This window comes from Zea mays, chromosome 9 (genome assembly GCF_902167145.1).
Source record: "Zea mays cultivar B73 chromosome 9, Zm-B73-REFERENCE-NAM-5.0, whole genome shotgun sequence".
Taxonomy (NCBI): domain Eukaryota; kingdom Viridiplantae; phylum Streptophyta; class Magnoliopsida; order Poales; family Poaceae; genus Zea; species Zea mays.
This window is the reverse complement of record NC_050104.1, coordinates 131,819,915-131,892,003: the sequence shown is the minus strand read 5'-3', so window position 1 is coordinate 131,892,003 and position 72,089 is coordinate 131,819,915. Positions and strand designations below refer to the sequence as shown.

General features: G+C 46.6%; 1 long non-coding RNA gene, 1 other non-coding gene and 2 pseudogenes across 2 annotated transcripts; 1 reads left to right on the top strand and 3 right to left on the bottom strand.

Moving 5' to 3' along the window:
- Positions 1-10,889: 10,889 nt before the first annotated feature.
- Positions 10,890-12,113, bottom strand: LOC115032961 (MIR171dHG). The gene is made up of 2 exons (NR_163730.1): positions 11,373-12,113; positions 10,890-11,223 (listed from the first exon to the last, which is right to left on the bottom strand). It is a non-coding gene; the product is annotated as an MIR171dHG (long non-coding RNA).
- On the bottom strand, positions 11,792-11,912 carry MIR171d (microRNA MIR171d). The gene has a single exon (NR_121052.1). It is a non-coding gene; the product is annotated as a microRNA MIR171d (primary transcript).
- Positions 12,114-19,702: 7,589 nt separating the features above from the next.
- LOC103639101 (glutathione S-transferase F8, chloroplastic-like) lies at positions 19,703-20,943 on the top strand (annotated as a pseudogene).
- A 5,610-nt stretch (positions 20,944-26,553) lies between these two features.
- On the bottom strand, positions 26,554-45,251 carry LOC118473469 (uncharacterized; annotated as a pseudogene).
- Positions 45,252-72,089: the final 26,838 nt, after the last annotated feature.

The window sequence follows — 72,089 nt, the reverse complement described above, 5'->3', positions numbered from 1 at the left end:
AGAAGCAACCTTGACTAAATCACCACACCAACTGACCAAATTGCAGGGGCATTTAACGCAAAGGTGGCCTGACACCTCTATCCTGACACGCGCCCCCGGCAGAGCCGAGGTGACCGCCATCACTCCACCGCTCCACTGGCCAGTCTGACAGAAGGACAGCGCCGCCTGCGCCACTCCGACTGCAGTGCCACTCGACAGAGTGAGTCTGACAGGCAATCAGGCCTTGCCAAAGGCGCCACGGCGAACTCCGCTCCGCCCGACCCCAGGGCTCGGACTCGGGCTAAGACCCGGAAGACGGCGAACTCCGCTCCGCCCGACCCCAGGGCTCGGACTCGGGCTAAGACCCGGAAGACGGCGAACTCCGCTCCGCCCGACCCCAGGGCTCGGACTCGGGCTAAGACCCGGAAGACGGCGAACTCCGCTCCGCCCGACCCCAGGGCTCGGACTCGGGCTAAGACCCGGAAGACGGCGAACTCCGCTCCGCCCGACCCCAGGGCTCGGACTCGGGCTAAGACCCGGAAGACGGCGAACTCCGCTCCGCCCGACCCCAGGGCTCGGACTCGGGCTAAGACCCGGAAGACGACGAAACTCCGCCTCGCCCGACCCCAGGGCTCGGACTCCGCCCTGGCCTCGGCCGAACGACTTCCGCCTCGCCCGACCCCTTGGCTCGGGCTCGGCCACGACAACAGAAGGCAGACTCAACCTCGGCTTCGGAGGAAACCCCATGTCGCCCCGCCTAGGGCACAGACCGCCACGTCAACAGGAGGCGCCATCATCATCCTACCCCGAATCGACTCGGGTCACGGAGAACAAGACCGGCGTCTCATCCGGCCAGCTCCGCCAGAGGGGCAATGATGGTGCTCCACAAGCTCCATGACGACGGCGGCCCCCAGCTCTCTTACGGAAGCCGGACGACGTCAGCAGGGACTCGACCGCTCCAACAGCTGTCCCTCCATCAGGCTCCGCCGCACCTCCGACAGCCACGACATCACGCCAGCAGGGTGCCCAGATCTCTCCGGCTGCCACATTGGCATGTACCTAGGGCGCTAGCTCTCCCTCCGCTAGACATGTAGCACTCTGCTACACCACCCCATTGTACACCTGGATCCTCTCCTTACGACTATAAAAGGAAGGACCAGGGCCTTCTCAGAGAAGGTTGGCCGCGCGGGACCGAGGACGGGACAGGCGCTCTCTTGGGGTCGCTCGCTTCCCTCACCCGCGTGGACGCTTGTAACCCCCCTACTGCAAGCGCACCTGACCTGGGCGCGGGACGAACACGAAGGCCGCGGGACTTCCACCTCTCTCACGCTCGGCTCCGGCCACCTCGCCTCTCCCCCCTTCGCGCTCGCCCACGCGCTCGACCCATCTGGGCTGGGGCACGCAGCACACTCACTCGTCGGCTTAGGGACCCCCCTGTCTCGAAACGCCGACAGGTTATTACTCGATCACATAGACATGCTAATTTTATTGAACATCACTCTTTTGTTTCTTGTGTTGAGCCTACTTGTATAGATGAGGCGCTACAGGATCCGGACTGGGTGAATGCCATGCATGAAGAACTTAACAACTTCACCCGTAACGAAGTTTGGACCCTGGAGAAGCCCCCACAAGATGCAAGAATCATTGGAACAAAGTGGGTGTTCAGAAACAAACAAGATGATCAAGGTGTGATTGTAAGAAACAAGGCAAGACTTGTCTCAAAGGGATTCTCTCAAGTTGAAGGCTTAGATTTTGGAGAGACCTTTGCACCGGTTGCTCGACTGGAAGCCATCCGTATCCTACTTGCATATGCATCATGTTATGATATAAAACTTTATCAAATGGATGTAAAAAGTGCATTTTTAAATGGCTTCATAAATGAACTTGTATATGTTAAGCAACCGCCTGGATTTGAAGACCCTAGATATCCTAACCATGCTTACAGGTTGTCCAAGGCGCTTTATGGGCTAAAGCAAGCACCAAGGGCTTGGTATGAGCGTCTTCGCGACTTCCTCATCGAAAAGGGCTTCAAGATCGGGACCGTCGACACAACTCTCTTCACAAAGAAACATAACGGTGATATTTTCATTTGTCAAGTATATGTTGATGATATAATCTTTGGCTCGACAAATGACTATCATTGCAAGGAATTTGGTGAGTTGATGTCGAAGGAGTTCGAGATGTCAATGATTGGTGAGCTAACATACTTCCTCGGCTTTCAAGTCAAGCAAATGAAAGATGGTAACTTTCTCTCTCAAGAGAAGTATACCAAAGACTTGTTGAAAAGATTCAACATGGAGAAGTGCAAACCAATCAAGACCCCCATGCCTACAAATGGACATCTCGACTTAGATGAGGGAGGTAACCCGGTTAATCAAACTCTCTACCGTTCTATGATTGGTAGTTTATTGTACCTTACCGCATCTAGGCCCGATATTATGTTCAGTGTCTGCATGTGTGCTAGATTCCAATCTAATCCTAAGAAAGCTCACCTTCGCGCTGTTAAGAGAATTCTTAGGTATCTCAGGCACACCACAAGCGTTGGTCTGTGGTATCCCAAAGGAGCTACTTTTGATTTAATTGGCTATCCCGATTCGGATTATGCCGGTTGCAAAATTGATAGGAAAAGTACTTCTGGGGGATGCCATCTGCTTGGTAGATCACTAGTTTCTTGGACATCCAAAAAGCAAAATAGTGTTGCCTTGTCAACTGCCGAAGCGGAATACATTGCCGCAGGTGCTTGTTGCACACAGATTTTGTATATGAAACAAACTCTTCTAGACTATGGCGTAGTTCTAGAAAAGGTACCTTTGTTGTGTGATAATGAGAGTGCTGTTAAAATTGCTAATAATCCTGTACAACACTCTCGCACCAAGCACATTGATATCCGTCATCACTTCCTTAGAGATCATGTTGCTAAAGGAGATATCATTTTAGAAGGAGTGAGGTCGGAAGATCAATTAGCGGATATTTTCACTAAGCCACTTGATAAGACCCGATTTTGCATGTTGAGAAATGAACTAAATATTCTTGATCTCAGAAATTTTATGTAAAATGTCAAATGGTGTTGTCAAGCTTGCATTGCATATTTAAATTCCTTGTATTGCATCTAAGACTTGTCTAACCTAGTTGAGATAACCGCCAACAAAGCGAGTGAAAAAGCTTAACTCGGGTCAAACCTGACAAGTCTTAGTTTTAAAGTTTTTAGCACTTAAATTCTTACTTTTTATGCGATTATTGGTTCTTGAAATATGCATGAGGTACTGCACTTAGGGGGAGTATTCAAAACTCAAATCACTCATGAAAACCCCTTAGTGCAAACCAAAATGCAAATTTCACCATTTGCCTATTTTCTCTAAAAATTATCTAGCCTATGGCGAAATATTTTGAAAAATATATGAGGGTGCCAATACCTGTCCCAACAAGTGTTATTTTGTGTGATTATAAGTTGGGATTTGGTTTGATTGGGAGTTAGATAGAAAAATTCAAAATTTTCCAAACTCTCCTCCGTCTGGGCTCACCGGACAGTCCGGTGTGCACCGGACACTGCACTGTGCAATGTCCGGTGCACCGGCAGCCGCGCGCTAAAATTCAATTTTCCTGTGCGCTGTCCGGTGGTTCACCGGACAGCTACTGTGCGCTGTCCGGTGTGCACCGGACAGGCACTGTAGACTGTCCGGTGCGCCCATATCGCGTTTTTAAAAAAGGCCTCCAGCCCGCAGAGCCGAGCCAGAGGCTCATCTTCTCTGCCAGCTCCCTCTGTTCTCTGTTTCCCCTGGCGACTCCCGCTCCCCCCCCCCCCCCCCGCCGGCGATCTCCACCGGCGGCCACCATCTCCGGCGGTGCTCCGGTGACTTTGGGCACCTCTCCTGCCCTCCCTCGGTGAGCAGCTCTCAGCTCTCCTCTCCCTCTGTCTCTTCCATCTCTTTCTCTAGACATTGAGGCAGTGCACCACCCTTTGTGCAAAATTCAAAATCCTGTGAATCTCAGTGAATCCTTGTTGTGAAATGTGTTCCTTTGTGGCCATTGAGTGTCCTTGCAGGTTCCTAGCTCCTTCGGGAGGGTTTTCCCACCCCAAATACGCTTTTCACCGAAACCCTAGAACCCCGCACGCCACGTGCTCGGTGAAATGCCCAAACCAGCCAAAAATGCTCCAATTGAACCCAAATTTTTCAGGCACCTTCACAACACTTCCAGTAACCTACCTGCCAAATTTCACGCCAATCCAAGATCCCAGACTTAAATTTCACCAAAATTCCCGTTTTGAGCGATCGTTTCCGAGCCGTGTGCCCAAATTCCTTTTTCTTCGCCTAAATTCAAACCAAGCACACACTTCACTCATATTCACCTATATAAACCTATTCGTGAAGTATCGGCTCAATTTCATATCGTTTCGTGCCTCAATTCGAATTCCAAACATCATATGGCACTAATTATCCTTCAAACGTCGTTTTCACGTCGTTTGACTTCTCGATCGTCTCGTCTCGTGTTTTCTGTGCCATATCTCTCTGTGTATGTATTTATTCACATTTCATATGCTTATGACTATGTGACTAATACGTGCTCACCTCTTCTGTCATTTCAGTGATCTTGTTTGACCGTGTGCCGTCTCCCGTCCTGCCTGGATCGTCACCTCTCGTGTGAGCTTTCCAGGTAGTCATCTCATTCTTTGCTAAATCTATCGGTGATTTTTGCTCTGTGCTTAGTCTCTCTATCTCATTTGCAGACATTAGTTCAGGATGCCGCGCACGAAGAATGCGTCCGCGCCAGGGGGTGGCGATGATGAGGATTCTCGTCGCCCCTTCAGGCAGGTGAAGGGCAAAACTGTCTATTTGGAGCAGCAGGAAGGCCGCAAGAAGCGGCGTACGGACAGAGAGGCTCGTGCAGCGGCAGCAGCTGCAGCAGCCGCTGCGCAGGCCGCACTTGGAGATCAGCCGCAGATTCCATCCGATCAGATTGCATTCCGTGCTCGTCATCTCACCTCCCGGTCTTGCTCCTCCTCTCACACCTCCGCTTCCACTCCGCCACCCACTCTGCCTGCTCCCGTCACTCCTATTGCTCCATCCACCTCCACAGCCATACCCACTACCTCCTCTACGCCAGCTTCCACTGCTTCCCCTGCTCCCGCTCCCGCTTCAGCTCCTCCTGTCCCTCCACCTCGCTTCCGGGAGCGTGATGAGACTGAGGTCCGTCCTCTGGTTTCGGATCCTCGTCTGTTTGATCTTCAGCGTGCTACTGCGGCACGGGTACGTCGGTTCAGGTACGTACCCGTGGAGTCTTGGCTACCAGCTCAGAGAGACCCAGCAGCAGGTGTTCTTTTCAGCACACGGATTCAGGAGTCATTCTTCAGAGCTCAGATGTCTGCTCAGATAGCGCTGCGAGTGCACCGCCTTTTGGATCTTCCAGCTTTTCTGCTTGCAGCCGGTGCTGAGTCTGAGGCGCATCTCACCTATCTGCCTGGCCTCCTGACCCTTCTGACTATCAGCGGCAGATATGTTGAGGAGTGGGTCCGCGTCTTCTACGCCTCTGTTTGGATTGACCCGGATCATCACTGGATGAGGTTCCGCTTTGAGCGAGAGGATGTCACGATCACTGCCAGTCAGATCCGTCAGCTCTTTGGATTCCCAGAGTCGATGACTCGCCTTCACAGTCTCTGCTACGGCTCTTCTGACCCTCCTCATCGCCCTCACGGCGGTGTGGCTCTAGGGACAGCTCACGTCGCGGCTCTGTTCCGCCCGCCTTTCACAGATGGGTCGCGACGTTCACCAGCAGACTTTACTACAGCAGCGAAGTACTTATATGAGCTCATCAGACGGACACTCCTGCCGAGGATGGGATACAGGGAGGCTACCACTCATATTCAGCTTTGGCTCCTTGGTGCCCTGGTCTCCCACTCTGAGTTTGATGTTGTGGACTTTCTGATTTGTGAGATCGAGGACACCGTTCTGGATGGGATTCGTGCTCGTCGGCAGTTACCTTATGCTCACTACTTGTGCCACATCTTTGCGCAGCTGATTCAGCCACCTCGATTTCAGAGCACCCTTGAGGCCTCACGCCTTGTTTTTGGATCTTACCGCCCTACTCCTGAGATTCCTGTGCCAGCTACTGCTTCTGTGTTTGACTCTCAAGCCGAGGATGCAGCCCTTCGACAGTTTGACACTCAGGGTACAACAGCTGATGATGATGATGATGATGATTTTGGGGTTCCTCCTCCGCCTCCGCCTCCTATGCCTCCACGCTCACATGATCATGAGGCTGGGAGTTCTCGTGCTGCCCCTGCTCCTCCTCCGGCTATGGACCCTGCTCTTGCGACTATTCTGGCCAACCTGGCAGCCGAGCAGGCACGGTTATCCGAGACGATGCTCTCGATGTTTCAGAGCATGCAGGACAGGCAGGATGCTCTTCAGCAGCAGTTACTTCAGGATCGGGCTGAGAGTAGGGCATTCATGGCCCTTATGCTTCAGCATTCTGGTATCTCAGCACCTCCGGTTCAGTCTGCTCCACCTCCTCCGCTTCACGCTCCAGTGGTGCCATCGATTTTGTCAGGACCCCCTGTTGGTACCTCTCCGCTCCGGCCGGTCACTTTGGCGTTCACCTCTCCGGTTCTCAGCTCTGTCTGTCTGCATCCGCCAGTGCCACCAGCATCTGCTGTTACCACTACCGATGTGGCAGTATCTGTGACCGTTCTGTTCCGGTAGCTCCTGCAGCGCGACCTCAGTCCGAGTCAGTACCAGCTCCAGCTTCTACCGCAGATCCTGGATCCGAGACTGACTCTGACCCTCCGTCGGCGTTCGCTCTGCTACCTCGACCTCGACCGGATGCGCCCCCGCCGCCTCCTCCTGCTTCTGATGTTTAGTTTCAGGTCCCTTTTGGTGTTTGACGCCAAAGGGGGAGAGATATGAGTTGTGAGAGCTAGGGGGAGTTAGAGAGTTAGTAGAGAGTCAGAGTCATTTTGATGTAATATATGTGCTTGCTACTCTCTGTACCAGCTTGATGTTTTTGGCTCACAAACTCGTCATATACTCTCGTTGCGTATGATTGACTGTGTGTATTACGTTTTCACCTTATATTTTATCACCAGTCTTCTAGCTCTTGTTTCATAAATTTAACTTCACTTTTATATGAACAAGAATCTTATGATGTGTATGCGCTCACTCTTATTATTATGGTACACATTCTTTCTGTCAAAGATTACTGAGTATAACTAACCATTCTTTCTATTGACAGAATCTTCAAAACAAACTACTCTCACAAAACTTGTAGGGTTGTCATCAATCACCAAAAAGGGAGAGATTGAAAGCATCTAGGCCCCTGGTTGGTTTTAGTGATCAATGACAACGTAATATTATATGTGACTAACGTGTGTTTTGCAGAGACAAATGGTAAGTTAGGTCGCATGACAGGTAGAAGTACTACAACGGTGAAAACAATCCCGGAGATAAGAACTCGAAGCAACGGCTAAAACGACGGAACAAAAGGTGAAGGTCTACGGAGTCCGAGTGTCAAGGAGATGTGGACACTCGCGATTTAGTTAGGTCTTTTATTCTCTTTTAGCCGTACTATAAAGAGGGGTTGTCGATGAGTAGTTTGACCAAGAGAGTTCTAGTGTAGTGTTCGTGCACAATCACACTCATACAGTGCTAGGTGTCACTCTAGAACTCACACACAAGTTAGAGCGAAAACCGATTTGAAAATCAGCTGAAAAACAAGACTTAGTGTTTCTGACTTAGGGGCACCGGACTGTCCGGTGTGCACCGGACTGTCCGGTGCACTCTCTGCCAGGTGGGGCCAAGCTGGTCCACGGCAGAGTATTTCCCTTCGCAGAAACCCGAGAGCGCAGCCTTCGGAGTTGAATTTTAGTGGCACACCGGACACCGCACCGGACTGTCCGGTGTGCACCGGACAGTGGACTGTTCATTGTCCGGTGCGCCATGAGTCCAACGGCTCTCTGTCAGAACTAGCCGTTGGAAACGACCGTTGGCGCACCGGTGGCGCACCGTTGGCGCACCGGTGGCGCACCGGACTGTCCGGTGCGCCATCGCGCAGTAAATTGCCTGTAACGGCTAGTTGGTGGGTGAGGGCTATTTATACCCCCTCCACCCACCATATTCAATGTCTTGCACTCCACATTTATTCCAGCACATTGATAGAGCATTGCAAGCACCAAAAGCCTAGTGAGGAGATTAGAGAATCATAATCCGCGCTTGTTCCTCATTAACGCTAGTGAGAGCCACCTAGAGCACACACCACTTGCATTAGGCTTCTCTTGGTCAAGCGAAAGTCTATGGCTTGTTACTCTTGGTGATCGGCATCACCTAGACGGCTTGGTGGCGTTGGGAGCTCGGTGATCACCGTGAAGATCTTGTTGGTGACCCGACTCAAGTTTGTAAGCGGTCTCGAGGGATCCACCGCGCCGGAGTGGCAAAGGATCATCTCGTAGTGAGCACTTGGTTCTTGCGAGGACCAAGGGGGAGCGATACCCTTGCGCGGGTGCTCCAACGAGGACTAGTGGAGAGTGCCGACTCTTCGATACCTCGGGAAAAATTGGAGGAGTCTTCTAAACTTTGCTTTACATTCCACACTTAATTCAAGCACTTTACATTGTGTATTTGTTTAACAAGTATTTGAAGTATTATCTTAGCTTTGTTACATTTCTAGTATTATATTCTTAGCACTAGTTGTTTGGGTGAAGTTGGGCTCTTGTTTAGCTCTTGCTTAGGTTTTAATTAGTGTTGATTTTTAGAAAAGCTCAATTCACCCCCTCTCTTGGGCATCGTGATCCTTTCAGTAAGCCTGGCCCGAAAATATTCATTGTGCCTGCTCGAGCCCGCCAGCGTATAAAACAAGCTCGGACGGACACAAATAGGGGGCTTGATGGCTATATGTAGTAACGACACTGTCGACATCTAAAGAACGGCAACTGTGATGTCAGCCCACTCTGCCGGTCGGCCTGACCAAACATAATAAATCTGATATCACTTTCAAAAGCTGGCTCAAATAATGAGCCAAACCCACCCTCGATCGGCCATCCTCCTGCTGACCGCGATCCTGTCAACCATAACTTTCTCTGCCTTCGCCATCAAGTGCATCGTCGCCGGAGCTAGGCTGCAGATTTGGCCCGGCCAAGCGAAGAAGAAGACGACGAAGAAGGAGAGAAGAAAAAAAAAAAGACCGTTTGGATCTTCTTTGTGTATAGTTTGAGTTTGACACACTGGACCATCCTCCTCTGGTCCCTGGATGCACCGTCCTGCAACTTCCCACACTTGCATCGATTTTGAATTCCTTTTGCTCACACCACCCTCGCAAGCGCAAACCAGCAAGCGGCCAAGGAACCATAACACCAACTACCTACCCCCGGGCTACCAGGTACCAGTTACCACCACCGGCCGTTTCCAGAAAACCTCACGTAAGGCTGGTCGACAGCCCTAGGCCTAGAGAGAGAGAGAGAGAGAGAGAGAGAGAGAGAGAGAGAGAGAGAGAGAGAGAGAGAGAGAGAGAGAGAGAGAGAGAGAGAGCTGAGGTGAGGTGAGGATGAATCATGGATGGAGATGCAGGCATGGAGCGAGGGTGTGACCACTGCATGGATGAAGAGATGGTGGACCATGAAAGCTACAGCTACCAAACGGCACGGGGATGGGGTGGTGGCTGGCCCTGGCCTGGCTGCGCGCAGCCTGTAGGGCAAGCAGAGCGCGCTGCCGCTGCAGTTCTGGATGGAGCCTGGGGAGTCAATGCGGGGAATCTTTGTCCCGAAACGATGCCATTCGTCCTCATCCGCTCGGTCCTCCGTCGACCGTCCCAACCCAAAATAGGTCTCCAGAAGTTTTAAAAGATTTTTAAAATCAAATTATTTTAAAAAAACTACTAACATTTATATCTTTATAAATATTTACTATGAAGTAGTATTTGTTAGAGACTACAAATGTTAATAGTTTTTGTGTGTGTGCATATTCTTAATTAAATTTAGAATTTATTGGTTGGTTCCAATACGAGACGAATGAGAGCTAGGGAGTACAGATCTACTACTAGTACGTACACAGCGCTGTGCGTGTTGTGTTCAATGCGAGGCTGCGGCTGCCCCCACATATTCTCTCCCTGTCCCTTGTCCTTCCACTCCAGCACCGATGGATGCATGCATGGATGCCTTTCGCCTGCTCCCCCCATTTATGCGTCCTCGTGCCACAGTTACTTCTCCCTTGCAAACGCCATCTACCCTCCTGCTCCTGCACAAGCCTAGCCCTAGCTCTTGGATCGTCGGTTCGGTCGTCTCTGCTGCTTTTCTTCAGAAACTAGCTCTCTGTTCCGTCTCCGTCGTCGTGTAGTTCTCAAGAAAACTGGTTTTTTTGTGCGTGATGATCAAAGAAGACGACGCGCGGGGGGTAACAAACCGTCGATCTCGTCGCAAGTTTCTGAAACAGAAACCGCTCGCTGCTGGTCATGTTTATCATATTGGAAAACCTGCTCTCTCTCTCTCTCTGATCACTCTGATCAGTTTGAGATCGAATAATGCAGTGGATCGAGCACGGAGGCAGTCATTGTGTTGGGTGCATAAATAACCCGAAGCTGCTGCAGTGCAGTGATCAGAACGTAGTGCAATGCGTGGAATCAATGTGCTCTGTCGATGCCACGGCCGGTTAACATTGATAGCTAACATAGTAATATGAAGACAAAAGCTGATTCACATGCATGGGAGTCGAAGAACTCTATCGATCTTGATTCTAATAGCTGGCAAGACCGCATGCATGATGTGGTTACAGAAACTAACGTAGAAGTAGTAGAAGCCGGTTGTTTGGACTACTACAACTTCAATCCATAAAGACAAAAACACTGTAAAATCTAGAAGCAGTAGAAGACGGTACGGATTAAAGCCAAGCGAACAGACATGTCTTGTATATGTATGTATGGATGCACACTGAAAACAAATTCATATTGTACTGAATTTTGTATGTATGGAGTACAAGTGTACGACTACTGCAGGCAATACATAAGAGAATCAACAGATGCTCACAACTGATGGTACATGATGAACGTACAGAGATCATCCATAATTTATGCATTTCTCCTTTTCTCCCTCAAGAAGTTAAGAAACGGGCACATGCATGATGTGGTTACAGAAACTAATCGAAGTATATACTACTACACATGCTAGTAGCTTGATCATATCGTCCGGCCATGTCCTTCCTGAAAAGAAACTGCTCGGAAGTGGCTTCAGTTGGTTCATATTCCATGCAATAGATTGGCTGGGCGCTGCAGATAATATAAGTATGTGGAAATAACTCGTTTGAGATGAAAAATCAAGTGTGTATATATATGCATTATACACTACAAATAACATACTGTAATAATATATAGAACGTCCTCAAATCATGAAAGGGGCTGTAGCAGTAGTAGCATACCAATGCAATGAAATTAGGGCGTTGGTTTCAACTATGACGTTCATGATGCTTCTGAGCTCTCTGAAGCGCGGCTAGCTTGAACCGAATGCTAATTTGCATATGTGCTTGGCTGCCTGCTGTCTCTCTTTCTATTTCTCCTGCTCGATCTGTCGAGCGATTTCTGCATCGCCAAACGACTGGTGTCTGTTGCAACAACACGCAAGCAAGACTGTCAATGGTTAGCTAGCCTAGTCACAGACTGATACAAACCGTGCCATGAAACTTTATAAACGAATCGAAAAAAACAATGTACGTGTGCAGTCCACATACTGGCAGGCAGCAGAAGCAAAAGAGACAGTATAAGAACACATGACCAAGATGCATGAGAGTACGAGAGAGACTACAGCACTTCAGGAAGAGATCGACGTGTGACGCGAGATCAGCATGAAAGAGTACTGAGATATTGGCACGGCTCAATCAGAAACGCCGGCAGCTACCATTTGGATTCGGCTTCAACTTCTGAGTGAGCCGAGCCAACACCATAGTTACACTTCCATTTCTTTCTCCTCCTCCTCCTCCGGCCGGCGACCTAGCCAGATACTCCTAGATGACAAACGAACAAGGAGATCCATGCCGCGGCATGAGGAGGTATAGAAGAGGGAAAAGATTGGTGATGGATCTTTTGGCTCCAAGGCACATATCCATGGTAGATAGGAGGTCGGCGGCTGGTTGCCAGGCTAGGTGGGTGTGTAGTGTTGGAATGCGTTTGGGGGCGGCGAGGAGGCGCATCTTTATGGGCTTCGCTGATTCCCTCACACTCTCTCTGTGTGTTGGTGCAGGCATTTAAGTCGGCCGGCTACCAAATGAGTAGTAAAAGAAAGGCTGCAGCATTTTTCTTAATAGAAACACAACGATGAGTACTTATTAGATACCGAGCTCACCCTCTATAATGAGATTCCCCACCTCTCTCGTGACCGATGATGCACTCCATTTATTTCTTCGCGACTTGGAAATGCTAGGAGCATGAATTATACGTACGGAGCTGGAGCTAACCACACACACAAGCCGATCGTGATCGTCCATGGCTACTCCATGTCTTCATGACCAATGGCGCTATTGGTGCCCCCCTCTTCAAGTCAAGGATGGAGAAATAAAACTTCGAGGTACCGAGTGCATCAGAGAACTCAAGAAGACCGATGTACCTAAAGTCAGGAGCGAATAAGAAGACTTGCAAAGTTAAGGTTAATCGAGTTGAAAAGACCTATGGTGCATTGAGGACACGGTTTACAAAACTGTTTAGCCTACAAAAACCGTTGCCCATCGGTAACGGTTTACCGTCGGTAAACCGGTAGAAACCGGTAAAAAACCGACCGGTTTGACCAATTCAAATCAATTTGAATTCGAACCGGTTTACCAGCGGAAAACCGGTGAAAACCCGCTCTAAACCATCGATTAACCGCGAAACAAACGGGGTTTTGCTGTTTTTACAGAAAAAATGAAAAATTTTGATGAGATTTATTTTTAGTTTGCTCATTTCACAATGCACAACAAATATTAATTGATCCACACGACATGTGTTCACCAAAATAACATACAACATTCATATGCAACCACAAACTCCAGTTCTCATGCAACAAACAATCAGTGAACTTCGCAATACTCAAACACAAATTCTTTTACAACTCTGCAACGAGGCAACGACACATGGATCGACTTATTTCACAATACTCACATGTTCAGCTCGAGTCAGTGATAATACTTAGGCATGTTGGAAGTATCGTGATATTGTTCCAATCTGTTATAGTGATAGTGATAGGTCTATACAAAAGATATGAGATACATTATCGAGAAAACAAGAACGCAGACAAATACTTATCCACAAAGCAAAAAACATACCGGTATCTGTGTTTGGTGTTTGTGTATTGCATCTGCACCTCACCAAGTGTTGAACTTTTCTCCTGATCATCAAATCTTAGGAATACATACAGAACAACTGGAGCTAAGGGTTCTAGATTGAGTCTTGTCCAGACGGATACTTATTAGAAGAACTGAAGCTACTTGATCCACGTAATCCATCTTGGACAGGAAATAAAAGTGAAATCGACCACTAAATGCCTAAACTTGACTTGAGCTACGGGTTTCATTTTCATATATAGCATATAACCGAAAGGGAAATAGGGGTTAACCTTTTCCCATAAATAATTTTGATGGTTGAATGCCCAACACAAATAATTGGACTAACTAGTTTGCTCTAGATCATATATTGTACAGGTGCATAAAGGTTCAACAAAACCAATAAAAAGATTAAGTTGGGGTTCAAAAAGAAAGGAGCAAAAGAAACCGAAGAGTGCCCTGGTTTGGCGCACCTGACTGTCCGGTGCACCAGGACCGTACAACTCCGAACTCTTCAGCTTCGGGTTTCTCCAGCGCTCCTCCGCTATAATTCACCGGACTGTCCGGTGCACCAGCGAAGCAACGGCTAGTCGGCGCAACGGTCGACTGCACAGTGCCCCTGACAGCGCTACAGTTCGCGGCAGAAGTCAGAGCAGAGGTCAGAGGCGCAGCGGACAAGGAACAGTGTCCGGTGCCACCAGAAGTCAGCGCTCCAACGGTCGACTACGTCAGAACCCTAACAGTTGGGTGACGTGGCTGGCGCACCAGACAGTGTCCGGTGCGCCCATCGACAGCAGCCCCTCCCCAACGGTTGTTTGGTGGTTGAGAGCTATAAATACCCCCAACCGCCTCCACTCCAACCATCCAAGCATTCACGACTTCGCATTCAATACAAGAGCAATAGACACCACTCCAAAGACACAATTCAAGTGATCGATCCGCTCAAAGTCTCCAATTCAGCTCTAGCACATTTAGACTTGTGAGAGGATCATTTGTGTTTCCTTGTTGCTCTTGTTTGCTTGGCTTGGCTTTCTTTTCTTTCTCACTTCTTACTTTCAAGATTTGTAAGCGAGACAAGAGACACCAATTGTGTGGTGGTCCTTGCGGGGTCTAAGTGACCCGTGAGATTAAAGAAGAAGCCTCACTCGGTCTAAGTGACCGTTTGAGAGAGGGAAAGGGTTGAAAGAGACCCGGTGTTTGTGACCACCTCAACGGGGACTAGGTTCTTTAGAACCAAACCTCGGTAAAACAAATCACCGTGTCATCCGCTTTATTTTTCTTGGTTGATTTGTTTTCCCCTCTCTCCCGGACTCAGATTTTATTCTAACGCTAACCCCAGCTTGTAGTGTGTTTAAAGTTGTAAATTTCAGTTTCCGCCTATCCACCCCCCTCTAGGCGACTTTCAATTGGTATCAGAACCGATACTTTATTAGAGTCTAACCACTCGAAGTGATGTCGGGAGAATCTGCCAAGAGGGACATGGAAACGGCCATAAGCCACGGGAAGGATCCATCAAGGGAGTCCGGCGTCAAAGGAAGGGAGGAATCACCTCCCCACGTCAAGTCACACCGGAGTGGCGACAAGAAGAAAAAGATGAAGAAAGTGGTCTACTACGAGACCGACTCTTCGTCGCCCTCCACCTCCGGCTCCGACGCCGCGTCCGTCACTTCTAAGCGCCATGAGCACAAGAAGTTTAGTAAGATCCCCTACGCTATCTTAGACCACCTAGAGGGGGGTGAATAGGTGATCCTGTAAAAACTTAAGACTTAAAGCCACAAAACTTGATTAAGTGTTAGCACAATGAAATCAAGTGGCGGAGGATCGAGCTTTTGTGAAACACAATGGTCACAGTGAGAACAAGCACAAGAGACACGATGGTTTATCCCGTGGTTCAGCCAAGTACAACACTTGCCTACTTCATGTTGTGGCGTCCCAATGGACGAGGGTTGCACTCAACCCCTTTCAAGTGATCCAAAGATCCACTTGAATACCATGGTGTTTTTCTTTCTTTCACTATATCCCGTTTGCGAGGAATCTCCACAACTTGGAGCCTCTCGCCCTTACAAATGATGATCACAAAGAAGCACGAATGTAAGGAAGGGAAAAGCAACACACACAAGTCTCAAAAGCAACAGCACAAAACACGCACACTAGTCACAACTTGAGTTCTAAGTTCACACACGGAGTTCTCAACTCAAGAGGAGCTCAAATTGCTATCACAAAGAATCAAATGTGCTAGAATGAAGTCTTGGTGCTTAGAGATGATCAAAGAATGCTTGTGTATCTCCTCCATGCGCCTAGGGGTCCCTTTTATAGCCCCAAGGCAGCTAGGAGCCGTTGGAAGCATTCCAGGAAGGCAATTCTTGCCTTCTGTCGGGTGGCGCACCGGACAGTCCGGTGCACCACCGGACATCCCCTGTTCACTGTCCGGTGCAGATCGCCTTCCTAAATTGGCGCAGCCGACCGTTGAAGATTTGGAGCCGTTGGCGCACCGGACGCTGTTTGGTGCACACCGGACGGTCCGGTGCCCCCATCAGACCGTTGGCTCAGGCACGCGCCACGCGCGGATTGCGCGACCGACCGTTGGCGCGGCCGACCGTTGGCTCACCGGTTGTGTTGGGCACTTAATCACCGAAGCCGAGTACATTGCCGCAGGCCATTGCTGTGCGCAATTACTTTGGATGAGGCAAACCCTCAGGGACTATGGCTACAAATTGAGCAAAGTCTCTCTCCTATGTGACAATGAGAGTGCAATCCGCATGGCGGATAATCCCGTTGAACACAGCTGCACTAAGCACATAGACATTCGGTATCACTTTTTTGAGGGATCACCAACAAAGGGGGATATCGAGATAGCTTATGTTTGCACCAAAGAACAATTAGCCAATATCTTTACCAAACCATTAGATGAGAAAACCTTTACCAAACTTAGGAACGAGCTAAATATACTTGATTCTCGGAACTTTGATTGAAACTTTGCACACGTAGCTCATTTATATACCTTTGATCATATCTCTTTTATGTCTACGACTAATGTGTTTTCAAGTGTATTTCTATGCTAAGTCGTAGATTGAAAGGAAAATGGAGTCTTCGGCGAAGACAAGGCTTCCACTCCACTCTCGGTATCTTTTACCCTTCGCCATCACTCCACATTACTCTCAAATTGGTATAATCTTTCACTCATATTTACTTGTACCAATGGGGGAGAAAGTAACAAGGGCTCGCAAAGTCTCCGTTTTTGGCGATTAATGCCAAAGGGGGAGAGAGTATTAAGCCCAAAGCAAAAGGACCGCACCACCACCTTTCGAAATTTTTCAATTAATATATTTCAAATTGGTATGATGATTTGCAATTGGTATATTTTCAAAATTATCATCTCAATATATCTCCAATTGATATCTATTAAAACCCTCTTGAAAGCTAAGAGGAGAATTTCATTCAGGGAGAGTTTTGTTTAAGTCAAAGGAAAAGCATTTGAAACAGGGGGAGAAAATTTCAAATCTTGAAAATGCTTCTCGAAATATTATTCATATACCTTTGACTATTTGCAAAAAGATTTTAAAAAGACTTTCCAAAAGAATTTGCAAAAACAAAACAAGTGGTACAAGCGTGGTCCAAAATGTTAAATAAAAGAAAGCAAACCATGCATATCTAGTAAAACTATGAATTGGTTTAATTCCAAGCAACCTATGCACTTATATTATGCAAACTGGTTCAATTCTGCACTTATATATTTGCTTTGGTTTGTGTTGGCATCAATCACCAAAAAGGGGGAGATTGAAAGGGAAATAGGGGTTAACCTTTTCCCATAAATAATTTTGATGGTTGAATGCCCAACACAAATAATTAGACTAACTAGTTTGCTCTAGATCATATATTCTACAGGTGCATAAAGGTTCAACAAAACCAATAAAAAGATTAAGTTGGGGTTAAAAAAGAAAGGAGCAAAAGAAACCGAAGAGTGCCCTGGTCTGGCGCACCGGACTGTCCGGTGTGCCACCAGACAGTGTCCGGTGCACCAAGACCGTACAACTCCGAACTCTTCAGCTTCGGGTTTCTCCAGCGCTGCTCCGCTATAATTCACCGGACTGTCCGATGTGCCACCGGACTGTCTGGTGCACCAGCGGAGCAACGACTAGCCGGCGCAACGGTCGACTGCACAGTGCCCCTGACAGCGCTACAGTTTGTGGCAGAAGTCAGAGCAGAGGTTAGAGGCGCACTGGACAAGGAACATTGCATGTCCGGTGCAGCACCGGATTGTCCGGTGCCACCAGAAGTCAGCGCTCCAACGATCGACTTCGTTAGAACCCTAACGGTTGGGTGACGTGGCTGACGCACCGGACTGTCCGGTGCGCCCATCGACAGTAGCCCCTCCCTAACGGTTGTTTGGTGGTTGAGGGCTATAAATACCCCCAACCACCTCCACTCCAACCATCCAAGCATTAACTACTTCGCATTCAATACAAGAGCAATCAACACCACTCCAAAGACACAATTCAAGTGATCGATCCGCTCAAAGTCTCCAATTCAACTCTATCGCATTTAGACTTGTGAGAGGATCATTTGTGTTTCCTTGTTGCTCTTGTTTGCTTGGCTTGGCTTTCTTTTCTTTCTCACTTCTTACTTTCAAGCTTTGTAAGCGAGGCAAGAGACACCAATTGTGTGGTGGTCCTTGCGGGGTCTAAGTGACCCGTGAGATTAAAGAAGAAGCCTCACTCGGTCTAAGTGACCGTTTGAGAGAGGGAAAAGGTTCAAAGAGACCCGGTCTTTGTGACCACCTCAACGGGGACTAGGTTCTTTAGAACCGAACCTCGGTAAAACAAATCACCGTGTCATCCGCTCTATTTTTCTTGGTTGATTTGTTTTCCCCTCTCTCCTGGACACTGATTTTATTCTAACGCTATCTCCGGCTTGTAGTGTGTTTAGAGTTGTAAATTTCAGTTTCCGCCTATCCACCCCCTCTAGGCGAATTTCAATAACATCTTCATATATAGCATTAAGCAAGACTAATATACCTAAATTGATCACTAAATACTCAATTGTTGCATTAAATCCTGTTTCCTGGTAAAAATTGGCGGTTTACCGGTCCAAAAAACGGTTTACCGGTGGTTTTCAGTTTTATGAAATTTTTCAATTTTTTTTTGAATTTGGAACCAATTTGAAAAAAACCGGTGGTTAACCCAAACCGCACCCCCGCGGTTTCGGTAAACCGACCGGTTTACCGCTGGTTTTTACCGGTTTTGTAAACCTTGATTGAGGATCACTACTTAAGGAAGTGACTTACAACCAATGAGGTAATACCTATGGTTATGTGCTGTAAATCATAAGACTCAAGATCAAGCTTAAGAAGTGAACAATGTCACTAGAAGGAGTAGTGTCAAAGCAAGAACATGAAATGAACCTAAAAGAGCTAAGTTCACTTTTACTTTTAGTTTGGGTTATTCATGTGTTTGTATATGTTCTATGTGGCATTGCAGGGTGTTGTAGCTCATAGATGACAATCCAGATCAAGTCAAGTCGACTTGATGGTTTGTAGTTCAACATCGACCTCAAACAGGTCAAAACGGGTAAAACTATGAAAAAATGTTAAGTATGCAAGATTTGAGTGTTTAAATATGCCGTATACATCTTTTACTACATGTTTGCTCTCTAATCCCGTCCCGTCACGAAGACGACAAATGATCACTAATAAGCTATAGCTTCATCTGTGCACCTGTCGTCCTGTGTCGTGTACTGTAACTGACAAGGGCATGCAACAAGCAGCTTTCCTGCACGCATATCGGTCGAGCTTTACATCAATCCTCCTGGTTGAGCGGATCTTTCCACGTAGCAAAACGCAACGGTTGGCTAATCCTCATGTGGATCAAAGAGTGATGCCCAGGGAACAGTATCATCATCGTCGCCATGTCCAGATCGTATCGATCGAGTTCGCGCCAAGCAAGGAATATGTATAAATACTATAATCAAAGTGTTCCAACATAACGTACGTAGTACCTACCTACTCCTGTATAGCCCAGTGCGTGGCCTGCGCACTTTCACTTTCTTTTTCGTCGTGATGGGCTGATGGCTAGCAAGCTGATGCATCATCGACGGCATGCCTGGACGAGCAGCAGCTACACTCTATAAATACCGTGCAATTGACGCCAAGCCACCATCATGCAGGGCAGGAGCAGGATACACCGATCGTTTTATTTGTTTTTGATCAGCCAAGGTCGGTATCGGTACGGTCTCCTCCTCCTCCTCCATGGCCTCCTCGGCGATGCTGCAGGTGTTCGGCCAGCCGGCGTCGACGGACGTGGCGCGGGTCATGGCGTGCCTCCTGGAGCGGCAGCTGGAGTTCGAGCTAGTCCGCACCGACACCTTCAAGCGCGGGCGCAATAATAAGCTCCCCGAGCTCGTCAAGATGAGGGCACGTTCACAATCCCCCCCCCCCCCCCCCCCCCCCCCAAGTTTCGATTCTGTCCCGGCCCTCGCTCCTTGATTTAATTTACTTTCATGCATGCTGGGTTGGATACATGCATGTATGATCGATGATGCAGGATCCCACCAGCGGCCATCAGGTGACGCTCAAGCACGGCGACATCACCCTCGGCGGTGAGTAATTAAGGGTGTTTTTGGTTGAATGTACAAAGAGAGATGGAATGAGGCGGCCACGTTTTCTATAGTGTTTGGTTGAGAGTCAAGTAGGGGCAAGGTGAACACCGGAGTGATTTTTAGAGGCGGCGTGATCCCATAAAATCGAGGAGACGGTGGCGCCCCGACTCATCCTACTTTGACCTCAAACCTAACATAGCCTAACTAACCCTACCGTACCGACCACAAGATTCTGGACGCGCGCCAATGCAAGCTGCCAACTCAATCAGTCAATCCTGTGGCTGCAGATTCCAGGGACATATGCCGGTACGTGTGCACGGAGTTCCCGCGGTGGTGCACCAGGGACCTGTACGGCGCGGGCGCGCATCGAGCAGTGGCTGCAGGCGGAGGCGCACAGCTTCGACGCGCCGAGCTCGGCGCTGGTGCTCCACCTCGCCTTGTCGCCGGCCACCGCCGCCGAGAGCGAGCGGCAGCTGCTGCGCGTGCTGGACGTGTACGACGGCGCGCTGGGCCGGAGCGCGTACCTCGCGGGAGACGGCTTCACCCTGGCGGACCTGTCCCACCTCCCCAACGCGCACTGCCTCGCGTGCTCATCCCCCAGGGGCCGAGCCATTGGCAATTTTGCCATTATCATTTGTGGGCTTCGCCAGTATGCCATCGGACCCACAAATCATAGACACAGACGGTCCCACCAGTCATAGACACGGGATGACATAATAACAAGCAGCCAAATTTGAGAGTGGCAAAACAGCAAATTTCTCCCAGGGGCCGCGCGCTGCTGGCGTCCAGGCCCAACGTGGCGCGCTGGTACGCGGCCATCTCGTCGCGCCCGTCGTGGAGGCAGGTCGTCGCGGCGCAGGCCCGGACCGCGCACTACTACCCCGCCGCGTTCGACCCGCCAGCGTCAGGCCACGCCGCCGTTTGACCGTCCTGCCTGCGCTTGTGTAAAACGTACTGTACTGTGCGCGTTTGCTAACGCTGTCGTGTTGGTATTTGGCTAGAATTAATAAGCGTGCACGAGCACGAATATAGTGTGTGGAGTCCTCGTTAACATGTATCCATCCATCATCTTAAATTTAAGAGAGTAAAATGTACGCAGTGCTCAGCCTCAGATCTCCAATCTATCGTGCTTGTCGAGTCGGAGTCGCATCCATAGCTAGCCTAGCCATCACAAAGTCCGTCCGCTGATAACGCTCATCACGTGCCAAATGCCATCGGCCATCGGCTTCGGACGGGATCGATGCATCCGGAGCATTGTGGATCGCGGTGGCCGGTGGGCTCTTTGCATCAAAAAGGCCCCGAAAAGTTGGAGAGTGACTCCCGTTCGAGGCACGTTGGGCCGGTGGACCCAACCACCACGAAGCAATAGAGAAGGGATATCATCGGCATCGAGGCCTCTTTATGCGCCCACCACCACCTGAGAGAGTGGCAGACTAGTATATACTAAATAATTTTAGACGATATTCTTGTACAACTAACTAGTATATACTAAATAAACTGTTGCTTTTGCACTTTATAACTTGTCTCTATGTAATAACAGATTATTTTTTTGTATCTTTGTTTAAAATAATTATTAATTACCTTTATGTCAAAACAGACCGAATTTTTTGTTTTTTAGCCCCTTCCGAGTCAAAAATTTACGTTTGGACCCCCAGAAATTTTATTTGCACGTTTGGACCCGAAGCTCGGCGCCACAGGCTATGGCGCCGAGGTAACACAGCTCGGCGCCATAGCCTATGGCACCGAGCTTCATGACGTGGCAGTCCCGCGTGGCACCTAGCTCGGCGCCACAGATCTTGGCGTCGAGCTAGGAAAAACCCGCAAACTGCCTTCTCTTTGCGCGTTTCTTCTCTTCTCGGCTCATTCCAAACCACGCCGCCGCCGTCTACGAAATCGCCGCCGCCGCCCGCCCCAGCTCCGGCTCCGGATCGCCGCCCGCCCGCCTCCGCCCGAGCTCCGGCCCGCCCGCCCCTGCCCAGCTCGGGCTCGCCGCCGCGAGCTCCGCCCGAGCTCCGCCCGAGCTCCGCCGCCCGCCCACCCCGAGCTCGCCCGGAGCTCCGCCCGTAGCCGCCCGCCCCACGCAGGCCATTGTCGCCCCGAGCTCGCCCGCAGTGCACTGCCGACCAGTATTTTTTTTATTTCTTAGTTTGTAAACTAGTAGTAATTAGTTAGGTATCCACTTATTTATTGTTTAGTAAATAGTTAGATATTTTGTTGTTAGTGTTTATTAAAATAGTTAGCTAGTTTGTTGCGTAGTATATTGTTAGTGTTTAGTAAATTCTTAGTGATTATATAGTTACCATTTTGTTTAGCGTATTGATATTACTTGTTTTCTGTGTTGGCAACCGTCGTGTTGTCGTTTATTCGCAGGTTCTATAAACATCACTTTACAGGGGAGGTGCTGCCAAATTTTTTACTGACAATTGGTTTTTTTGTACGTAGGTGTTCGTCCGACTTAACCTTCTCCACCGTTAGCTGGACTCGTACGCGTTCTCAGGTATACATAGTTTTCGTACATTATTTATAGATTATGTAATTTCGTTTGATGTGTTCATTTAATATTTACTGTATAGTTATTAGTTAATATATATTTATTACTTAGTAAGTTAGTAGGCTTAAGTTATATAGCCATTATTGAGTTAGTAATCCATTTTTGCAATAGATGGACAGCCTAGTAACACTATACCATGGAGGAAGGGTGGAGATAGATGCTTATGGGAGTGTTACTTTTGATGGTATGAAGATCGTGACCATGTTGTTTGTTGAAAGACCATCTTTTGACCAGCTTTTGGCTCGAGCTTGTGAGGAGATTAGATGCGACATAAACGACCCTAGAATATCAATTCAGGGTTTGTTGTCCCATATTACATATGGAACAGTTGTCCGACGGTTGATCTCCATTACCTCAGAAGATGATTGGGTGATATATTTAAGAATTGTGAAGACGATGGTTCCACCATGTTTGGATGTGGTTGTTCAAAAGTTACCTGTTAGTCATTGCGAAGGTCCAGTCGGGTTATCTCCACAAATGCCAAATGCATCTCGTATTGAAGCTCCTTTGGTAGAGCTTCATGAAGAAGTCGTTGTTGTGCCCGATGCTCAATCGGGTCCGCACGAGTATGGGATTTCTCGTCCTATTCCTGGCGTTTGTGGGGCTTCTAATGCGGTGGTACCCCCCCAAGAGATCCCATTGACCCAGGATCCAGTTCACGATCATCCTAGTAAGTGTCTTCGACACATTGTTCGTATCCATCGTTATTTCGTTTGATTAGACTTTTTAATGTGGTTTTTCTTGCTCCGACCCGATGCAGGATCTCCACATATCGATAATGCTGCTTATTTTGATGTGCCTGTGTCATATAATATGGACAACATATGCAGGGCATCCAATAGTGTTGATGTTCAGATTGAGGATGAGGAGGAGCCATATGAGGCTGCATGGGCCTTAGATTCTGATGATGACCGTCCGGTTCAACAAATGACCGAGCAAGAAATTGAACTCATAAGACGTTTGTGTCCGGAGCGAGACCCTGCAGTACATGAATTTAGCAGTTTAAGTCATTCCACCCGTGCTTATGCTGAAGGACGTGACGATGAACTGCTAGAGGCTCCGGATAACGCCGACAGCATTGAGATTAAGGTTGGCTTACTTTTCAAGGATCTGCCTACACTGAGACGATGGCTACAGGAATATTCTGTGAACCGGAAGAGGCCGTTCAAGGTGAGACATTCGTATGCACAGCGTCGTTACACTGTTGTGTGCGAGGTGCCAGAATGTAATTGGAGGGTATGTGCCCGAAGGCAGAAGGACACCGGAAAGTTTAAGATCACCAAAATTGTAGGTCCACACACTTGTGCCCAGACAGAGCTGAGCTCTAAGCATCGTTAGTTGACATCTACCCTGATTGCGAAAAGGATATTGGGGATATTGAAGGGTCAGCCAAACTTGAAGGTGAAGTCAATTATGACCATGACTTCGGAGCTGTTTGGTTACAGGATCAAATATGGGAAAGCATGGAGGGCAAAGCAGCGAGCATGGAAGATGATATACTGTAACACCCCACTGATCCCACACAATGGATGATACCAAAAAAAACCTTTCTACAAGACTCATGCAACACATAGAGAAAGAAAGTACTGCAAAATCCGGCAGCACCTCCCTTGAAAGTAGCATAACAAGGGAAGCATATAGTTTATACAGGATATAAAAGAAAGATAATTGCCATAGTATAATCAAAATGCAACGGTAGAAAAAAACATTCATGACCAGACAAAAGATAGACATCTCAGCCCACCAAACTAAACAGTTCAACTACCATGAAAGATTAGAATGTAATAATTCCCTAGACTTGACCCTTCCTGTTTAACATCATTAATAAACAGTTATTCCTTTATTTAAAAGTGTGGTGGCCGTGCTGCTACATCCCTTCTTTCCCAAAGCAAAGATCAGGTGCCTGCATCAGACAATGCAAGAGTGAGATGACACATCTCAGCAAGTAAAAAAAACAAACAACAGTTGGACAATGCAAGCCAACCGTGCATAAGCAACCACATGGTTCCCCACTTCTTCCTTAAATATTAATTTGCAGCAAGTAAGCAAGTAATCAATTACTCAATGCCAAGATGAATTACAAAGTAAAGATCCACCTTATCCACATCACCAAAATAGGTTCCACACTTCACCCATGAATGCACATGGCTACAGATGCAACATGACTTCTGCCTTCATACCTCTAAGGATATGAAGCTGCATCATACCCCTTCTCGGGAAACATATGATGCTCATTTGTACCGGTACGGTCGGACCATAAGATCGCGACGAAAACTTCAATGCAATGGATGATGAATGCATTATGCATGTCAACAACATGAGTTCTTCCCAAATAAAATGTGCTAGACATATACTTCCACCCATTTCACATCAATAACCACATGGGTAACATGATCAAACCACACCCTCCACATGTATAATCAATAAAGCATAAATAATTTCAAACGATGGTACCCAATTAGGAAAATGGATACGAACACAAATAGCACAAACATAATCAAGTATGAGCCTCTTCAATCAAAAGACGAAATAACCATCACTGTTTTACTTGCCTTTACCGAAGTTAGGGCAAAATCCCTAAGAACGATCCGGAAGTCCACCACCTGTTTTTGACACCCAACTTAGTGCACCAAATTCTCATGAAAAAAAAACTCAAAGACAACACCGCACCTACGCGCAATCTCAAACCCCGCCACGGTAACAATTCTCCCCTCACTAACCAAACTGCAGCGGCGCTGCTTAACAAGTCCATAACTTAAAATTTAGGACAGCAGTGATAATAAACAAAAACTTCAGAGACAACTACATAAAATTCCCCACAAGTTTTATATACAACTCATGATTGAATTCTAACATCTACTTACCTCTAAACGGTCCTCAAAATAAACCCTGCAATCTGTTTTTTTCTGATTTGAGCAGCGACATACGCGGATTCAAACAGCGATAACTTTTAAAATATAATTCCGATTTGAGCGCATAAGTACTTGTTGGAAAGATAAGAAAAAGCCCTACATGATTCTCATACTGATTAACACTAATTACTCCCGAAACATCCCCAGAAACTGCTAACACTGCTGCTGTTCATCACTCTGAAAAATCTGTTTTCTGGACAGCCACATACCCGGATTCAAACGATGATAACTTTTAATTTATAACTCCAAATTGAGCGCATAAATACTCGTTGGAAAGATAAAACAAAGTTCTACAAGATTCTAATACTGATTAACACTAATTGCTCCCGAAAAATTCCCAGAAACTGCTAACACTGTTGCTGTTCATCACTCTGAAAAATCTGTTTTCTGGACAGCCACATACCCGGATTCAAATGATGATAACTTTTAATTTATAACTCCAAATTGAGCGCATAAATACTCGTTGGAAAGATAAAACAAAGTTCTACAAGATTCCCAAATTGATCCCCATTAAATCTTCACGAAAAAAAACTAAAAACTGCTGGAACTACCGCTGTTCATCCACCACGCAAAATTCTGGACAGCCCCCCCCCCCCCTCTATCTAATCGCAAACGCAACATCTAAACCATTGAATCGCAGCGCAAATGAACAAGGGATGAACACAAAAGAAAAATCACCTTAGGTTCTCCCCTTTTCCTTCCTCCCTTCTTCCTTCCACCAAAATGATTGGAGATTCGCACCAAAAGACGATGATCCGAGCGGCACGGAGTAGCACCTAGGGAGGAGGGGATTGGGGGGGGCGGCTAGGGTTTTGGTGGCTGCAACAATGGAGGGAGGAGGAGGTGGACAGGGGGGGCGGCGGCCAAGGGGAAATGAGGAGTGGGGGGGCGGCATCCTTGAGGGGGAGTAGATAGGAGGGTGGCGGCTAGGGTTTGGGAGGCCTAATGGGCCGAAACACCAATTGCGGCCCAACTAACCCACGCGACAGCTCCCGACCGCAACGCAAATGTCAAACCAAAAAAAAAATCTACTGCCCTAGTTGCGAATGTTATTCACAAAATTCCAAATCCCCAAAACAACAACTGGATGAGGAAAAAAAACAAAAAAAACAACCCCCAACTTCTCTTCTTTGCAAACCGGGTATCACATTCTACCCCTCTTAAAAAGAATTCGTCCTCGAATTCTGACGCTTCTATCGGAATGACACAAGAAAAGCTTAGCAAATCAACAACACTTACCCACAACGAAAAGTTCCGGGTACTTCTGCCGCATCAACTCCTCAAGTTCCCACGTAGCCTCGCGCTCTGACTGATTAGACCATAAGACCTTGACATACTTAATTGATCTCTTCCTCAACACACGCTCCGAGAATTCCAAAATACGCACCGGACGACACTCCAGAGTCAGATCCTGCTGCACCGCAATTGGTTCCATCTCAATCTGATGGTCCGGATCCCGCAAGAACTTCCTCAACATAGAGACATGAAAACCGGGTGTACCCCTGCCATGGAATCCGGCAGCAGCAAGCGATAAGCCAGGCTGCCCACTCGGGCCAAGATAGTGAACGGTCCAATGTATCTTGGGCTGAGCTTCCCAGAGACACCGAACCGAACAACTCCCTTAGTGGGTGATACCCTGAGAAGGACTTGGTCACCCACAGCAAATTCCAGATCCCGCCTCCTCACATCAGCATAACTCTTCTGACGACTCTGAGCTGCCAAAATATTCTGACGAATTTCCCGAACCTTTTCAGAAGTTTGCTGAATCCAATCAGGACCAACCAGGGATCTCTCTCCCAAAGTCTCCCAGCACAGAGGAGAGATACACCGCCTGCCATACAAAGCCTCAAATGGTGCCATCTTGATGCTAGCTTGGTAGCTGTTGTTATACGCAAACTCTGCCAGAGCAAGATGATCCTCCCAGCTACCCTTCCATGACAGAACACAAGCACGCAACATATCCTCCAAGGTTTGGATTGTTCGCTCTGACTGACCATCCGTCTGAGGATGAAAAGCGACACTAAGCGAAAGCTTGGTGCCCAATGCACTGTGGAGACTCTCCCAGAATTTGGATACAAATTTGGAGTCTCGATCAGAAACAATAGACTTAGGTATCCCGTGAAGCCTGACTACTTCCTTCATATACAAGGGAACCAAATCTGAAGCTGAATTCGTGGTCTTCATGGGAATAAAATGCGCAGACTTAGTCAAGCGATCCACTACCACCCAAATAGCATCCCTGCCACGAGGGGAACGAGGTAGACCCACCACAAAATCCATGGTGATATGCTCCCATTTCCACTCTGGAATTTCCAATGGCTTCAGCAAACCTGCAGGCCGCTTATGTTCGGCCTTCACGCGCTGACATACTTCACAGGCGGCCACAAACTTAGAAATGTCAACCTTCATCCGCTTCCACCAGAAGTTTTGCTTCAAATCTCGGTACATTTTGGTTTCGCCAGGATGGACGGTGTAAGGCGTTTTATGAGCTTCTCGCAGGATATCCAGCTTCACCTCTGATTTCTGAGGCACACAAAGACGGCCCCTGAAACGAACCAAATCATTCTCATCAATGGTGAACTCCCGCGGTTTACCATCACCAACCCTCCTTCGGGCTTCCTGCAAAAGACGATCCTGCTGCTGAGCCGCACGCACTCTCTCCATAAGTGAGGATTGAATAAGCATCTGAGTCTCCTCGCTAGCGGTGCCGACATAACACAAAGCGATCCCCAAACGGTCCAGATCAGCGATCAACGGCAAGGCCACCTTTGGAACCCCGGACCTGCTAAGGGCATCCGCCACCACATTAGCCTTCCCCGGGTGATAATGAATGGACAAATCATAATCTTTAATCAATTCTAGCCACCGACACTGCCTCAAATTCAGCTCCTTCTGAGTAAAAATATACTTGAGACTTTTGTGATCAGTGAAAATGTCACAAGCCTCGCCATAAAGGTAATGCCTCCACGACTTTAGAGCAAAAACCACCGCAGCCAATTCCAAATCATGAGTTGGATAATTCCCCTCATGCTTCCTCAACTGCCTTGAGCCATAAGCAATCACCCTGCCTTCCTGCATCAGCACACAGCCAAGACCAATACGCGAAGCATCCGTATAAACTGTGAAACGCTTACCGCTCTCAGGCAAAGCTAGGATAGGGGCGTCCACCAACTTGCTCTTCAATGACTGATAACTGATCTCACAATCGCCGGACCAGACGAAGGGAACACCCTTCCCCAAGAGCCTAGTCAAAGGCTTAGCAATGCTGGAAAAATTTGGTACGAAACGCCGATAATACCCAGCAAGCCCCAAGAAACTTCGGATTTCAGAGACACTAGAAGGTCTCTTCCACTCCACTACAGCCGCAACATTCTTGGGGTCAACCGCAATACCCTGCTGATTAATCACGTGCCCCAGGAAAGCCACCTCAGATAGCCAAAAGGCACACTTCTTCAACTTGCCATAGAATTGATTCTTCCTTAGGGCACCCAGAACGAGACGGAGATGCTGATCATGCTCGGCCTCGGTCTTTGAATAAATCAAAATATCATCTAGGAATACGACCACAAAATCGTCCAAGAATTCATGCAGCATCCTATTCATTGCTTCCATAAACGCAGCAGGGGCATTAGTTAAGCCAAAGGACATGACTATGAACTCATAATGCCCATACCTGGTGCAGAAGGCAGTCTTCTCAATATCCTCCTCACGAATCCTCAATTGATGATAACCAGAGTTCAAATCAATTTTGGAGAACACCTGGGCACCCCTCAACTGCTCAAAGAGGACCTCAATTCGGGGAAGCGGATATTTATTCTTGATTGTCACTTGATTCAAAGCGCGATAATCCACACACAGCCGCTTGCTTTTATCCTTCTTCTCAACAAACAATACTGGGGAAGCCCATGGAGACCTGCTAGGCCTAATGAAGCCCTTAGCCAGCAGATCATCCAATTGCCGCTTTAATTCAATCTGCTCCTTTGGAGCCATTCGATACGGGGCCTTATGAATAGGCTGCGTACCCGGGATCAGCTTAATCTCAAAAGCTGCATCGCGCTCCGGAGGAATGCCTGGAAGCTCTGCTGGAAACACGTCAGCAAAGTCACACACCACCCGGATGTCCTGCACCCGCAAGGCAGCCTCGCCCTCCACCATCATAGAGAAAAAGATCCCCGACTTCCTTGACCAGCGATCAGGAAGCAATTGCGCCAACAAGGATAATGTGAACTTCGGAGAACTTCCCAAGAATACCACCTCCTTACCCGACGGCGCCTGCAATAACACTGTCTTCCAGAAGCAGGATATAACCGCGCGATACTGGGATAACCAATCCATACCCAAGATAACATCGAATGCCCCCAAGGAAATCACCACCAGATTAGCCGAAAAAACCTCATCAGCAAGAATGACGGAACACCCCTGACAAACTGAACAGCTACTAATGGAGCCATTAGCAGAACTGACCAAAATTGGGTGACCCAACCTCTGCACCGAAAGACCAGCCCGCGACACAAAATCCTCCGAAACAAACGAATAGCTAGCGCCAGAGTCAAAAAGAGCATGGGCTGCAAATGAATCAACTGAAATCGTACCTGTCACCACGTCTCCTTGCTCCCTGCCATCCGTAGCGGGTAGCACATAAGCTCCAGAAATACCCGCAGAAGAGGAAGCTCCCGGAGTGACATTAACAGAAGAACCCCACTGAGCCACCGGAGGAGGCTGGCGCGGAGCTCCAAACTGAGACAGCACATGGGTAGACGGCGCAGGAGTAGGCACAACCTGATACTGCGGAAAACCTTGCATCGGCACGAACTGAGAAGTCCCGGGCACATAAAGCTGCTGTGGAGGAAGAGGAACTGAAAACTGCTGCTCAGCACTTGACATCATATTGATAGTGCCCTGAGAAGAGGAGGAAGCTATCGGCTCCCATCTGAGCTTCCCATTGGGATTCCTCCTACACACCACATCCTTGTGGTCCTGACTGCAGATAGAACACCTGCCACTCCACTGACACTCTGCACGGCGATGCGCATCTCCACACCGGAAACACACCAGCCCCAACCCGGGCTTAGGAACGGCCCGAAACCTCTGAGTACTTCCTCCTGAAGTACCTGAGTCAGAAGATTTGCCACGGTAAGGATGGTGGCGCTGATGCTGAGACTTGCCCCTCTTGTGAGCTGGACCTCCAGTGTTGCCCCTCCTCGTGTCCTGGCTGCGAGGTTGATCAACACCCGAAGACTTCTGCGACTCCATGGTGTACTGGTGTTGCATCTCCACACCCAGCGCCTGCTCCACTGTGGTACGGAAGTCCACCAACGGAAAGGCCCCCAGAGCATGCCTGATAGAAGGCTTCAGACCCTGACGGAATTGGCTCGCCTTCTCCATCTCATTATAAGCCACATGAGGGACAAAGCGGACCATTTTGTTGAAGCCCACCTCATACTCTGTGACAGACTTCTTCTCCTGCTTGAAGGACTGCAAGTCAATCTTCATTTTCTCCAGAAAGGTGACCGGGTAGAATCTCCTTTCGAACTGCCTGATGAAAACATCCCATGATAGGACTACTGGTGAGGAGGAGTGCGCTGCCTGCACGCCTCTCCACCAAATCTGCGCCTCACCCTTCAGCAGCTGAGTGCCAAAGCGAACCCGATCTTCATAAGCAATCTCGAAGACATTCATCTTATCTTCCACATAAGTCAGCCAATCTGCCGCCTCGACCGGAGTACCACTGCCATCAAAAGAATCCAACTTCATGCCCATCCACTGCATCAGAGAAAGACCACTGACAGGAAGAGGCACCCCGGCCCCGCCACCAGGAACAGCACCCGCAGGGACAGCGCCCCCGGGCACTTCTCCACCTCCAGCTCCCTGAGCAGCACCTGCAGGGGCGACAGGAATGGCTTGCCTCAGAAGGGCCAACTCCTGCTGCATGGCCTGCATCGCGGCTAACATTCCCGCCGGACTCATCGAGTCCCCACTAGGAGCTTGCGGACTACCCCGAGCTCTACGAGGCGGCATAGCTGTATCCACAGGGATGAGAATAATAAGTATATGAGATAAGCATAGCATCTCTCTAGATAATGTCAAAACTAGCACAGAGAATAACATAATCATATCAATAGCAAGACCGAAAACCCATCCTACATGTGCAGTGTGTCAATTTATTACTACTCCACTTGCTAGGACCTACAGCCTATGCTTTGATACCAACTGTAACACCCCACTGATCCCACACAATGGATGATACCAAAAAAAACCTTTCTACAAGACTCATGCAACACATAGAGAAAGAAAGTACTGCAAAATCCGGCAGCACCTCCCTTGAAAGTAGCATAACAAGGGAAGCATATAGTTTATACAGGATATAAAAGAAAGATAATTGCCATAGTATAATCAAAATGCAACGGTAGAAAAAAACATTCATGACCAGACAAAAGATAGACATCTCAGCCCACCAAACTAAACAGTTCAACTACCATGAAAGATTAGAATGTAATAATTCCCTAGACTTGACCCTTCCTGTTTAACATCATTAATAAACAGTTATTCCTTTATTTAAAAGTGTGGTGGCCGTGCTGCTACATCCCTTCTTTCCCAAAGCAAAGATCAGGTGCCTGCATCAGACAATGCAAGAGTGAGATGACACATCTCAGCAAGTAAAAAAAACAAACAACAGTTGGACAATGCAAGCCAACCGTGCATAAGCAACCACATGGTTCCCCACTTCTTCCTTAAATATTAATTTGCAGCAAGTAAGCAAGTAATCAATTACTCAATGCCAAGATGAATTACAAAGTAAAGATCCACCTTATCCACATCACCAAAATAGGTTCCACACTTCACCCATGAATGCACATGGCTACAGATGCAACATGACTTCTGCCTTCATACCTCTAAGGATATGAAGCTGCATCATATCCCTTCTCGGGAAACATATGATGCTCATTTGTACCGGTACGGTCGGACCATAAGATCGCGACGAAAACTTCAATGCAATGGATGATGAATGCATTATGCATGTCAACAACATGAGTTCTTCCCAAATAAAATGTGCTAGACATATACTTCCACCCATTTCACATCAATAACCACATGGGTAACATGATCAAACCACACCCTCCACATGTATAATCAATAAAGCATAAATAATTTCAAACGATGGTACCCAATTAGGAAAATGGATACGAACACAAATAGCACAAACATAATCAAGTATGAGCCTCTTCAATCAAAAGACGAAATAACCATCACTGTTTTACTTGCCTTTACCGAAGTTAGGGCAAAATCCCTAAGAACGATCCGGAAGTCCACCACCTGTTTTTGACACCCAACTTAGTGCACCAAATTCTCATGAAAAAAAAACTCAAAGACAACACCGCACCTACGCGCAATCTCAAACCCCGCCACGGTAACAATTCTCCCCTCACTAACCAAACTGCAGCGGCGCTGCTTAACAAGTCCATAACTTAAAATTTAGGACAGCAGTGATAATAAACAAAAACTTCAGAGACAACTACATAAAATTCCCCACAAGTTTTATATACAACTCATGATTGAATTCTAACATCTACTTACCTCTAAACGGTCCTCAAAATAAACCCTGCAATCTGTTTTTTTCTGATTTGAGCAGCGACATACGCGGATTCAAACAGCGATAACTTTTAAAATATAATTCCGATTTGAGCGCATAAGTACTTGTTGGAAAGATAAGAAAAAGCCCTACATGATTCTCATACTGATTCACACTAATTACTCCCGAAACATCCCCAGAAACTGCTAACACTGCTGCTGTTCATCACTCTGAAAAATCTGTTTTCTGGACAGCCACATACCCGGATTCAAACGATGATAACTTTTAATTTATAACTCCAAATTGAGCGCATAAATACTCGTTGGAAAGATAAAACAAAGTTCTACAAGATTCTAATACTGATTAACACTAATTGCTCCCGAAAAATTCCCAGAAACTGCTAACACTGCTGCTGTTCATCACTCTGAAAAATCTGTTTTCTGGACAGCCACATACCCGGATTCAAATGATGATAACTTTTAATTTATAACTCCAAATTGAGCGCATAAATACTCGTTGGAAAGATAAAACAAAGTTCTACAAGATTCCCAAATTGATCCCCATTAAATCTTCACGAAAAAAAACTAAAAACTGCTGGAACTACCGCTGTTCATCCACCACGCAAAATTCTGGACAGCCCCCCCCTCTATCTAATCGCAAACGCAACATCTAAACCATTGAATCGCAGCGCAAATGAACAAGGGATGAACACAAAAGAAAAATCACCTTGGGTTCTCCCCTTTTCCTTCCTCCCTTCTTCCTTCCACCAAAATGATTGGAGATTCGCACCAAAAGACGATGATCCGAGCGGCACGGAGTAGCACCTAGGGAGGAGGGGATTGGGGGGGGGGGCTAGGGTTTTGGTGGCTGCAACAATGGAGGGAGGAGGAGGTGGACAGGGGGGGGGGGGGCGGCGGCCAAGGGGAAATGAGGAGTGGGGGGGGGGGGGCGGCAGCCTTGAGGGGGAGTAGATAGGAGGGTGGCGGCTAGGGTTTGGGAGGCCTAATGGGCCGAAACACCAATTGCGGCCCAACTAACCCACGCGACAGCTCCCGACCGCAACGCAAATGTCAAACCAAAAAAAAATCTACTGCCCTAGTTGCGAATGTTATTCACAAAATTCCAAATCCCCAAAACAACAACTGGATGAGGAAAAAAAACAAAAAAAACAACCCCCAACTTCTCTTCTTTGCAAACCGGGTATCACATATACGGGGATTGGGAGGAGGGTTATGAGAAGTTACCAGCATTGTTCAATGCAATGAAAGCAAAAAACCCAGGCATGCATTACGAGTACATCCCCAAACCTAATGAATGGAGGAACGGCAAAGAGATATTTTTTCGTGCTTTCTGGTGTTTCTCGCAGTGCGTAGAGGCCTTCAGGCATTGTCGTCCCGTGCTCTCTATTGATGGTACTTTTCTGCTTGGGAAGTATAAGGGCACATTGTTGGTTGCCATATCATGCGACGCAAACAACGCACTGGTTCCTTTGGCATTTGCTTTGGTGGAGAGGGAGAATAGAGATAGTTGGTCTTGGTTCTTGCGGCTTGTACGCATCCATGTCGTAGGCCCTGGACGCGAGGTTGGTGTCATATCTGACAGACACCAAGGTATTCTTAATGCAGTGCAAGAGCAGATTCCTGGCTACGCACCCATGCACCACAGATGGTGCACTCGACATCTAGCAGAAAATCTTCTTCGAAAGGATCATAGCAAGGCTAACTTCCCCCTTTTTGAGGAGGTATGTCGACAGTTGGAGGTTTTGTTTTTCGAGGATAAGTTGAAGGAACTAAAAGATGCAACAAATGCTGAAGGTAAGAACTGGATTGCTGGATTGCTGAGGGAACCGCTGAAATGGACAAGGGCCTACGACGAAGGTGGCTGGCGGTTCGAGTTTCAGACTAGCAACATGGCCGAGTCATTTAACAGTGTGCTCAAGGGTATACGGGGCATGTGAAAGGGAAATGTGCCCTTGGGCCATTTCTAAGTATTTTGGTGATTGAGTGTCAACACAAGTGCTTATATGAGAATCAATGCCTATGGTTGAACAAAGTGCAAATCTACAACAAAGGTATGTTTCTAAGTCTTAGTACATTGGTTTTGTGTACTAATATATTTGCCTAAGTGTTAGAAACAGATAGAAGAAGAGAAGAGAAGACTTGGCTGTGTACAGCCAAGGGGCTGTTTCGGTCTGGGGCACCGGACTGTCCGGTGGTGCACCGGACAGTGTCCGGTGCGCCAGGCTGCCTCGGCCGAAGAGGCCGCTCTCGGGAATTGGCTGACAGCGTACGACTAAAATTCACCGGACTGTCCGGTGTGCACCGGACTGTCCGGTGAGCCAACGGTCGGCCAGGGCCAACGGTCGGCCGCGCGATCGGCGCGCGACACGTGGCCGAGCCAACGGTCGGAATGGGGCACCGGACTGTCCGGTGTGCACCGGACATGTCCGGTGCGCCAACGGCGCCCAGATCTGCAGCAGAAAGCAACGGTCGGATGAGCTTTTTATGGAAACAAATCGGGCACCGGACAGTGTCCGGTGTGCACCGGACTGTCCGGTGCGCCCGACGACAGAAGGCAAGGATAGCCTTCCAGATGTGTTCTCAACGGCTCCTAGCTGCCTTGGGGCTATAAAAGGGACCCCTAGGCGCATGGAGGAGGACACCAAGCATTCCTTGAGCACTCTTGATCACTCACACATCAATCTTGCGCACTTGTTCTTCATTCTAGTGATTTGAGCTCCGTTCTAGTGTGCTAGTCTCTTGAGCTCAAGTCTGGGTCTTGTGTGTGCGTATTCGCTGTGATCTTTGTGTTGTGTGAGTTGCTAATCCCTTCCTTACTCCGTGATTCTCTGTGAACATCTTTTGTAAGGGCGAGAGGCTCCAAGTTGTGGAGATTCCTCGCAAACGGGATTGAAGAAAGAAAAGCAAGAACACCGTGGTATTCAAGTTGATCATTGGATCACTTGAGAGGAGTTGAGTGCAACTCTCGTCCGTTGGGACGCCACAACGTGGAGTAGGCAAGTTTTTGTACTTGGCCGAACCACGGGATAACCACCGTGTCATCTCTGTGATTGATTTCTTGTGGTTATTGTGTTGTGACTCCTCTCTAGCCACTTGGCCATACTTGTGCTAACTCTTAACAAGTTTTTGTGGCCTAAGTTTTGAAGTTTTACAGGATCACCTATTCACCCCCCCCTCTAGGTGCTCTAAATTGGTATCAGAGCCGTTCTCTTCAAGAAAGGGACTAACCGCCCGAAGAGATGGATCCTAAGGGGAAGGGAATCGTGATCAACGATAAGGAGAAGGAGTCTTTCGTCAACGAGCCAAGGGATGACAAGTCCAACAACTCGGGCTCGGGCCACAAGGGAAAAGATGGGAAGAAGAAGAAGACAAGACGCATCAAGGAGATCGTCTACTACGACAGCGATGAGTCCTCTTCTTCCCAAAAGGACGACGACAACGACTACAGGAAGACGGTCAATTCGAACTTTTCTTTTGATTATTCTCGTATTCCACATAGTTCGAATTCGCATTTGCTTTCCATTCCTCTTGGTAAACCTCCACACTTTGATGGGGAGGACTACGGATTTTGGAGTCACAAAATGCGTAGTCATTTATTCTCTCTCCATCCAAGCATATGGGAGATTGTAGAGAATGGAATGAAATTTGATAGCTCGGATAGCCCTATGTTTATCAATGAACAAATTCATAAAAATGCACAAGCTACTACTGTTCTCTTAGCATCTTTGTGCAGGGAAGAGTACAATAAGGTGAGCGGCTTGGACAATGCCAAGCAGATATGGGACACCCTCAAGATCTCTCACGAGGGGAACGACATCACCATGCTCACCAAGATGGAGTTGGTGGAGGGCGAGCTTGGACGATTCGCCATGATAAGGGGAGAAGAGCCAACTCAAACTTACAACCGGCTCAAGACCCTTATCAACAAGATAAGGAGCTACGGAAGCACGCGTTGGACGGATCACGACGTCGTCCGCCTAATGCTCAGGTCATTTACCGTTCTTGATCCTCATCTCGTGAACAATATTCGTGAGAATCCCAGGTACACGATGATGACGCCCGAAGAAGTACTTGGAAAATTCGTGAGCGGGCGGATGATGATCAAGGAGGCAAGATACGTCGACGACGCGTTGAACGGTCCACTCCACGAGTCTCAACCCATTGCTCTAAAGGCAACAAGGAGCAAGGAGTCGCTACCTAGCAAGGTGGCGCAAATTGAGGCGGCCGGGCTTAATGATGAAGAAATGGCTCTCATCATTAAGCGCTTCAAGACGGCACTAAGGGGTCGCAAGGAGCATCCCAACAAGACCAAGACGAAGGGGAAGCGCTCATGCTTCAAGTGTGGTAAGATTGGTCACTTTATCGCTAATTGTCCCGATAATGATAGTGACCAGGAAAAGAAGAGTGAAAAATGGGAAAAGAAAAAGAATTACAAGAAGGCCAAGGGCGAGGCGCATCTCGGCAAGGAGTGGGATTCGGATTGCTCCTCCTCCGACTCCGACAATGAGGGACTCGCCGCCACTGCCTTCAACAAATCGGCTCTCTTCCCCAACGAGCATCACACTTGTCTCATGGCAAGGGAAAAGAAGGTAATCACTCGTAATGATAACACTTATGATTCTTCTAGTGATAATGAATCTAGTGAGGATGAAATTGATTACTCTAGTTTATTCATGGGATTGGATAGAACTAAGATAGCTAAGATTAATGAGTTGATTGATGCCTTAAATGAAAAGGATAGAATCTTAGAGAAACAAGAAGACCTTTTATATGAAGAGCATGATAAATTTGTTAGTGCTCAAAATTCTCTTGCTCTAGAAGTTAAAAGAAATGGAATACTTTCTTGTGAACTTTCTACTTGTAATGAAACCATTTCTTCTTTAAAAGGTGAAATTAATGCTTTAACTGCTAAACTAGAAGTAGCAAGTAACTCTTGTATTGAAAATATTACAATTTGCACTAAGTGTAAGGATTTTGATGTTAATGCTTGTAGTGAACACTTAGTTTCAATTTCAAAACTAAATGATGAAGTGGCTAGTCTTAATGCTCAACTTAAGACTAGCAAGAGTGAAGTTGATAGAATAAAATTTGCAAGGGATGCCTACACGGTTGGTAGACACCCCTCAATTAAGGATGGGCTTGGCTTCAAAAGGGAAGCCAAGAACTTAACAAGCCATAAGGCTCCCATTCCCGCCAAGGAGAAAGGGAAGGCCCCTATGGCTAGTAGTGCAAAAAGGAACCATGCCTTTATGTACCATGATAGGAGACATGCTAGAAATGCTTGTAATGATTCATATGTTTATGATTCTCATACCATGTTTGCTCCTAGTTCTTCATATGTGTATGATAGAAATGTTACTAGGAAAAATGTTGTTCCTAAAAAGAATGTTATTCATGCTCCTAGGAAAGTAGCAAATGAACCTTCTACCATTTATTATGCTTGCAATGCTCCCTTTGCTATTTGTAGAAAGGGTAAAAAGGTAATTGCTAGGAAGTTAGGGGCAAGATGCAAGGGAGATAAAACTTGCATTTGGGTCCCTAAGAATATTTGTGCTAACCTTGCAGGACCCAACATGAGTTGGGTACCTAAAACCCAAGCCTAAATTTGCCTTGCAGGTTTATGCATCCGGGGGTTCAAGCTGGATTATAGACAGCGGATGCACAAACCATATGACGGGGGAGAAGAAGATGTTCACCTCCTACGTCAAGAATAAGGATTCCCAAGATTCAATTATATTCGGTGATGGGAATCAAGGCAAGGTAAAAGGGTTAGGTAAAATTGCAATTTCTAATGAGCACTCTATATCTAATGTGTTTTTAGTAGAGTCTCTTGGTTATAATTTGCTATCTGTCAGTCAATTATGCAACATGGGGTATAACTGTCTATTTACAAATGTAGATGTGTCTGTCTTTAGAAGAAGTGATGGTTCACTAGCTTTTAAGGGTGTATTAGACGGCAAACTTTACTTAGTTGATTTTGCAAAAGAGGAGGCCGGTCTAGATGCATGCTTAATTGCTAAGACTAGCATGGGCTGGCTGTGGCATCGCCGCTTAGCACATGTGGGGATGAAGAACCTTCACAAGCTTCTAAAGGGAGAACATGTAATAGGTCTAACTAATGTTCAATTCGAAAAAGATAGACCTTGTGCAGCTTGTCAAGCAGGGAAACAAGTAGGAGGCTCTCATCACACCAAAAATGTGATGACGACATCAAGACCCTTGGAGATGCTGCATATGGACCTCTTCGGACCCGTCGCCTATCTGAGCATAGGAGGGAGTAAGCATGGTCTAGTTATTGTAGATGACTTTTCCCGCTTCACTTGGGTGTTCTTTTTGCAGGAAAAGTCCGAAACCCAAGGGACCCTCAAACGCTTCCTCAGGAGAGCTCAAAATGAGTTTGAGCTCAAAGTGAAGAAGATAAGGAGCGACAACGGATCCGAGTTCAAGAACCTTCAAGTGGAGGAGTACCTTGAAGAGGAAGGAATCAAGCACGAGTTCTCCGCTCCCTACACACCACAGCAAAATGGTGTGGTAGAGAGGAAGAACAGGACGCTCATCGATATGGCGAGGACGATGCTAGGAGAGTTCAAGACCCCCGAGTACTTTTGGACGGAAGCCGTCAACACGGCTTGCCACGCCATCAACAGGGTCTACCTTCATCGCCTCCTCAAGAAGACGTTGTATGAGCTACTAACCGGTAACAAACCCAATGTATCGTACTTTCGTGTATTTGGGAGTAAATGCTACATTCTAGTGAAGAAGGGTAGGAATTCTAAGTTTGCTCCCAAAGCTGTAGAAGGGTTTTTGTTAGGTTATGACTCAAATACAAAGGCGTATAGAGTCTTCAACAAATCATCGGGTTTGGTTGAAGTCTCTAGCGACGTTGTATTTGATGAAACTAATGGCTCTCCAAGAGAGCAAGTTGTTGATTGTGATGATGTAGATGAAGAAGACATTCCAACGGCCGCCATACGCACCATGGCGATTGGAGAAGTGCGGCCACAGGAACAAGATGAGCAAGATCAACCCTCTTCCTCAATTATGGTGAATCCCCCGACTCAAGACGATGAACAGGTTCATCAAAAGGAGGCGTGTGATCAAGGGGGAGCACAAGATGATCACGTAATGGAGGAAAAGGCGCTACCGGCACCTCCAACCCAAGTTCGAGCGATGATTCAAAGGGATCATCCCGTCGACCAAATTCTGGGTGATATTAGCAAGGGAGTAACTACTCGGTCTCGATTAGTTAATTTTTGTGAGCATTACTCTTTTGTCTCTTCTATTGAACCTTTCAGGGTAGAGGAGGCCTTGCTAGATCCGGATTGGGTATTGGCCATGCAGGAGGAGCTCAACAACTTCAAGCGCAATGAAGTTTGGACACTGGTGCCTCGTCCGAAGCAAAATGTTGTGGGAACCAAGTGGGTGTTCCGCAACAAACAGGACGAGCACGGGGTGGTGACGAGGAACAAGGCTCGACTTGTGGCAAAAGGTTATGCCCAAGTCGCAGGTTTGGACTTTGAGGAGACTTTCGCTCCTGTGGCTAGGCTAGAGTCCATTCGTATCTTGCTAGCATATGCCGCTCACCATTCTTTCCGGTTGTACCAAATGGATGTGAAGAGCGCTTTCCTCAACGGGCCAATCAAGGAGGAGGTGTACGTGGAGCAACCCCCTGGCTTTGAGGATGAACGGTACCCCGACCATGTGTGTAAGCTTTCTAAGGCGCTCTATGGACTTAAGCAAGCCCCAAGAGCATGGTATGAATGCCTTAGAGATTTCTTAATTGTTAATGCTTTCAAGGTTGGGAAAGCCGATCCAACTCTTTTTACAAAGACATGTGATGGTGATTTGTTTGTGTGCCAAATTTATGTCGACGACATAATATTTGGTTCAACTAACCAAAAGTCTTGTGAAGAGTTTAGCAGGGTGATGACGCAAAAATTCGAGATGTCGATGATGGGCGAGTTGAACTACTTCCTTGGGTTCCAAGTGAAGCAACTCAAGGACGGCACCTTCATCTCCCAAATGAAGTACACGCAAGATCTACTAAAGCGGTTTGGGATGAAGGACGCCAAGCCCGCAAAGACGCCAATGGGAACCGACGGACACACCGACCTCAACAAAGGAGGTAAGTCCGTTGATCAAAAAGCATACCGGTCCATGATAGGTTCCTTGCTTTACTTATGTGCTAGTAGACCGGATATTATGCTTAGCGTATGCATGTGTGCTAGATTTCAATCCGATCCTAAGGAGTGTCACTTAGTGGCGGTGAAGCGAATTCTTAGATATTTGGTAGCTACGCCTTGCTTCGGGCTCTGGTATCCAAAGGGGTCTACCTTTGACTTAGTTGGATACTCAGACTCCGACTATGCTGGATGTAAGGTCGATAGGAAGAGTACATCGGGGACATGCCAATTCTTAGGAAGGTTCCTGGTGTCATGGAACTCTAAGAAACAAACATCCGTCGCCCTATCCACCGCTGAGGCCGAGTATGTTGCCGCAGGACAGTGTTGCGCGCAACTACTTTGGATGAGGCAAACCCTCCGGGACTTTGGATACAATCTGAGCAAAGTCCCACTCCTATGTGATAATGAGAGTGCTATCCGCATGGCGGAAAATCCTGTCGAACACAGCCGCACAAAGCACATAGACATCCGGCATCACTTTTTGAGAGACCACCAGCAAAAGGGAGATATCAAAGTGTTTCATGTTAGCACCGAGAACCAGCTAGCCGATATCTTTACCAAGCCTCTAGATGAGAAGACCTTTTGCAGGCTGCGTAGTGAGCTAAATGTCTTAGATTCGCGGAACTTGGATTGAATTGTAGCATACATGTGTTTATGCCATTAATCATGTTCTTTTTGCATTTTGTTGCTTATTATGGTGCTCAAGTTGTACAAACACTCCCTGGACCTCACAAGTCTATTGCAAAGTGTTGCACATGTTTAGGGGGAGATGTGTTACAACTTGACCCTTTGAGACTAACCATGTGCTTGAGTTTGATGATTTAGTCTCGAAGGAGGATTGAAAGGGAAAAGGTGAACTTGGACCATGCAAGACTTCCACTGCACTCCGATGAGAGGGTAACTAATTCCAAGTTCATCTCATGAAATCTTATTGCCATTTGCTCTTAATTGAAGACTTTGGTGAGGCAATGGGGTTAAAAGGCCAAGATTGATCCCGTTTTGGTGCTTGATGCCAAAGGGGGAGAAAATAAAGGTCAAAGTGATAAATGGATCAGCTACCACTTGAGAGATTTTGAAAATAGTAGAATAGAGTTTTTGTTTTGTCAAAAGCTTTTATTGTCAAAAATTGGCTTCTTGTGGGGAGAAGTGTGAAATAGGGGGAGTTTTTGAAATCTTTGACAATCTCTTTTGAAATGACTCTCTTTATGCTTCAACATGTGTGTTTGACATAGAAATAGAGATTTGAGTTTGATTTGCAAAAACAAACCAAGTGGTGGCAAAGGATGATCCATATATGCCAAAATTGAATCAAAACCAATTTGAGTTTTTATTTGAAGTGATTTTGCACTTGTCCTATCTGCTTTATGTTGTGTTGGCATAAATCACCAAAAAGGGGGAGATTGAAAGGGAAATGTGCCCTTGGGCCATTTCTAAGTATTTTGGTGATTGAGTGTCAACACAAGTGCTTATATGAGAATCAATGCCTATGGTTGAACAAAGTGCAAATCTACAACAAAGGTATGTTTCTAAGTCTTAGTACATTGGTTTTGTGTACTAATATATTTGCCTAAGTGTTAGAAACAGATAGAAGAAGAGAAGAGAAGACTTGGCTGTGTACAGCCAAGGGGCTGTTTCGGTCTGGGGCACCGGACTGTCCGGTGGTGCACCGGACAGTGTCCGGTGCGCCAGGCTGCCTCGGCCGAAGAGGCCGCTCTCGGGAATTGGCTGACAGCGTACGGCTAAAATTCACCGGACTGTCCGGTGTGCACCGGACTGTCCGGTGAGCCAACGGTCGGCCAGGGCCAACGGTCGGCCGCGCGATCGGCGCGCGACACGTGGCCGAGCCAACGGTCGGAATGGGGCACCGGACTGTCCGGTGTGCACCGGACATGTCCGGTGCGCCAACGGCGCCCAGATCTGCAGCAGAAAGCAACGGTCGGATGAGCTTTTTATGGAAACAAATCGGGCACCGGACAGTGTCCGGTGTGCACCGGACTGTCCGGTGCGCCCGACGACAGAAGGCAAGGATAGCCTTCCAGATGTGTTCTCAACGGCTCCTAGCTGCCTTGGGGCTATAAAAGGGACCCCTAGGCGCATGGAGGAGGACACCAAGCATTCCTTGAGCACTCTTGATCACTCACACATCAATCTTGCGCACTTGTTCTTCATTCTAGTGATTTGAGCTCCGTTCTAGTGTGCTAGTCTCTTGAGCTCAAGTCTGGGTCTTGTGTGTGCGTATTCGCTGTGATCTTTGTGTTGTGTGAGTTGCTAATCCCTTCCTTACTCCGTGATTCTCTGTGAACATCTTTTGTAAGGGCGAGAGGCTCCAAGTTGTGGAGATTCCTCGCAAACGGGATTGAAGAAAGAAAAGCAAGAACACCGTGGTATTCAAGTTGATCATTGGATCACTTGAGAGGAGTTGAGTGCAACTCTCGTCCGTTGGGACGCCACAACGTGGAGTAGGCAAGTTTTTGTACTTGGCCGAACCACGGGATAACCACCGTGTCATCTCTGTGATTGATTTCTTGTGGTTATTGTGTTGTGACTCCTCTCTAGCCACTTGGCCATACTTGTGCTAACTCTTAACAAGTTTTTGTGGCCTAAGTTTTGAAGTTTTACAGGATCACCTATTCACCCCCCCCCTCTAGGTGCTCTAAGCATGCCAGTCAATGCTATAGTAACATTCACTTTTTATAGGCTGGTGGCTTGGCGCGCAGGCCAAGGCAATGCAGACCCGAGGGCAGAGATGGGCACCTAAACCAATATCACACCTTAATAATGCAAAGGAACGTGCCCATAGACATGAGGTACAATGCTTTGATGAGGAGCTGGGTAAATACGAGGTAACAACACTAGGCGGCATAACTTCCGACGGTGAGGTGCGACCTTCGAGGACACATGTCGTGTTACTTGATGCATTTTGGTGCGGATGTGGTAAACCTAGACAATACCATTTTCCATGTTCTCATTATGTTGCGGCCGCACGTCATCGTAACTTTGCATTTGAGAGCAGAATACCTTCTGAGTTCAGTGTAGAGAGCTTAGTACGTACCTGGAGCCCTCGTTTTGAGCCATTTCTTGATGAGTCACAATGGCCAACGTACACCGGTCCGGTATACGTTGCTGATCCAGCGCATCGATGGGACAAACGTGGTAGTAGGAAAAGGAGCCGGTGCAACATGGTTATGGATCAGGTCCGGACAACAGAACTGCTTGTCATAGTGTTCGTCGATGACAGCACGGTCTCCACAATCGCATCGAGGCGGTGAGTCCATCCGTCTTTCTGTTGCTACCTCCTTCTCCGCATCCGTCATTGGTGGAGGATTCGGGGGAGGAGGTACCCAACGCTTAAAACGCTCATGACTGGTCTTTCCACTCAACCAATTAACAAAAAGAAGATATCGAGGGTCAAATTTATCAGGACCATCGATCCACTGGAAAAAGAAACACCTCTCATGTCCCTAAAATAATGGAAAGATGCACTATTACATATCTACAAAATAATGAATGCGAAAAAAAATTAAGTGACAAGTCATAAGCTACGTACGTCCAAAGTGCCACAAAGGTAGTAGCAGCGAGCAGCCGTGTCTGGATGTTGTGATTGATGTACCCAAGCCAGTCTGCCACAGTCACAGTTAGGCACGGGGAGTTCAGGAGGAACAGGAGCATCCTTGCTAGATACGTTCGGATATAACTCCCGAGGACGACCTCTCTTCTGCCACAACGCCTCTCGGTACATGTCTTTCATCTAATAAGCGATTATAATTATCACTTGTACCTATTATGCTTTATAATAAGTTTACACAAACTAATAATCGTAATGATAATATAATAGGTGTATACAAATTATTAAACTAACAACCCAATATCCAAAACGAATCAGTTGGAAATCATACCTTGGTCTACGAAGTGAACCAACTCAAATCTTTGAATCCAGCAAATTTTGACGAAGTTTGGAAATGGGATGAAATGAGCTGCTCTCGGCCAGCCGCGCGGGCGTTTTTATAGGAATTTGTAGCTTGGCGCCAAGATTTGTGGCGCCGAGCTACGAGGCCGGGCCGCAACTAGCCGTTGGTGCCTCGTCACAGCTCGGCGCCATAGGCTGTGGCGCCGAGCTACGGCACCACGTCAGCGCCAGGTCAGCCCTGGACGCAACTAGCCGTTGCTGCCACGTCATAGCTCGGCGCCATAGGCTGTGGCGCCGAGCTGTGTTAGCTCGGCGCCATGGCCTATGGCGCCGAGCTAAGGGTCCAAAACTGAGTTTAAAATTTTTTTAGGTCTAAACGTGATTTTACTTCTGTTTAAGGGCTAAAATACAAAAAAGATCGAGCTACTGACTGTACCACCAGATAATTGGTTGGGTAGCTCGACCAGGACTTGGGATTAGATCATTATTAGAATAGGCAGACCCTACTCCAAAAAAATCCACAGGGACAAGGGTTCTCGGCTAATCGGAACTAGTTCCATTTAACAGCGTATTTACATCGTATGTACACACCTCAAACAAAATCGAAATGGAATGTGTTATGTGTCACAATCACAGCAAAAAAAAAAAACGTTTAGCCCGCCAAGGATTTCGCGGAGAAGGGCGGCGGCGCGCGTCAGAATCTGGGCGTCAGCAGGTTGAGCAGGGAGACCCTGGCGTTCACGAGCGCGCGGTACACCTCCTCGCAGCCTGCCTCGGCGGCGTCGACGCACTCCTCGAGCCCGCGCACCCTGCCCATGGCCGCCTTCCGCTCCTCCTCCTCCTCCTCCGCGCCGCACGAGGAGTCGTCGAACGACACGGCCCGCCGCCGCCGGAGCAGGTCGGTCACCAGCCACATCGGGCTGCCGGGGGAGTAGGGCGTCGGGGTCGGCGCGGCGCTGGCCGCCGACTCGGCGGAGGCGGCCGCCACGCCGGAGAAGGCCGCGGCCGAGGCGGCGGCCACGGCGCCCGTGGCGGCCGCGAAGGCGTCGGCGTTGTCGCCTCCGGGCGCCGCGCGGAGGAGGCCAGGCGGGACGCCTCCCGCGCAGACCGCCGCTGCGCCCGCAGCGCGGCGGCGAGGCGGGCGCCGTCGCGCCTCCGCAGCGCGGCGTGCGTCTCGGAGAGGACCTGCCTGAGCGCGACGAGCGAGTCGCGGAAGCTCCCGTGGAGGTCGGCCAGGAGGAGGAGGTCGTCCAGCAGCCGCTCCTCCGTCGCCCAGCGGTGCCCGTGCCGCCGCCGGAGCGCGTCGCGGGCCTGCGGGTGGTGGAGCAGGTCCGCGAGCCCCGCCAGGACGCGCCCGGCGCGGCCGGCGCCGTCCGCCACCCACGCCGGCCCCGTCCGCGCCGGCGCGTCGGCCCACGCCAGCAGCGCGCGCGCCGACTCGTGCAGCGCCGCCGCCAGCGGGTGCAGCCGCACGGGGAGGCTGCTGCTGGACCGCGCCCGCGCGTACGACAGCTTCCTGGTCCGCGCGCAGCCCAGCAGGAACGACGGCGCCACCGACTTCGGCGACGCCAGCGTGGTCAGCGTCCGACGGAACCCCACGGCCATCGCGTGCGTAGGTCTCTCTGCACTGCTTTTCTCCCTTCGCTTGCTCTGCTTTGGCTTGGACGGATGCGGTGGTGGTGAGCGGGGGAGGCCGCGAGGTGTTTTATAACACCGTCCTGCCGCGATCGTGACGTGGTAGGAGAGGCGAGCGGAGCTGAGCCCGCACGGACGGGCGTCGTTGGCTGTGCGAGTGGGTGAGTGGAACACGTTTGACCGAGGCGGCCGGCGGGGTTTGGCGTTTGCATCCTCAGATGTCGGATGATGGAGTTGGTTGGCTTGAGTCCGAAGAAAGATGCTTGCATTGCAAAGCCAGTTATCTTGCTGGAGAAGATACTGTCATACCGATACTTCTACAGTCCTAGTCACCTGTTCTACTGTAGACGGCTAGACCCTAGCTATGGATACAAACAAAAAAGAGTGCTGGAAACGGAAAAAAGGCACCAGCCTTGAGCAAGCTTGGGTTTACTGTTCGTGCCTGGTTGAGGGTTGCTTGCTGACTCGAAGCATAAACTTCAGTTTGATGACTTGTTAACTGAACCTAGATAGCTAAGGCCACGCTGTCCAGTACGTACGTGGACTGCTCTAGGATCACACATGAGAGAGAGAAAAAAAAACAAAAAAACTAAGAGACTATTTCCAACCATTCCCCTCATAAATCTCTCTATTCGTACCTCCCCTAACTATTCTTCCATTTATTTCTCCATCTCTCAAACCATTTCTCCTATTTAGCTCCCCCGTTACCCTCTAATTGAGCTATTTGCGTTTTATAAATAATTTTAGAGTTTTTAAAAAATATTACCATATCTGTAGTACAGTAATATGCATTGTTATGAGGTAAGTATACTAAAATGGGATCAATTTCGCAGTTAAAACACTCATTAAGTAAATGAGGGGAGATTAGAACTCTCTCGTACATGGGGTGGCCATGGCCTCGTCTCTCCCGCGAGGGTGGCACCGAGGGTGCACGGTTGGAGCGTTGGAGGGAGCACTGTTCACCGGATTGCGTCAGGGGAGTGAGCGGGAAGAGAGCCTGACATGTGCAGAGAATGTTGTACTGATGGATTGGTGACCAAGCAAAGTCATATAACATCAGTCTAAAAATCGCTTTATAATATTTCTACAACTTTCAAATGAGCACGCATTATAACACGTTTTGATTTTTTTTAGATATAGTGTTTTAATTATACATCTAATGTATATCTAAGCGCATACGTCTATAAGAATCTAAAACGTTTTATAATTTAGAATATAGATAGCATCATTTGAACCTTTATTCCGAATCAGTTGTCGTTCTCGCTTCTCAATACAATCTCTATCTCTATTTCTGTCTTCTGCATTACACATTTCCTACTACACTACTACGGACGTGGCCACGATTTTTCTTTAGGGTTGATTTAGTGATTAGGGATCTATAGGGAGGAATCCTCTTGCAATTCAATTTTGAATAGCAAGAAGATTTCTTCCCCTGAGGATCCCCGAGCACCAAATCAGCCCTTAGGGAACCAACTCAATATATAATTAATAGTTATAATAATATCAATAAATAGAACATATATATGTTATATAGGTATAGGGTCGTAGCTATAGATGACCAATAAGCACGAGGTCCGTGAGCTCGGCACGAAGCTCGATGTTAGGCTCGATCCGAGACCGACACGGTCTGGCCCGGCCCGGCACGAATAAGCGGACCGGGCTCGGACAGGAAACTAAGCACGGTGGACTGGCCTAACACGACCCGTTTACCTCTAAGCACATCAAGCCCGCTTTTTTGTACTAAACCGTGCTTACCGGCCCGCTTAGCCCGCTTTTTTTCGTGCTTACCGGACCGGGCTCCGACAGGGAAATAAGCCCGTGGGTTTAAATGGCCCGACCCGGTTTTCTAACTGTGCCTAACGGGTCGAATCCAAAATGAGCCAGGCTTCACCGGACCCGGGCCGGGCGACCCGTTTGGCCATCTCTAGACTTAACCAAGATTTTTCTTCGGGAGACCAACTCAATATATAATTAATAGTTGTAATGCCAATAAATAAAGCATGTATATGTTATATAATAATTGCTAGTTATAACAATTAACATATACATATGTATATCTAATAAATTTTAACTCATTACGAACTAATCTTTTTATTTGAACCGTGTATATACAAGTGTAAAGATTCTTTTGGTTAGGGGGGTCGTGGTTCCTTCCTGTGTACGGCATTGTTGTCCTTGTTTTGAGACGTCTTCCTCATCTAAAGGTCACATACATTTTTATGTTGCTCAAGAGCCAAAAGTTTCTTGTGACCTTGTGAAAGTCGCCTAGAGGGGGTGAATAGGCGGAATCTGAAAATTATAAACTTCAGCACAACTACAAGTCGGGGTTAGCGTTAGAAATATAATCGAGTCCGAAAGAGAGGGCAAAAACAAATCACAAGCAAATGAAGAGTGAGATGCGGTGATTTATTTTACCGAGGTTCGGTTCTTGCAAACCTACTCCCCGTTGAGGTGGTCACAAAGACCGGGTCTCTTTCAACCCTTTCTCTCTCTCAAACGGTCACTCAGACCGAGTGAGCTTCCTTCCTTGATTTCCCGGGTCACTTAGACCCCGCAAGGACCACCACACAATTGGTGTCTCTTGCTTCGCTTACAAGATTTTGAGAGTAAGAATGAGAGAAAGAAGAAAGCCAACCAAGCAACAAGAGCAACAAAAGAACACAAGTCGATCTCCTCACAAGTCCTAAAAACTAGACTTGAATCGGGGACTTTGATTTGATCGGAGGCTTTGATTTGTGTCTTGGAGTGTTGTGTATTGCTCTTGTATTGAATGAAATGTAGTGAATGCTTGGATGCCTTGAAGAGTGGTGGTTAGGGGGTATTTATAGCCCCAACCACCAATATAGCCGTTGGTGAAGGCTTCTGTCGTATGGCGCACCAGACAGACTGGTGCGCCATCGGACACTGTCCGGTGCGCCAGCCACGTCACCAGGCCGTTAGGTTCCGACCGTTGAAGCTCTGACAATTGGGGCCACCGAACAGTCCGGTGGTGCACCGGACAGGTCCTGTAGACTGTCCGGTGCACCTTCTGGCGCCTGCTCTGACTTCTGCGCGCGCAAGCGCGCACTGTAGCGCATTTAATGTTCTTTGCAGACGACCGTTGGCGCGAAGTAGTCGTTGCTCCGCTGGCACACCGAACAGTCTGGTGTTGCACCGGACAGTCCGTTGAATTATAGCGGAGCGACCTTCCAAATTCCCGAAGCTGGCAAGTTCAGAGTCATTCCTCCCTGGTGTACCGGACACTGTCCGGTGGCACACCGGACAGTCCGGTGCGCCAGACCAGAGCTGCCTTCGGTATACTTTGTTCCTTTGTTTTAAACCCTTTATTTTGACTTTGTATTGATTTGTTGTGAACCTTTGACACCTGTAGAACTCATAATCTAGAGCAAACTAGTTAGTCCAATAATTTGTGTTGGGTAATTCAACCACCAAAATTCATATAGGAAAAGGTTTGACCCTATTTCCCTTTCAATCTCCCCCTTTTTGTGATTGATGCCAACACAAACCAAAGCAAATATAAAAGTGCTGAATTGAACTAGTTTGCATAAGGTAAGTGCAAAGGTTGCTTGGAATTGAAACCAATAAACTTATTTCAATAGATGTGCATGGATGGTTTTCTTATTTAAAATTTTGGACCTCATTTGCACCACGGGTTTTATTTTTGCAAATCCTTTGTAAAATTCTTTTTAAAAACCTTTTGCAAATAGTCAAAGGTACATGAATAAGATTGAAATAAGCATTTTCAAGATTTGAAATTTTCTCCTCCTGTTTCAAATGCTTTTCCTTTGACTTAAACAAAACACCTCCTAAATAAAATTCTCCTCTTAGTGTTCAAGAGGGTTTTGCAAGTTTTGAAGATACTACTTTCTCCCCCTTTTGAACACAATAAGATATCAATTTGAAAAACTTTATTTTTAAAATTCGGTGTTGGTGCGGTCCTTTTGCTTTGGGCTCATACTTTCTCCTCCTTTGGCATTAATCACCAAAAACGGATACTTGTGAGTGAAATATAAGCCCTTATACTTTCTCCCCAATGGCAAATAAATAGAGATGAGTGAAGATTATACCAAAGTGGAGAATGATGCGGAGTACCGGCAAATATCGATGGAGTTTAGTGGAAGCGCCTTCTTTGCCGAATACTTCATTTCCCTTTCAATTCTATGACTAAGCATAATAATTCACTTGAAAACACATTAGTCATAGACATAAAAGAGATATGATCAAAGGTATATAGATGAGCTATGTGTGCAAAGAATCAATCAAAATTCCTAGAATCAAGAATATTTAGCTCATTCCTAAGTTTGGTAAAGGTTTTCTCATCTAGTGGCTTGGTAAAGATATCGGCCAATTGATCTTTGGTGTTTATATAGGCTATCTCGATATCCGCCTTTTGTTGGTGATCTCTTAAAAAGTGATACCGAATGGCTATGTGCTTAGTGCGGCTGTGTTCAACGGGATTATCCGCCATGCGGATTGCACTCTCATTATCACATAGGAGAGGGACTTTGCTAAACTTGTAGCCATAGTCCCTAAGGGTTTGCCTCATCCAAAGCAATTGCACACAACAATGACCTGCGACAATGTACTCGGCTTCGGCGGTAGAAAGAGCTAATGAGTTTTGTTTCTTTGAAGCTCAAGACACCAGGGATCTCCCTAGAAACTGACAAGTCCCTGATGTGCTCTTCCTATCAATCTTACACCCTGCCCAGTCAGCATCTGAATATCCTAATAAATCAAAAGAGGACCCCTTGGGGTACCAAAGACCAAACTTAGGTGTTTGAACTAAATATCTCAAGATTCGCTTCACGGCCCTAAGGTGAACTTCCTTAGGGTCGGCTTGGAACCTTGCACACATGCATACAGAAAGCATAATGTCCAGTCGAGATGCACATAAATAGAGTAAGGATCCTATCATCGACCGGTATACCTTTTGATCTACGGATTTACCTCCCTAGTCGAGGTCGAGATGCCCATTGGTTCCCATGGGTGTCTTGATGGGTTTGGCATCCTTCATCCCAAACTTGGTGAGAATGTCTTTAATGTACTTCGTTTGGCTAATGAAGGTGCCCTCTTTGAGTTGCTTTACTTGAAATTCTAGAAAATACTTCAACTCCCCCATCATAGACATCTCGAATTTTTGAATCATGATCCTACTAAACTCTTCACAAATATATTTGTTAGTAAACCCAAATATTATATCATAAACATAAATTTGGCATACAAATAAATCATTTTCAATTATTTTAGTAAAGAGAGTAGGATCAGCTTTGCCGACTTTGAAGCCATTAGTGATAAGAAAATCTCTTAGGTATTCATACCATGCTCTTGGGGCTTGCTTGAGCCCATAAAGCGCCTTAGAGAGTTTATACACGTGGTTAGGATACTCACTATCTTCAAAGCCGGGAGGTTGCTCAACATAGACCTCTTCCTTGATTGGTCCATTGAGGAAGGCACTCTTCACGTCCATTTGATAAAGCTTAAAGCCATGGTAAATAGCATAGGCAAGTAATATACGAATTGACTCAAGCCTAGCTACGGGTGTATAGGTTTCACCAAAATCCAAACCTTCGACTTGTGAATATCCTTTAGCCACAAGTCGTGCCTTGTTCCTTGTCACCACACCATGCTCATCTTGTTTGTTGCGGAAGACCCACTTGGTTCCTACAACTTTTCAGTTAGGACGTGGAACTAAATGTCATACCTTATTCCTTATGAAATTGTTAAGCTCCTCTTTCATCGCCAACACCCAATCCGAATCTTGAAGTGCTTCCTCTACCCTGTGTGGCTCAATAGAGGAAACAAAAGAGTAGTGTTTATAAAAATGAGCAACACGAGATCGAGTAGTTACCCCCTTATGAATATCTCCTAGGATGGTGTTCACGGGGTGATCTCGTTGGATTGCTTGGTGAACTCTTGGGTGTGGCGGCCTTGGATCTTGTTCATCCTCCTTGTCTTGATCATTTGTATCTCCCCCTTGATCATTGTCGTCCTCTTGAGGTGGCTCATCTTCTTGATCTTCTCCTTCATCATCTTTAGCCTCATCCTCATCTTGAGTTGGTGGAGATGCTTGCATGGAGGAGGATGGTTGATCTTGTGCTTGTGGAGGCTCTTCGGATTCCTTAGGACACACATCCCCAATAGACATGTTCCTTAGCGCTATGCATGGAGCCTCTTCATCATCTAGTTCATCAAGATCAACTTGCTCTACTTAAGAGCCGTTGGTCTCATCAAACACAATGTCACATGAGACCTCAACTAGTTCAGTGGACTTGTTAAAGACTCTATATGCCATTGTGTTTGAGTCATAACCAAGTAAAAAGCCTTCTACAACCTTAGGAGCAAATTTAGATTTTCTACCTCTTTTAACAAGAATAAAGCATTTGCTACCAAAGACTCTAAAATATGAAACATTGGCCTTTTTACCGGTGAGGAGTTCATATGATGTCTTCTTGAGGATTCGGTGAAGATATAACCGGTTGATGGCGTAGCAAGCGGTGTTGACGGCCTCGGCCTAAAACCGATCCGAAGTCTTGTACTCATCAAGCATGGTCCTTGCCATGTCCAATAGTGTTCTATTCTTCCTCTCCACTACACCATTTTGTTGTGGCGTGTAGGGAGAAGAGAACTCATGCTTGATGCCCTCCTCCTCAAGAAAGCCTTCAATTTGAGAGTTCTTGAACTCCGTCCCGTTGTCGCTTCTTATTTTCTTGATCCTCAAGTCGAACTCATTTTGAGCCTGTCTCAAGAATCCTTTCAAAGTCTCTTGGTTTGAGATTTTTCCTGCAAGAAGAATACCCAAGTGAAGCGAGAATAATCATCCACAATAACTAGACAGTACTTACTCCCGCCTATGCTTATGTAAGCAATCATGCCGAATAGGTCAATGTGGAGGAGCTCGAGTGGCCTGTCAGTCGTCATGATGTTCTTGTGTGGATGATGAACACCAGCTTGCTTCCCTGCTTGACATGCGCTACACATCCTGTCTTTCTCAAAGTGAACATTGGTTAGTCCCAAAATGTGCTCTCCCTTTAGAAGCTTGTGAAGATTCTTCATCCCAACATGGGCTAGTCGGCGGTGCCAGAGCCAACCCATGTTAGTCTTAGCAATTAAGCAAGTATCGAGTTCAGCTCTATTGAAATCAACTAAGTATAGCTGACCCTCTAATACTACCTTAAAAGCTACTGAATCATCACTTCTTCTAAAGACAGTAACACCTGTATCCGTAAAAAGACAGTTGTAACTGAAAGCCGCCTAGAGGGGGGGTGAATAGGGCGAAACTGAAATTTACAAAGTTAATCACAACTACAAGCCGGGTTAGCGTTAGAAATATAATGCGAGTCCGAGAGAGGGCGTAAAAACAAATCGCAAGCGAATAAAGAAGTGAGACACAAGGATTTGTTTTACCGAGGTTCGGTTCTCTCAAACCTACTCCCCGTTGAGGTGGTCACAAAGACCGAGTCTCTTTCAACCCTTTCCCTCTCTCAAACGGTCCCTTGGACCGAGTGAGCTTCTCTTCTCAATCAAACGGGAACCAAACTTCCCCGCAAGGACCACCACACAATTGGTGTCTCTTGCATTGATTACAATTTGAGATGATCGCAAGAAAGAATGAGAAAAAGAAGCGATCTAAGCGCAAGAGCTCAAATGAACACAACAATCACTCTCTCTAATCACTAAAGCTTTGAGTGGAATTGGGAGAGGATTTGATCTCTTTGGTGTGTCTAGAATTGAATGCTAGAGCTCTTGTAAGTAGTTAGAAGGTGGAAAACTTGGATCACTTGAATGTGGGGTGGTTGGGGGTATTTATAACCCCAACCACCAAAAGTGGCCGTTGGGAGGCTGTCTGTCGCATGGCGCAACGGACAGTCCGGTGCGCCACCGGACACTGTCCGATGCGCCAGCCACGTCACCTGGCTGATGGGTTCCGACCGTTGGAGCTCTGTCTTGTGGGCCCGCCTGGCTGTCCGGTGTACCACCCGCGCGTGCTCTGCTCCTCTGCGCGTGCTGGCGCGCATTTAATGCGTTGCAGTCGACCGTTGTGCGCAAAGTAGCCGTTGCTCCGCTGGCTCACCGGACAGTCCGGTGTTACACTGGACAGTTTGGTGAATTTTAGCGGAGCGAATTCCCGAAGCTGGCGAGTTCAAAGTCGCTCTCCCCTGGGGCACCGGACACTGTCCAGTGGAGCACCGGACAGTCCGGTGAATTATAGCGAAGCGCCTCTGAGTTTTCCCGAAGGTGAAGAGTTCAGCTTGTAGTCCCCTCGTGCACCGGACACTGTCCGGTGGCTCACCGGACAGTCCGGTGCGCCAGACTAGGGCAGCCTTCGGTTGACCTTTGCTCTCTTTGTTTGAACCCATTCTTGGTCTTTTTATTGACTTTTTGTGAACCTTTGGCACCTGTAGAACTTACAGACTAGAGCAAACTAGTTAGTCCAATTATTTGTGTTGGGCAATTCAACCACCAAAATCAATTAGGAAATAGGTGTAAGCCTAATTCCCTTTCAATCTCCCCCTTTTTGGTGATTGATGCCAACACAAACCAAAGCAAGTATAGAAGTGCATAATTGAACTAGTTTGCATATTTGTAAGTGCAAAGGTTACTTATAATTGAGCCAATAGAAATTCATAAGATATGCATGGATTGTTTCTTTATAATTTTAACATTTTGGACCACGCTTGCACCACAAGTTTTGTTTTTGCAAAGTTTTTGGAAAATCTTTTCAAAGTCATTTTGCAACTATGTAAGGAAAATGGACCCCGGGCCATTTGGCTAATTGAGTTTTGGTGTTTGATGAACAACACAATCCGTGAACTAATAAGTTTTCTAGTGTTTGTGTTTGTAGTTCACAGGATGTAAGATTTACTTGGACTAAGGAATTGAGGAAAGCAACACCTCAAAAGAAGACATTAAGAAGATCCAAGAAAAGTCCAAGTGTGCTGCTACGGACTGTCTGGTGCCCACACGCCGGACTGTCCGGTGCACCATGGAACTCCAGCCCAACGGCTAGTTCCAGGTGGCACTCGGAGAGAAGACCACCGGACTGTCCGGTGTGAGCACCAGACTGTCCAGTGTGGAAAAGCCTGTGGCGCCAACGGTCACCTGCTCTGACAGGGCAACGGCTAGGCGCACCGGACAGGCTACAGTGCGCTGTCCGGTGCACCACCGGACTGTCCGGTGTGCCGCAGAGAACTGCAGCTTTTCTCCAACGGCTATTTTGGAGTTGGGGCCTATATATACATCACCCAACCGGCCATTTGGTGGTGTGGGAGCCCAAGCAACATACCAAGACACATAGTGCATATTTCCAAGAGCTCAAACACCCAAGTGCTTAATAGAATCACTCGGTGATTAGCGTAGGTGCTTTGCGAAGTGCTTAGGTTAGTTAGACCGCTTTAGCGCTTGCTCTAGGTGAACCCTAGTTAGTTGAGTGAGTTTTGTAAAACCACACAACCCCTCGGCTCTTGCGTGAGTCATTGTAATTGTACCGAGTGGGGCGAGAGTCTTGCGAGACCGTGACAACCGCGTTTGTGTCACGGCCGCCACAGTGTACCGGAGGGAACGAGGCCTGCGACGTTTCGGTCGGAAGCTCGATAGTGGAGACGGCGGGGAGCGTCCGAGAGGAGCCGGAAGCGGAGCACCACTTGCGCGTGGAGAAGGCCCGCGGCTCTCTACGGAGTTACTCGACCGTGGTGCTTGGCCCTCGCGTGGGCTTCCCTTTGCGTAGGGGCACCAACGAGGATTAGTCGGGACCTTGCATGGTTCCGGATACCTCGGTAAAAATACCGGCGTCATCCACGAGAGTTTGCTTCTCTACTTTGCTCTTTAAGTTTCCACATTTATATTAATCATTTAAGTTTCAATCTTATATTCATACTTATTTAGTGTAGATTGAAACTTAGCCTTTTGCGGTATAGATAGAAACACTTAGACAAAACCTAGATTGCACTCTCTAGTTTGATTATTTGCATAGGTTTTGCTCTAGGGATTTAATTGTGGCCTAGTTTAGTAAAAGTTTTAGAAGTCCTAATTCACCCCCCTCTTAAGCGTCACCCGTTTCCTACAAGTGGTATCAGAGCCCGGTTTGGCTCGTTTGAAACACTTTAGCTTCACCGCTAAAAGAGCCGATGCCTTTTAGAGGAAGGGATGGATACCCATAGGCCACCACACTTTGACGGTACTAACTTCCCATATTATAGTGCTAGAATGGCCTGTTACCTAGAGGCCGTTGATCTAGGTGTTTGGAGAGTCACTCGTGACGGGATGAAACCCCTCAAGAATCCCGAGAAACCCACCACGAGTGAGGAAAAAGAAATTCATTTAAATGCTAGAGCCAAAAATTGCTTGTATGAATCTCTTAGCATGGATATTTTTAATCAAGTATTTACCTTGAAAACTGCTAATGAGATTTGGCTAAAATTGCATGAGCTCCATGACGGCACATCCAATGTCCGTGAGCAAAAATATTGCCTAGTCTTAAATGAGTATAATTCTTTTGCTATGAAAGATGATGAGCTTGTTAGAGACATGTATTCTCGTTTGAATCTAATTATCAATGAGCTCAATTCGATTGGCATTAATAAGCTAGGTGATGCGGACATTGTGAGGAAGATTATCTCCCTGCTACCACAACAAAGATATGGGAGCATCATCACCATCCTTCACAACATGGAGGACTTGAGCAACATGACCCTGACCATTGTGATTGGGAAAATCGTGGCTTTTGAGATGTCGCGAAAAATGTGTCGGGGAGAGGAGCCAACTTCCTCAAGACCATATGCTTTTGCATGTGATGAAAGGAAGGGCAAAAAGAAGGCTCCCACTCCAAGTTCCTCAAGTGAAGAAGAGGAAGAAGAAGAAAGTGATGATGATGAAGATAATCAACCATGCACATCATCCTCCGAGGACGAAGAAACAATCCGACGCGTTGGAAAGGTAATGAGGATGATTCGCAAGATTAATCTAATGGGTGTGCCCCTGCAGGTCGAGGTTCTTCTCTTTAACATTGATAGGAAAAAGCAAAGGAAGAGAGGATGCTTTGCATGTGGGGGAGAAGGGCCACTTCAGGGACAACTGTCCAAATATGGCCAAACCCAAAAAGGAGAGGAGCAAAGGCAAGGCGCTAACAAGTGTTAGAACTTGGGATGATTCTTCAAGTGAAGATGAACATCCAAGGACGCGCAGCCACCGGTCCTCATCACGCTCATCACGGTCATCACACAAATGCCTTATGGCAAGAGGTAACAAAAGCATTCCATCCTCTAGTGATGAAAGTAGTAGTGATAATGAAGGTGAGGGAAAGCCCTCTCTAGATGAGCTTGCGGAAGCCGTAGAATTTTTTCAGGATGTTTGCACTAAGCAAAAAGCTCAACTTAAAACTTTGAAAAATAAGTTGGTTAGCTTTCAAAATGATTACAAAGGTTTGCTAGAAAAATTTGAAACTTTTGCAAACCTAAATAGTGAGCTATCAACTAAAATTGAGCTATTAGAATATAGTGCTCCATCCATTGCTACCGATGATAGCCTTACTAAAAAGAATGAAAAACTTAAGGCTAAGTTAGCTAGCTCCCAAGAAGCTATTGAAAATTTGCTAGAGAAAATGGAAATTCTTAGCATACATAATAATGAGCTAACTACTAAGCTAGAAAACATTGGTAGCACCCCAGCAACATCTTTAGTTGAAATACCTGAAATAATTAAGAAAGATGCTTCTACTTCCTGCTTTGATTTAATTGATGATTCTAACCCCTGCAACCAAGTCGTTGTTGAGAATATTGTTGTAGAGACATGTTCGGATGAGGTTGCAAAGGAAAATGAACAATTAAAGCAAGAAGTGGCTCGCCCTGGCAAGGCTTTGTATGACAAGAAAGGCAAAGCCAAACAAATCCGACCTCCACAGGATAACACCACTGTGGGAGTGAACAAGCCTATGGAGGGAGAAACTGTGATTTGTAGGCTATGCCACATGGAAGGCCACAAATCTTTCCAATGCAAGGCGATGACCGGGGATAAACAAAGGCAAAAGCTCAAGCAAAAGCCATCAAGCAAAATCTCCAACACCTACATAAAAAAGGTGAACAAAAAGGATGCTACACCATATTTGATCAAGAAGAAAAAGAATGGAAAGGTGATAGCAATCAAGGCCAACAAGCAAGCCAACAAAGGAAAGGGGGCCAAACGCATCTGGGTGCCAAAGGAAATAATTTCAACCATGAAAAGCACCAAGAAGGTTTGGATCCCGAAAGGGAAGTGAGTGGACCGAAGGTCTTCGGGAAATTTGGAGACTTGACAAAGTTGGGATGTATATCATGGGATACATCATATTGGATTAAGTTTATTGCCAAGTGGGTTAATGAAAATTTTGGACCCAAATTTCCCACCCATGACTAAGGTAACTAGATTTTTTGTATCTCTTATTTTTAGATATGTGTATCTATTTATCTTGTATCTAGGTTACCTTTCGTGCCTAGTATTACATTTGTTATTTACTTTTGAATCATGCATACTAGGTAAATCATATGGTAGGATTGCTTGCTTTAAAATTCATATACTTAAGCAAACCTACATGGCTTAAAATGTTTACTTAAGCACGACACATAGCTTCTATATTACTCCATAGTAAATGATGCATCAATTGAAAATTTTGATTTCTACAAGTTGTATCATTTAACTTATATGTGCCAAAGTTTGGATTGTAGATAATTTGCCCCTCTTGATATCAAATCAAAGTGCAAGTCTCCTACAAGTATTCAAAACTTGTATGCACACCTTCAGGGGAAGGTTACTCTATAATCTAATACTTTGAGACTAACACCTTTTTAAGTCTATTTCATGTGATAGTCTCATTGTAAGGAAAATAAGGTCCCCGGAGAAAGACAACAATCTTCCACTGCAAAATCTCCAAGAACTCTCATGTCTCTCAAGCTCGCCATTGACCTTCAATTGGTATCTTTTGAGGCTACATCTAGTATCATTTACATGTCTTCTCCAATGTTTGATTAGACTATATTTCATATCACATGCTTCCTTGTTGCTAAAAATGCATAAGTAGTTAACTCATATTCTGTTACCTATGCATAAGGGAAGTTAGTCTATTCAAATCATGTCTTGCCGCTCTAATTTTCACATGCTTTTTCCTAAGTATAGGATCTCTGTCAGGGGGAGTATTTCTTCATCTCTAAAAAGGGGGAGAAACTTCTTTCTAAAGAGAACACTCGTTTAGGGGGAGTAATCTTTTCAACTGCTACCATACATGTGGTTTAATTTAGCATCCTTCTAGTGGTATCACCTAAAAAAAATTCTTGATGAGGGCAAGCCTTTATTTACTTCCTACATGCTTTTAATGTCTTCCTTTTCGGTGGTTGATGCCAAAGGGGGAGAAGTTTGGGGACCAAAGCAATGAAAACAATATCAAACACCAAACACCACCAATTTAAAATTTTGTATCTACAAATGGTTTTTCAAGTGGTTTTGGTTATTTGGTCCTAAAATAGGAAGTAAGTGAATTATGGAGTTAGGAGGAGACTTAAGTCCATAATATCACTTTGTGGGGACAATCATGCATCCTAGCAAGTAGATTGCATATTTTCATTCAAATATTTGTATTATTTGCTTGCTTTGGTTGTGTTGTCATCAATCACCAAAAAGGGGGAGATTGTAAGGAAAATGGACCCCGGGCTATTTGGCTAATTGAGTTTTGGTGTTTGATGAACAACACAATCCGTGAACTAATAAGTTTTCTAGTGTTTGAGTTTGTAGTTCACAGGATGTAAGATTTACTTGGACTAAGGAATTGAGGAAAGCAACACCTCAAAAGAAGACATTAAGAAGATCCAAGAAAAGTCCAAGTGTGCTGCTACGGACTGTCTGTGCGAAGGCGCACCGGACTGTCCGATGCCCACACGCCGGACTGTCCAGTGCACCAGGGAACTCCATCCCAACGACTAGTTCCAGGTGGCACTCGGAGAGAAGACCACCGGACTGTCCGGTGTGAGCACCAGACTGTCCAGTGTGGAAAAGCCTACGACGCCAACGGTCACCTGCTCTGACAGGGCAACGGCTAGGCGCACCGGACAGGCTACAGTGCGTTGTCCGGTGCACCACTGGACTGTCCGGTGTGCCGCAGAGAACTGCAGCTTTTCTCCAACGGCTATTTTGGAGTTGGGGCCTATATATACATCACCCAATCAACCATTTGGTGGTGTGGGAGCACAAGCAACATACCAAGACACATAGTGCATATTTCCAAGAGCTCAAACACCCAAGTGCTTAATAGAATCACTCGGTGATTAGCGTAGGTGCTTTGCGAAGTGCTTAGGTTAGTTAGACCGCTTTAGCGCTTGCTCTAGGTGAACCCTAGTTAGTTGAGTGAGTTTTGTAAAACCACACAACCCCTCGGCTCTTGCGTGAGTCGTTGTAATTGTACCGAGTGGGGCGAGAGTCTTGCGAGACCGTGACAACCGCGTTTGTGTCACGGCCGCCACCGTGTACCGGAGGGAACGACGTCCGCGGCGTTTCGGCTGGAAGCTCGATAGTGGAGACGGCGGGGAGCGTCCGAGAGGAGCCGGAAGCGGAGCACCACTTGCGCGTGGAGAAGGCCCACGACTCTCTACGGAGTTACTCGACCGTGGTGCTTGGCCCTCGCGTGGGCTTCCCTTTGCGTAGGGGCAACTACGAGGATTAGTTGGGACCTTGCATGGTTCCGGATACCTTGGTAAAAATACCGGCGTCATCCACGAGAGTTTGCTTCTCTACTTTGCTCTTTAAGTTTCCACATTTATATTAAGCATTTAAGTTTCAATCTTATATTCATACTTATTTAGTGTAGATTGAAACTTAGCCTTTTGCGGTAGAGATAGCAACACTTAGACAAAACTTAGATTGCACTCTCTAGTTTGATTATTTGCATAGGTTTTGCTCTAGGGATTTAATTGTGGCCTAGTTTAGTAAAAGTTTTAGAAGTCCTAATTCACTCCCCCTCTTAGGCGTCACCCGTTTCCTACAAACTAGTCAAAGGTAAATGAATAAGATTTTTGAGAAGCATTTATAAGATTTGAAAATTTCTCCCTTGTTTCAAATGCTTTTCCTTTGACTAAACAAAACTCCCCCTCAATAAAAACCTCCTCTTAGTGTTCAAGAGGGGTTTAAGATATCAATCTTGAATATACTACTTTCTCTCCCTTTTGAACACAATAAGATACCAATTTGAAAATCATGAGTTTTTAAAATTAGGTGGTGGTGCGGTCCTTTTGCTTTGGGCCAATACTTTCTCCCCCTTTGGCATGAATCGCCAAAAACAGATACTTAGAGTGAAATATAGGCCCTTTGGAACTACTTTCTCCCCCTTTGGCAAACAATAATATGAGTGAAGATTATACCAAAGTTGGAGAGTTGCTCGGAGCGACGGCGAAGAATGAGTTAATGGAGTGGAGTGGAAGCCTTTGTCTTCGCCGAAGACTCCAATTCCCTTTCAATACACCTATGACTTGGTTTGAAATATACTTGAAAACACATTAATCATAGTATATAAAAGAGACATGATCAAAGGTAGAGTAATGAGCTATGTATGCAAGACATCAAAAGAAATTCCTAGAATCAAGAATATTTAGCTCATGCCTAAGTTTGTTAAAAGTTTGTTCGTCTAATGGCTTGGTAAAGATATCGGCTAATTGATCTTTAGTATTAATGTGTGCAATCTCGATATCTCCCTTTTGTTGGTGATCCCTTAAGAAGTGATACCGAATGGCTATGTGTTTAGTGCAGCTATGCTCAACGGGATTATCCGCCATGCGGATTGCACTCTCATTATCACATAGAAGAGGAACTTTGGTTAATTTGTAACCATAGTCCCTAAGGGTTTGCCTCATCCAAAGCAGTTGCGCGCAACAATGGCCTGCGACAATGTACTCGGCTTTGGCGGTAGATAGAGCTACGGAATTTTGCTTCTTTGAAGCCCAAGACACCAGGGATCTTCCCAAGAACTGGCAAGTCCCCGATGTGCTCTTTCTATTAATTTTACACCCTGCCCAATTGGCATCCGAATAACCAATTAAATCAAATGTGGATCCTCTAGGATACCAAAGCCCAAACTTAGGAGTATAAGCCAAATATCTCAAGATTCGTTTTACGGCCGTAAGGTGAGCTTCCTTAGGGTCGGCTTGGAATCTTGCACACATGCATACGGAAAGCATAATGTCCGGTCGAGATGCACATAAATAGAGTAATGAACCTATCATCGACCGGTATACCTTTTGATCTACGGATTTACCTCCCGTGTCGAGGTCGAGATGCCCATTGGTTCCCATGAGTGTCTTGATGGGCTTGACATCCTTCATCCCAAACTTGTTTAGAATATCTTGAGTATACTTCGTTTGGCTAATGAAGGTACCCTCTTGGAGTTGCTTCACTTGAAATCCTAAGAAATACTTCAACTCCCCCATCATTGACATCTCAAATTTCTGTGTCATGATCCTACTAAATTCTTCACATGTAGATTCGTTAGTAGACCCAAATATAATATCATCAACATAAATTTGGCATACAAACAAATCATTGTCAATAGTTTTAGTGAATAGAGTAGGATCGGCCTTTCCGACTTTGAAGCCATTAGCAATAAGGAAATCTCTTAGGCATTCATACCATGCTCTAGGGGCTTGCTTGAGCCCATAAAGCGCCTTAGAGAGCCTATAGACATGGTTAGGATACTCACTGTCTTCAAAGCCGGGAGGTTGCTCAATATAGACCTCCTCCTTGATTGGTCCGTTGAGGAAGGCACTCTTCACGTCCATTTGATAAAGCTTGAAGCCATGGTAAGTAGCATAGGCTAATAATATGCGAATTGACTCAAGCCTAGCTACGGGTGCATAGGTTTCACCAAAATCCAAACCTTCGACTTGGGAGTATCCCTTGGCCACAAGTCGAGCTTTGTTCCTTGTCACCACACCATGCTCATCTTGCTTGTTGCGGAAGACCCATTTGGTTCCTACAACATTTTGATTAGGACGTGGAACTAAATGCCATACCTCGTTCCTAGTGAAGTTGTTGAGCTCCTCTTGCATTGCCACCACCCAATCCAAATCTTGAAGTGCTTCCTCTACCCTATGTGGCTCAATGGAGGAAACAAAAGAGTAATGCTCACAAAAATGTGCAACACGAGATCTGGTTACCCCCTTATGAATGTCGCTGAGGATGGTGTCGACGGGGTGATCTCGTTGGATTGCTTGGTGGACTCTTGGGTGTGGCGGTCTTGGTTCTTCATCCTCCTTGTCTTGATCAATTGCATCTCCCCCTTGATTATTGCCGTCATCTTGAGGTGGCTCATCTTTTTGATCTTCTCCTTCATCAACTTGAGCCTCATCCTCATTTTGAGTTGTTGGAGATGCTTGCATGGAGGAAGATGGTTGATCTTGTGCATTTGGAGGCCCTTCGGATTCCTTAGGACACACATGCCCAATGGACATGTTCCTTAGTGCGACGCACGGAGCCTCTTCATCACCTATCTCATCAAGATCAACTTGCTCTACTTAAGAGCCGTTAGTCTCATCAAACACAATGTCACAAGAAACTTCAACTAGTCCAGTGGACTTGTTAAAGACTCTGTATGCCCTTGTGTTTGAATCATATCCTAGTAAAAGGCCTTCTACAGCCTTAAGAGCAAATTTGGACTTTCTTCCTCTTTTAACAAGTATAAAACATTTGCTACCAAAGACTCTAAAATATGAAACATTGGGCTTTTTACCGGTTAGGAGTTCGTAGGATGTCTTCTTGAGGATTCGGTGTAGATACAACCGGTTGATGGCGTAGCACGCGGTGTTAACCGCCTCGGCCCAAAACTGATCCGAAGTCTTGTACTCATCAAGCATGGTTCTTGCCATGTCTAGTAGAGTTCTATTCTTCCTCTCCACTACACCATTTTGTTGTGGCGTGTAGGGAGAAGAGAACTCATGCTTGATGCCCTCCTCCTCAAGGAAGCCTTCAATTTGTGAATTCTTGAACTCCGTCCCATTATCGCTTCTTATTTTCTTGATCCTCAAGCCGAACTCATTTTGAGCTCGTCTCAAGAATCCCTTTAAGGTCTCTTGGGTTTGAGATTTTTCCTGTAAAAAGAACACCCAAGTGATGCGAGAATAGTCATCCACAATAACAAGACAGTACTTACTCCCACCGATGCTTATGTAAGCGATCGGGCCGAATAGGTCCATATGGAGGAGCTCGAGTGGCCAATCAGTCGTTAAGATGTTCTTATGTGGATGATGGGCACCAACTTGCTTCCCGGCTTGGCATGCGCTACAAATCCTGTCTTTCTCAAAATGAACATTGGTTAGTCCTAAAATGTGTTCACCTTTTAGAAGCTTGTGAAGATTCTTCATTCCAACATGTGCTAGTCGGCGATGCCAGAGCCAGCCCATGTTAGTCTTAGCAATTAAGCAAGTGTCGAGTTCAGCTCTATTGAAATCAACTAAGTATAGCTGACCCTCTAACACTCCCTTAAATGCTATTGAATCATCACTTCTTCTAAAGACAGTGACACCTATATCAGTAAATAGACAGTTGTAGCCCATTTGACATAATTGGGAAAAGGAAAGCAAGTTATAATCTAAAGAATCTACAAGAAAAACATTGGAAATGGAATGGTCAGGTGAAATAGCAATTTTACCCAAACCTTTGACCAAACCTTGATTTTCATCCCCGAATGTGATAGCTCGTTGGGGATCTTGATTTTTCTCATAGGAGGAGAACATCTTCTTCTCCCCTGTCATGTGGTTTGTGCACCCGCTATCGATGATCCAACTTGAGCCCCCGGATGCATAAACCTACAAAACAAGTTTAGTTCTTGATTTTAGGTACCCAAACAGTTTTGGGTCCTTTAGCATTAGAGACAAGAACTTTGGGTACCCAAACACAAGTTTTGGAGCTCTTGTGTTTGCCCCCAATATACTTGGCAACTACCTTGCCTGATTTGTTGGTTAGCACATAAGAAGCATCAAAAGTTCTAAATGAAATGCTATGATCATTTGATGCAGTAGGAGTTTTCTTCTTAGGCAACTTAGCACGGGTTGGTTGCCTAGAACTAGATGTCTCACCCTTATACATGAAAGCATATTTAGGGCCAGAGTGAGACTTCCTAGAATGAATTCTCCTAATTTTATGCTCGGGATAACCGGCAGGGTACAAAATGTAGCCCTCGTTATCCTGAGGCATGTGAGCCTTGCCCTTAACAAAGTTGGATAATTTCTTAGGAGGGGCATTTAGTTTGACATTGTCTCCCTTTTGGAAGCCAATGCCATCCTTGATGTCAGGGCGTCTCCCACTATAGAGCATGCTTCTAGCAAATTTAAACTTTTCATTTTCTAAGTCATGCTCATTTATTTTAGCATTAAGTTGAGCTATGTGATCATTTTGTTTCTTAATTAAAGCTAGATGGTCATGGATAGCATCAACATTAATGTCTCTACATCTAGTGCAAATAGAAATATGCTCAATGGTAGATGTAGAGGGTTTGCAAGAATTAAGTTCAACAATCTTAACACGCAAAATATCATTGTTATCTCTAAGGTCGGAAATTGTAACATTGCAAACATCTAAATCCTTAGCCTTAGCAATCAACTTTTCATTTTCAGTTCTAAGGCTATCAAGAGAAACATTCAATTCATCAATCTTAGCAAGTAAATCAACATTATCATCTCTAAGATTGGGAATTGAAGTATCACAAACATTAGAATCAACCTTAGCAATTAATTTAGCATTTTCATTTCTAAGGTTGGCAATAGTATCATGGCATGTGCTTAGCTCACTAGATAATTTTTCACTTTTTTCTACTTCTAGAGCATAAGCATTCTTAACCTTAACATGCTTCTTATTTTCCTTAATTAGGAAGTCCTCTTGAGAGTCCAAGAGATCATCCTTCTCATGAATAGCACTAATTAATTCATTTAGTTTTTCTTTTTGTTGCATGTTTAGGTTGGCAAAAAAGGGTACGCAAATTATCCTCCTCGTCACTAGCATTATCATCACTAGAGGACTCATATTTAGTGGAGGATTTGGATTTAACCTTCTTTCTTTTGCCATCCTTTGCCATGAGGCACTTGTGGCCGACGTTGGGGAAGAGAAGTCCCTTGGTGACGGCGATGTTGGCGGCGTCCTCGTCGTCGGAGGAGTCGGAGGAGCTCTCCTCGGAGTCCCACTCGCGGCACACATGGGCATCGCCGCCCCTCTTCTTGTGGTACCTCTTCTTTTCTCTTCTCTTGCCCTTCTTGTCGTCGCCCCTATCACTGTCACTAGATAGTGGACATTTTGCTATAAAGTGACCGGGCTTACCACATTTGTAGCAAACCTTCTTGGAGCGGGGCTTGTAGTCCTTCCCCCTCCTTTGCTTGAGGATTTGGCGGAAACTCTTGATGATGAGCGCCATTTCCTCGTTGTCGAGCTTGGAGGCGTCGATGGGTTGTCTACTTGATGTAGACTCCTCCTTTTTCTCCTCCGTTGCCTTGAATGCGACCGGTTGTGCTTCGGATGTGGAGGGGCCATCAAGCTCGATAATTTTCTTTGAGTCTTTGATCATCAACTCAAAGCTCACAAAATTACCTATTACTTCCTCGGGAGTCATTTGTGTATATCTAGGATTTTCTCGAATTAATTGAACTTGCGTAGGGTTAAGAAAGACGAGGGATCTTAGAATAACCTTGACCATCTCATGGTCATCCCATTTGGTACTCCTGAGGTTGCGCACTTGGTTCACCAAGGTCTTCAAGCGGTTGTACATAGCTTGAGGGTCCTCGCCTTGGTTGAGTCGGAACCGACCGAGCTCCCCCTCGATCGTCTCCCGCTTGGTGATTTTGGTCACCTCGTCTCCTTCGTGCGCGGTCTTGAGTACGTCCCAAATTTGCTTCGCACTCTTTAACCCTTGCACCTTATTATACTCCTCTCGACTTAGAGAGGCGAGGAGTATAGTGGTGGCTTGGGAGTTAAAGTGGTGGATTTGGGCTACTTCGTCGGAGGCATAGTCTTCATCCCCTACGGATGGTACCTGTACACCAAACTCAACAACATTCCAAATGCTTGTGTGGAGTGAGGTTAGATGATGCCTCATTTTGTCACTCCACATATTATAATCTTCACCGTCAAAAACCAGTGGTTTGCCTAATGGAACGGAGAGTAAAGGAGTACGCTTTGAAATACGGGGGTAGCGTAGGGGAATCTTACTATACTTCTTGCGCTCATGGCGCTTAGAAGTAATGGACGGCGCGTCGGAGTCAGAGGTGGAAGGCGATGAAGAATCGGTCTCGTAGTAGACCACCTTCCTCATTTTCTTTTTCTTGTCGCCACTCCGATGCGACTTGTGGGAAGAGGATTTCTTCTCCTTCCCCTTCCCCTTGTTGTGGGACTCTTTGAAAGGGAAATGTGCCCTTGTGCCATTTCTAAGTATTTTGGTGATTGAGTGCCAACACAAGTGTTTTTGTGTTAATCTATGCAAAGTGGTGGACAAAGTGCAAATCAAGTCAAAAGGTATGTTTCTGGACTTAGTACATTGTTTTATGGACTAATGTATTGTGTCTAAGTGCTGGAAACAGGAAAAATCGAATTGGAAAAGTGATGGCTTTGTTCAGCCAAAGTCTGCTCAGTCTGGGTGCACCGGACTGTCCGGTGGTGCACCGGACAGTGTCCGGTGCGCCAGGCTGGCTCTGGCGAACTTGCTGCTCTCGGGAGTTCGACGGCGGTGTACGGCTATAAATCACTGGACTGTCCGGTGGTGCACCGGACTGTCCGGTGAGCCGTTCACAGGCGAAGTCGTCGCTCTCGGGAAGGAATTAACGTCATACGGCTATAATTCACCGGACTGTCCGGTGTGCACCGGACTGTCCGGTGAGCCAACGGTCAGCCGGGGCAACAGTCGACCGAGGATTCCGCGCGTGACGCGTGGCCGAGCCAACGGTCACATTGGGGCACCGGACTGTCCGGTGCGCCAACGGCTCTGGATCTTCAACGGTCAACTGCATCATAAAAGGAAAGAAATCCGCACCGGACAGTGTCCGGTGGTGCACCGGACTGTCCGGTGCGCCAGGCGACAGAAGGCAAGATCTGCCTTTCTGGAATGCTCTCAACGGCTCCTAGCTGCCTTGGGGCTATAAAAGGAACCCCTAGGCGCATGGAGGATGATACCAAGCATACTCAAAGCATTCCTAAGCACCAAGACTTCGATTCCACGCATTTGTTTCTTCGTGATAGCATCTAGAGCTCTAGTTGAGTTGTGAACTCGTCGGGTTGTGTTGCGAGCTCTTGTTGCGACTTGTGTGCGTGTTGACATTCTGATTTTGTGTCTTGTGTGCGTTGCTCATCCCTCCCTTACTCCGTGCTTCTTTGTGAACTTCAAGTGTAAGGGCGAGAGACTCCAAAGTGTGGAGATTCCTCGCGAACGGGATATAGAAAAGCAAGCAAAACACCGTGGTATTCAAGTGGGTCTTTGGACCGCTTGAGAGGGGTTGATTGCAACCCTCGTCCGTTGGGACGCCACAACGTGGAGTAGGCAAGCGTTGGTCTTGGCCGAACCACGGGATAAACCACTGTGCCATCTCTGTGATTGATCTCTTGTGGTTATTGTGTTTTGTTGAGACTCCTCTCTAGCCACTTGGCATTATTGTGCTAACGCCTAACCAAGTTTTGTGGCATTAAGTTTTCAAGTTTTACAGGATCACCTATTCACCCCCCCTCTAGGTGCTCTCAATTGGTATCGGAGCCGTTCTCTTCACGAAGGGACTAATCACCCGAAGAGATGGATCCTAAGGGGAGGGAATTGTGATCAACGATAAGGAGAAGGAGTCCTTCGGCAACGAGCCGAAGGATGACAAGCCTACCGACTCGGGCTCGGGCTACAAACGCAAAGATAGGAAGAAGAAGAAGACGAGACGCATCAAGGAGATCGTCTACTACGACGACAGCGACGAGTCCACTTCTTCCCCACAAGGACAACGACAACGACTACAAGAAAAGAAAGACGGTTAATTCGAATTTTCCTTTCGATTACTCTCGTATTCCTCATAGTTCAAATGCTCATTTGCTTTCCATCCCTCTTGGCAAACCTCCACACTTTGATGGGGAGGACTACGGATTTTGGAGTCACAAAATGCGTAGTCACTTGTTCTCTCTCCATCCAAGCATATGGGAGATTGTTGAGAATGGAATGAAATTTGATAGCTCGGATAGTCTATATTTATTAATGAACAGATTCATAAAAATGCACAAGCTACTACTGTGTTGTTAGCCTCCTTGTGCAGGGACGAGTACCATAATGTGAGCGGCTTGGACAATGCCAAGCAGATCTGGGACACCCTCAAGATCTCTCATGAGGGGAACGACGTCACCTTGCTCACCAAGATGGAGTTGGTGGAGGGCGAGCTTGGAAGATTCGCGATGATAAGAGGCGAGGAGCCAACCCAAACATACAACCGGCTCAAGACCCTCATCAATAAAATAAGGAGCTACGGAAGCACGCGATGGACGGACCACGACGTCGTTCGTCTAATGCTAAGGTCCTTTACTGTACTTGATCCACATCTGGTAAACAATATTCGTGAAAATCCTAGGTACACCAAGATGTCGCCCGAAGAAGTTCTTGGAAAGTTCATAAGCGGGCGAATGATGATCAAGGAGGCAAGATACGTGGACGACGCGTTGAATGGTCCAATCAATGAGCCTCAACCCGTTGCTCTCAAGGCAACGAGGAGCAAGGAGGCGCTACCTAGCAAGGTGGCACAAGTTGAGGCGGCAGGGCTCAATGATGAAGAGATGGCCCTCATCATCAAACGCTTCAAGACAGCGCTAAAGGGTCGCAAGGGGCAGCCAAGCAAGACCAAGACAAAGGGGAAGCGCTCATGCTTCAAATGTGGTAAGATTGGTCATTTTATCGCTAATTGTCCCGATAATAGTGACCAGGAACAAGGGAACAAGAGGGAGAAGAAGAAGGCATACAAGAAGGCTAAGGGCGAGGCACACCTTGGCATGGAGTGGGACCCGGATTGTTCATCATCCGACTCCGACAATGAAGGACTTGCCGCCACCGCCTTCAACAAGTCATACCTCTTCCCCAACGAGCGTCACACATGCCTCATGGCAAAGGAGAAGGTATTTACTCGAGACAATACCACTTATGCTTCTTCAAGTGAGGATGAGTCTAGTGATGACGATGAAATAGACTATTCTAGTTTATTTAAAGGATTAGATAGAAATAAAATTGATAAAATCAATGAATTGATTGATGCTTTGAATGATAAAAATAGATTATTAGAAAAGCAAGAGGATTTGTTGTATGAAGAACATGACAAATTTGTAGAGGCACAAAAATCTCATGCTTTAGAAGTTAAAAGAAATGAAATGCTTTCTTATGAACTATCTTCTTGCCATGAGACAATTTCTAGCTTAAGGAGCATAAATGATAATTTAAATGCTAAACTAGAAGTAGCAAGTAAATCTAACTCTTGTGTAGAACATGTTATGATTTGCAATAGGTGTAAAGATTTTGACATTGATGCTTGTAGTGAACACCTAGTTTCAATTTCCAAATTAAATGATGAATTGGCTAGTCTTAATGCCCAACTTAAGACTAGCAAAAGTGAATTCGATAAGCTAAAATTTGCAAGGGATGCCTACACAATTGGTAGACACCCCTCAATTAAGGATGGACTTGGCTTCAAGAGGGAAGCCAAGAACTTGACAAGCCATAAGGCTCCCATCTCCGCCAAGGAGAAAGAGAAGGCCCCTATGGCTAGTAGTGCTAAAAAGAACCATGCTTTTATGTACCATGATAGGAGACAGTCTAGAAATGCTTATAGGAGTTGCAATGCCTATGATGCTTTTGATTCTCATGCCATGTTTGCTTCTAGTTCTTCCTATATGCATGGTAGAAATATGTCTAGGAGAAATGTTGTTCATCATATGCCTAGGAGAAATGTTGTTAATGTTCCTAGGAAAGTTAATGAACCTTCTACAATATATCATGCTTGCAATGCTTCATTTGCCATTTGTAGAAAGAATAAGAAGGTGATTGCTAGGAAGTTAGGGGCAAGATGCAAGGGAGATAAAACTTGCATTTGGGTTCCTAAGACAATTGTGACTAACCTTGTAGGACCCAACAAGAGTTGGGTACCTAAGACCCAAGCCTAAATTTGCCTTGCAGGTTTATGCATCCGGGGGTTCAAGCTGGATTATCGACAGCGGATGCACAAACCATATGACGGGGGAGAAGAAGATGTTCACCTCCTACGTCAAAAACAAGGATTCCCAAGATTCAATAATATTCGGTGATGGGAACCAAGGCAAGGTAAAAGGGTTAGGTAAAATTGCTATTTCATCCGAGCACTCTATATCTAATGTGTTTTTAGTTGAGTCTCTTGGATATAATTTGTTATCTGTTAGTCAATTATGCAATATGGGATATAATTGTCTATTCACAAATGTAGATGTGTCTGTCTTTAGAAGGTGTGA